The sequence below is a fragment of the Boleophthalmus pectinirostris genome, unplaced genomic scaffold, assembly GCF_026225935.1.
Source record: "Boleophthalmus pectinirostris isolate CB_2022bp ecotype Guang Dong unplaced genomic scaffold, ASM2622593v1 HiC_scaffold_11, whole genome shotgun sequence".
Classification (NCBI taxonomy): Eukaryota; Metazoa; Chordata; class Actinopteri; order Gobiiformes; family Gobiidae; genus Boleophthalmus; species Boleophthalmus pectinirostris.
Genome location: NW_026570994.1, coordinates 16,276,521 through 16,348,609, shown reverse-complemented (window position 1 = coordinate 16,348,609; position 72,089 = coordinate 16,276,521). Strand labels below are relative to the sequence as shown.

The window sequence follows — 72,089 nt, the reverse complement described above, 5'->3', positions numbered from 1 at the left end:
AGCGCGCCATAAATATAAAAAAAATGGAAATACACGATTCTTTAAACAAAACATACTTTTTCCGTAATAGGTCAATTGTAATGTTATTGACAAATTATGACAAAATCCCCATCACAAATTTTAGCCAGATGTGTTCAAATGCCTCTAGTAATTTTTAGATTTTAGGTTAGACCATGTTTTCCCAGCTGAATTCTCTGTAACTGTCTGAAAAACTTGGCCAAACTTCATATTTCACTGCACAAAAAGTCCACACAAGTTTTGAATTCTTCTGTCTATCCCTCCGCCAATAACAAAACCACAAAGGAACCGCAAACTGTGTCGAGAAATGTAATGTTTTTCCACCGCGCGCCGCTTTTATTTGTCTGTTACCGTGACGACTAACCCTCGTGTCAGCGCTGTAATGTCTCTTTTTGTAAATAATTGTATAATGGTTCAAAAAGCCGACTCCCCTTCAAGATGGAAGACCTCCAGAGTGTGATGGTTTTATCCACGCCCGATTTCTGCCGCTAAACCAAAGCAGTCTTGTGTTTCTGCTGACACATACAGACACACTTACATGCACTTACAGCTAGGACGTACTTTTATAAGAGTAATTTATGAATATTGGTAGTAAATGTTTGGCCAAGTAGTAGTAAAAGTATTGGACTAAAAATAAATAATGTAGCAGTAATAATGGCAGTAGTAATTGTAGTAAATAGTAGCATTGATGAATAGTTTTGACTCTTGGTTAGTAGCAATAGTAGTATAGTATGCTAGTACCAGAAGTTGCAGTAGTAAAATAATAACCATTAGCAGTACTAGTAGTCAGTTAGCAGTAGTAGTAGTAGTAGTAGTAGTAGTAAAACTATTGACAGTATGAGTAACAGTATTTGTAGGACAAGCAGTAAAAATCTGTACCATCAAAGATAACAGCAGCAGTAGTTATAGACTAGTAGTAGTAGTAGTAGTAGTAGTAGTAGTAGTAGTAGTAGTAGTAGTAGTAGTAGTAGTAGTAGTAGTAGTAGTAGTAGTAGTAGTAGTAGTAGTAGTAGTAGTAGTAGTAGTAGTAGTAGTAGTAGTAGTAGTAGTAGCATTTGATTAGTAGCCATTAGTGCCAGAAAAGTAAAACTATTCCATTTGTAGAACCAGTAATAGTATTTGTATTACTACTACTACTTCTACTACTACTAGTGTTGCAGTAGTAGTAGTAGTAGTAGTAGTGGCAATAATAGTATTTGAATTTCTTAATTTGATCAGGGTCACTGCACAAAAAACCTTAACATTAACATGAATTAATTAATATATGTCATGTGTCAGGTTTTAGTAGTAGTAGCGGTAGTAGTAGTAGTAGTATTATTTGCAGCAATAATAAAAGTAGTGGTAGTAGCAGTAATAGTAGCAGTACTAGTAGTAGCAGCATTAGTAGTAGTATTAGTAGTAGTAGTAGCAGCTGTAGTAGTAGTACTAGTAGCAGTAGTAGTAGTAGTCGTCGTCATAGAAGTAGTAGTATGAGTTGTCTGAGTAGCAGCAGCAGTAGTAGTAATAGTGTCCATAGTAGTAGCAGTAGCAGTAGTAGTAATAGTAGTAGTAGTAGTAGTAGTAGTAGTAGCAGTAGTAGTAGTAGTAGTAGTAGTAGTAGTAGTAGTAGTAGTAGTAGTAGTAGCAGTAGTAGTAGTAGTAGCAGTAGTAGTAGTAGTAGCAGTAGTAGTAGTAGTAATAGTAGCAGTAGCAGTAGTAGTAATAGTTAATAGTAGCAGTAGCAGTAGTAGTAATAGTAGCAGCAGCAGTAGTAGTAATAGTATTCATAGTAGTAGCAGTAGTAGTAATAGTAGCAGTAGCAGTAGTAGTAATAGTAGCAGTAGTAGTAGTAGTAGTAGCAGTAATAGCAGTAGTAGTAGTAGTAGTAGTAGCAGTAGCAGTAGCAGTAGTAGTAATAGTAGCAGTAGTAGTAGTAGTAGTAGTAGCAGTAGCAGTAGTAGTAGTAGTAGCAGTAGTAGTAGTAGTAGTATCTTTGTTAGATTCGTAGATTTTGCTTCCAAATAATGTTAACATTGCGCTGCCATCCATCCACATAAGTCCATCTATAGATAAATTATTATAGATATTGTGGGAGGAGAGCAGAGGGTGTGACCAGAGCCTCTTATACAGACCTCATTACAGCACCAGACGTTTTATAAGAGTCGTAAAAGTGTTAAAACAACACCATTACACAGATATGGGAGGAGTGGGAAATACCAGTCTGCTCTGTCTCAACCCACATACGAAGAATGTTTGTACAGAGCCATGCCATATTTACATACTGACGGTTTAAAAGTCTTACATTTCACAAAACTGACTCTGTGGGCTTTAAGTCAAGTTATAATGTTGTTACCTCATCAAAAACAGACCTGGAGTTGTGTTTTGTTTCACTGGTAGATGTTTAGATGCATAATCCTTTCATTACACATCTCCAAAAATCAAAAGTTGCCAAGTTAACAGCTGCATTTTACCTTTAGTTCATTAGAGACTGGCAATTCCTGAGCTGAAATCACCCAAATTATTAAAGTGAAGGAGTGTGGAGTTTAAAAACACAGTGGAGCACTTCCTGTATCACCACATGACATCACAAGGTGGACCAGAGTGTTTATCATTTGTGTGTTAAACATGTGTGAATGAAACAAAACAAAACTCCAGGTCTGTTTTTGATGAGGAAACAACATTTATAATATACATCAGAAAATAGTGTAGGATGAGTCCTTCAAAAAAAAAAAAAAAAAACATGCATCTGTGGGGTCGCCTCTCCACAGATCTGACCTGGCTGTAAATACGCTTTGTGGCACCACCTACTTGTTTCTCTGGAGATAAATTCAACTCAAAACAATGACATCTCCATTTCGATTCGTATTGAGAAAAGCAGTTTGGCGGTTTTAATCTGTTTAAAAAGTAAGTTGGCTTTGTGGTTTCCATGGAGATTGATTCAATTAAATGCCATACTGTGGGACATTCAAGGCAAAGTGATAACATCTCCATGGACAGAAGCAGGTGGTGGACGATGTGTCTTTGTCCCTCCTATATACTTTTATTGTATTAATAAAAGCAGCTCTGTGATTTTGAATTAATGAATGAATCTGTTTAAAATATATGCGCTCAATTATAACTTTTTTTTTTTTTTTACAGCAAATAACATATATTTACTTAAACTCAACATTTTTAGTTGTTGAACATTACCTTTAAAATTCTAACCTCTTGTTCTTTTCCAATCCAAACATCTTACATTATTCGAAGCAGGAGTTATTTGTCGCTAAAGAAAATCACATATTTCACTTTTTCTTAAATAATTAAAAGCAAAAAATCTTCCAAAATTCTGTTATAATAGAAAATGTGGCGTGAAGCTGAGTGAATAATGTGTGAGCAGAGGGTGAGTGAGGACACAGACCAGACCAAAGGCATTTTTGTGGTGGTTGAGAATGTAAAAGAAGGCAGATTTTTTCATGCTTAAATAACAAAGAGAAAACACGACTTTTGTATTAAATGTAAACGATATGAACAAATACTTTTAAATTATTTTAGTTTTTGGTTTGCGCTTTGATTTTAGGCCAGATGTTCTTCTTTGCAATAAGGACCAGGGGGTTTAATTTATAAAACTTTACGGAGAATTCTTACTTAAAAGTCCGATATTACACAAAATTGATTCTTTTGAGCCAAGTTATAATGTTGTTACCTCCTCAAAAACAGACCTGGAGTTGTGCTTTGTTTCATTCACACGTGTTCGAGTAACACTTTATTATTAGTCTATTTTAGCAGTTGCAACAAACTGAGTATAAATAAGAGCTCTAGAGCCTTAGATGGCGACCAGTTACCTACAAAACAGTGTTCCCCAAACTTTTTTCTGGGGACCCATATTTTAAAAGTCACAAACCTTCACGACCCAAGTCAATCGACATTATTCATAAATCACAAAATAAAGCTGGATTTGACCATTACTGACCATTAATGAGGATATTTTATTGTTGACTGAGTGATCGTGTCTCTGAACAATTAGTATTACTCAAGTTTTAAACAATAAAAAAACAGTAATTGAATCAGCAATAAAAGTTATCTACAAGTCACCTATTCGGACATTAAACATCGCCCATTTCTTTTTTATTTCAGCACTCAATTGAACCAGCAATATTGGATCAAAATAGTCTGTAGAACTGTATATTGCAGACCTACGTGCAGATCGTGACAAGGCGACCTAAAAAAAAATCTCTTGCGACTCAGTCTTTGGGAAAAAATGATGTAAAATATAAACCGCTATCAATTTATTAGTGCACAAAAGTTGCCATCAAAATGATAGATTTATAGTGGTAATTAATCATATTGGACTTATCTTATCCCAATATATGTAATTCAGACATTCCTTGGCGTGGTACTTGGAACAGGGTGGAGAGCTAAAAGTTGGAGACCCCTGCCCTTTACTATCGTGAACAGAGCCCAAGGGAAGTTGTCATTGCATGTTTCCAAACGTCTTCCTGTTTGTGACATAAGTGTGAATAGATACTAATGTCAATTCCAGGGCTGAAATCATCCAAATGATTCTAGTGAAGGTGTGTGGAGTTTAAAAACACAGTGGAGCACTTCACGTATCACCACATGACATCACAAGGTGGAACGGCGCGTTTTCAATTTGAGAGAAGAACTAAATCGGCAGGGTTTATGCGTTAATTAAACACGTGTGAATGAAACAAAACACAACTCCAGGTCTGTTTGTGATGAGGAAACTGCACGTCAAAACAACATCTCCAAGTGTTGAACCCTCCACCAGAAAAGTTCCACAGTGAGTCTTTAAATGACTGTTAAACTGGTGATCCATTTGAGTTTAAGTGTCCTGTTTATATGAGTAATTGGCTGTAAAAATCCGGCGGTGCGTTTCTCTTGTGTCAGCGTTTCCCATGATGCTTCACTCACTCCATTCACAACAAACTGTCCCCCCCCATAACCGTCTGCTCTCCGCCTCAATCCCTCCTTTTCTCCTCTTCTAAATCCTGTTTTTTTCTTTTGTTTTGGTCCGAGTGTGTCTGTGTTACAGCTGGGCATGACTGATCGTCTGAGCGGAGGAGAAAGAGAGAGAGAGAAAGAAAGAAAGAAAGAAAGAAAGAGGAGAGGGGGAGGAGAGAGAAGAGAGAGAAAGAAGGACAATACAGTTCAGACCTATTGATCCAAACACCAGCTGGTACGGAGTGTGTGGGAAGGAGGGAGGGAGAGGAGGAGAAAGGAGGAGAGAGAGGAAGAGGGAGAGGAGGATGAGAGGAGGAGAGTGGGAGGAGGAGGAGAGAGAGAGAGAGAGAGAAGGAGAGAGGAGGAGGAGAGAGAGAGAGAGGTGGAAGAAAGAGAGAGGAGAGAGAGAGAGAGAGAGAGAGACTAATGAAAGAGGGAGGGGAAGAAAGAAGGAGAATAAAAGGGAGAGAGAGTGAGAGGTGGAAGAAAAAGGGTGTGGGAGAGAGAGAAAGAGGGAGACAGAGGAATAGAGAGAGAAGGAGAGAGGGAGGAGAGGGGAAGTGAGGGAGGAAGAGAGAAAGAGAGGTGGAAGAAAGAAGGAGGAGAGAGAGGGGAGGGGAGAGAGAAAGAGAGGCTAATGAAGGAGGAAGGGGAAAGAGAGAGGAGAGAAAAGAACAAAAAAGAGGGAGGGGAGAGAGGAGGAGAGAGAGAGGGGGAGAGAGAAAGAGAGAGACTAATGAAAAAGGGAGAAGGAGAGAGAGAAGTGGAGGGAGAGAGCGAAAGAAGGCCAGAGAGGTGGAAGAAAGAGGGTGGGGGGAGAGAGAGGAATAGAGAGAGAAGGAGAGAGGGAGGAGGAGGAGGAGGAGAGAGAGAGAGAGAGTGACAATACAGAAAAGCTTTAGTTCAAACACCAGCTGGTCTGATACAAGAGGAAGAAGGGAGGAGGAGAGAGGTGGAAGAATAGAGAGAGAGGTAGACGAAGAGGAAAGGGGGAGAAAGAGAGGAGGAGAGAAGGAAGAGGAAAAAATAGGGAGGAAGAGAGAGAGGATGAGAGACAGAGAGAGGAGAGAGAGGTGGAAGAAAGAGGGAGGAGAGGGCGAGGAGCGAGAGAGAGAGAGAGACTAATGAAAGAGGAAGGGGGAAAGAGAGAGGAGGAGAGAAAGAAAAAGAAAAAACAGGGAGGGGTAGCATAAGGAGGAGGAGAGAGAGATGGCACAAAGAGGGAGGATAGAAAGAGGAAGGGAGAGAGAAGAAGAGAGAGGGGGGAGAGACTAATGAAAGGGGAGGAGAGAGCGATTGGGAGAGAAAGAGAGGAGGAGAGAGACTAGGAGCGGGAGACAAGGAATAGAGAGAGGAGGAGAAAGGGAGGAGTGGGGAAGTGAGGGAGGAGGAGAGAAAGTGAGAAAGAGAGGTGGAAGAAAGCGGGAGAGAGAGGACGAGAGACGAATCAAAGAGGAAGGGGGAAAGAGAGAGGATGAAAAAGAGAGAGTGGAGAGAGAGATGGAAGAAAAAGGGAGGATAGAGAAAGGAGGGGAGAGAGAGAGAGGTGGTAGAAAGAGGAAGGAGGAGAGAGAGAAAGTGGGGGAGAAAGAGGAATAGAGAGAGGGGGAGAGAGGAGGAGAGAGGGACAATACAGCAACAGTTTAAGTTCAGACCTATTGATCCAAACACCAGCTGGTCTGATACAAGTTGAGGGAGGACAGGGGAAAGCGGGGGAGAGATTGAAGGGAGAGAGAGCGGGAAGAGAGAGGAGAGGGTGGAGAGAGGGGGAGAGAGCGGAGGAAGAAAAAGGGAGAGTGAGAGAGGGGGAGGTAGGGGAGAAGAGAGAGAGCAAGGAGGATAGGGTTAAGAGGGAAGAACCAAGACATGGGGTTAGAGAGAGAGAGAGATCAGTAGAGAGGAAAGAGAGAGGGAGGAGAGGAGGGGAGAGAGGAGGAGAGACGCTGAAAGAGACAAGAGGAGAGAGAAGTGGAAGAATGAGGAGGAGGAGGAGGAGAGAAAAGTGGAAGAATGAGGAGGAGGAGAGAAGAAGAGGAGAGTGAGATGGAAGAATGAGGAGGAGAGAAGAGGAAGAATGAGGAGGAGAAGAGAGAGAGGTGGAAGAATGAGGGAGAGAGAGGAGGAGGAGAGAGAGGCGGAAGAATGAGGGAGAGAGAGGAGGAGAAGAGGCGGAAGAATGAGGGGAAGAGAGGCGGAGAGAGCTGGAAGAAAGAGGAGGAGGAAGAGGACGAGGATGAGGACAAGGAGTAAAGAGATGGAAGAATGAGGGAGAGAGAGGATGGGGAGAAAGAGGGGAAGAGAGGAGGAGAGAGCGAGGTGGAAGATTGAGGGAGAGAGGAGGAGAAGGAAGAAGAGGAGAAAAAGGAGGAGGAGAGAGAGGTTGAAGAATGAGGGGGAGAGAGGATGAGGAGAAAGAGGGGAAGAGAGGAGGAGAGAGCGAGGTGGAAGATTGAGGGAGAGAGAGGATGAGGAGGAGGAGGAGAAAAAGGAGGAGGAGAGAGATGTGGAAGAATGAGGGAGAGAGAGGATGAGGAGAAAAAAGGGAAGAAAGGAGGAGGAGAGAGAGGTTGAAGAATGAGGGAGAGGATGAGGAGAAAAAAGGAAAGAGAGGAGGAGAGAGCGAGGTGGAAGATTGAGGGAGAGAGGAGGAGGAGGAGGAAGAGGAGAAAAAGGAGGAGGAGAGAGAGGTTGAAGAATGAGGGAGAGAGAGGATGAGGAGAAAAAAGGGAAGAGAGGAGGAGAGAGAGAGGTGGAAGATTGAGGGAGAGAGGAGGAGGAGGAGGAAGAGGAGAAAAAGGAGGAGGAGAGAGATGTGGAAGAATGAGGGAGAGAGAGGAGGAGGAGGAGAAAAAGGAGGAGGAGAGAGATGTGGAAGAATGAGGGAGAGAGAGGATGAGGAGAAAGAGGGAGAGAGAGGAGGAAGAGGAGAGGAGAGAGAGAGAGGAGGAGGAGGAGGAGGAGGAGAGGGGCAGAAAGAGAAAGGGTGAAAAGAGAGAAAGTAGGAGGGAGGAGGATAAAAAGGAAGAGTAAGAGGCGAGAGAACAAAACAGAGGAAGAGAAAGAGAGAAGAAAGAAGAGATGGAGTGAGCTTGTGTTGTGAGAAAGGTGCATCTGGCATAAAACCTCCACACTTCTTCTTCTTCTTCTTCTTTCTCTTGTCAAACCGTGAATGACTCTCTGCACTCCGTCTGTATTGAGCTGTTTGCGTGAGGCGGCCTTGGCTTCACCTGCTCAATAACTACAGTCGATTTCTGTACGAGCCGGATCACAGTCTGGGCCGTACACACACATACACGCACCCCCTCCCCATCCAGACCATTTAGATATTATTACATCAAGAGAAAATAGTCCCATCTCCAGCCTGACCTCCGCCTGCTCACGTATTCATCCACTTTCGTCGCAGTAAAGTGAGAAAGAGCTGCTATATTAAAACAATGCATCATAGTAAATAAATATAAGATTCAATTTGCACTTTAAGATGGATATTAAAGGTTAAAACGGGCCTATTATGTTAAGTAGAATTTATAGAGCTTTTATCCATGTTGTAATTCTTTTAATTCTTCTCATTTAACCTCTCGAAGTTGTATTTAGTTTGAGTAATTTTCATTCTCCTGTATTCAAGACGTCACTGCTCAGATCAACCCCAGTCTTCACGGCTACAAGTACAGGCTTATTTTATTCTCCAATTTAAATTTAAACCACTCAGTCACTGCGGTGTTCTCCGTTTCTCAGACTAAATGTTTGACAAACAAGTAACTCAAGTGGATAAATGCACGATGTGAGGGTAGAGGGTGAATCAAAGTGCGTGTCTGAGGGGAAAAGAAGATGGGACAGAGTTATGTAACAGATTTGAGACGCTTCAGATTGCTTCTTTAATTTGGTTAAACTGTGAAAGTGTCTAAAATGGACTGGTCTTATAATTTGGTAGATATGATATTCTCCAATTTAAATGTATTAGTCTGTGATATGTGTAGGATTAGGAAGCATCGCAAATTCATTTCAGTAAAAAAATGAATTAAAAAAATAATAAACGTCTGCAGCTATCCATCGGAGGTGCCGACTCTTTGTTGTGATTATGTTTACAGTGATAACAGCTCCCAACTTATAACATAATGATCCACGAGAGTCATAGATTATAACTACAGAGCAGACACAAGCATAATATAGCTACTTTCAGGCTGCAGGGCTTAATGTTCAATTACAATTTTTTGTTAAATATGATTTTTTTTGGCTATGGTCGTTCACTTTTCCAATTATCGTATTTTCCGGGCTATTAGGTGCTCTGAATTATAAGACGCACTGTCATTGAATGGTCTATTTTTGAACTTTTTTCACAAATAAACCGCATCAGACTTTAAATAAAACACAACAGTTCGATGAGTCAGTCGGACTTTGTTTGGCACATTCACAGTGACTCTTGGCTTTGTTCAGTTGTGGCGCGTAGGGAGGGTGCTGTCTGGGACCGCTGGATTAATGGCGTGTTCGCAGTGACTCAGTTGTTCAGTTGTTGTTGTAGTTGTTCAGTTGCTAGAAGTGGCACGTTGCACTTGCATTTTTCGGTTCGTTCCTCCGTTCCGTTCCTCGTCGGCGTGGGGTGATGAGTGTCGCTGTGGGTGTTTTTCGCTGCGCAGTCGCTGTCTGCTCCGTGTGTGTTTGCGTGTGCTGGGACACCCGAGTGGATTCATGTATAGGGCGCTCTGGATTGTGAGGCGCGCAGTCGTTTGTTGATGGGGCTGGAGGCTTAAGAGTGCGCCTAATAGCCCGAAAAATACGGTAAATGCGACTTGTATGTGATCTCCAGTGTGATTTTTAAAAGCCCCAAAAGTGTCCCACATGCACACTGGAGGACACAACGATGTCACACACAACAAGCATGCTCAGTGTTTACAGACGTCGCTTAAACATGGACACAGCATTGAGCACCTGGAGATTTTAAAGTTGCTGTCGTACCAGAGCCAGAACATTTACAGCTTATTTGTTTTAAGGAGGAGATTGGGAAGGACGAGGTTTTTGGCCGTAGAGAGGAACGTGTGGGTCCGGAGTCACAGCCAAGAGTGGTGGGATTGTTCTGTGCTTCACGGCTTCACTTACACAGAGGTCATACACAATTTTAATATGACGAGAAAAACATTTGTGTACATTTGTGAGCGCAGACTTGCACCACTCTCACGGGAGGAAACAAGTCTTCGGCAGCCTATTTCATTAAGCAAACACATCAACGTTGGTGCTTGTTTCTGTGTTGTTATGACGTGTAGGTGGGATGAATGTGACCTGGCCGTTCAGACTGAAGTCGCATGTCAAAAGATCGGATATGTATCGGTTTTAGGAGCACGTATCAAAGTGGCCTGGGTCACATTTAAAAAAATCTGATCTGTGTTGATTCAGACTGTCATTAAAAGATCAAATACAGGTCACATAGGGGCGAAAAAATCAGATTTGGGTCACTTCGGGTTGCAGTCTGAACGCAGTCTTTAAGTTTCTTCTTTAAGTTTACATGAAATGCCAAAGTCTTCTAAAATACATAATTTTGTATTTAGCAAACAAAAGAAAAAGACGAAATGTTAGTGGTGAATAACAAGTTTGGTGGAAGGTATGCTACCCGCCCTTAAATGTTTCAGAATATCATTAAACGTCTATCATTTATTCATTTACAGATATTTGGATAGTGTATAAACTGTAGAGATAGATAAGTTTGATGACGATTGTGGAACATTCAAGGCAAAACCATAACAACAGGTGGGAAAACTAAGTAAGCATAATAATCTAAAGATCACAGATTTAGTTCTTCTGGCTGTAAAACTACATTGAAATTCCCAGATCTACAAAAAGTCATTTATCGTATACTTGTGCATTACCTCAGCTCATATATTTCAAACTGCACCGCGGGGACCCGTTGGACTACAGCTAAAAGACTTTCTGTGCCAGTTCTCAGTCCGCCCTTTTGGGAGTGTCCAAGATTCCTCTCTCATTACAGTATATAGGTCAGTCCAGACTCTGTCGTCTTCAGACCATCTGCTCAATTAGCTTAAACGCTCGCTCGCTGCTGCACATCCGCTGTCATTACGACCAATGGGTTCAAGGTGCAGCGACATTGCTAAAAACTATGTTCAAATACATGATGTCATTGCGCTAAAATGTTGCGGTTTTTTGGCCACGGTTGCTAAGAGATGCAAAATATGCCCCGTTTGGCCTTGATGATTGGTGGACTGCATTTGCCAGAAGGCCACTGGACACCTGCCAGACTTCCCCGTACAAGAAACAAGGCCAACAGTGTAAAGAAAGTACTACAAGATGTTTTAATGAGTTTGACGTGTTTGAAATTGAGTTTGCCTCTTATATATAGCTGGGAAGTAACTGAACATATATCGAGAATATGTATCCTGTGGCTGCCTGGCTCTCACACCGACCAGTTTTTGAGCGTTTTTGTTTTTTGACCTCAGTTTTAAGCGTCATATCATGGGATTTTTAACCAACTAAGACGTGCCGCATTTGCACCTCAAAGGACACAAGTAAAGGACTGTTGAACTGTGTACAGATGAGATGCTACAGATGTTTTACACGTGTGGCAGCAAATGTGACCTTCAGAGGAAATACTTTGAGGAAATGAACACAAGGGACTGGTGGATTGTGGGAAATGAACTGTTTATTTTTCTCTTATAAACGGAGACTGTGAAAGAGGCTACCTAAGGAACTAGCTATGGATACTGAGGTGCTAGAGGCTTTTTACTAGTCACCTGGTGCCTCTGCTCAATTTAATTTCTCTCCAGCGACTAGATCAGGACTGAAACTACAATAAACAGTTCACATATGGAATACTCTGAAAGTGCAAGTTCGGGCAGCATCCAATCAGCAAAGAGCGATATATTCAGTGTTGTCAACGATTCCCGAGATCGAGGATTTAAAGCCGGAACAAAGAGAATGTTTGGGATTTCAAGACGTTATTGCTCTTCTACCTACGGGATTTGGGAAAAGCTTAATATACCAGTTAGGATTGCATACATGACTACCAAATAGCAGCGATTGGTTAAATGATAAAACGTACCCGCCTTCCGTCGAGCGAACGAATCCTAACCCTGCGAGATCAGACGGTTTCTAAGAAGTGAAACTGACTGATGAATCAGATTAGCTTTTTACACCATATGTGGCAGCAAATGTGGCACATCTTCCAGAAGAAACACTTCGATCCATCATCAAAAAATTAAACACGAGCGGAGTAAGAGCGAAGCCTTTTCTGTTGTGTTCACTGCTGCTGTGATGCTGCAGGACTCAGAGGAGAGACACTTTTGTCCAGAGGGCTTTTCCTCTCCACAGATCTGCTGACCCTCCCTGACCAGTCGTCCTGTTAAACTGCACTGAGTGACCCACGTGTTATGTACTTGGGCTTGTTGCACGAAAACAACATTTGAACGGAGGACTTCTATTTATTTAAAGTGATGCTCTTGGCTAGTAAGAAAGTAATAACGGAATTGGCTGAAGGATGACCTTTAAAACTACAGCAATGAACAGATATAATGGAGGAAATTTATGGAATGGAAAAAATAACCTATTATCTGAGACTGAAAGCTGCTAAATTTGAAAAGCGATGGTCCAAATTGTCTATTTACAATGCTCACTTTAAGGTATTTTATTTTGATTTTTTTTTGTAGAACCCACAGACTGTTTGTTCTTTTAAAATTTGTAAAAATTTTGAAAAAGCACAAATAAAAAGTAAAAAAAAAAAAAAACTGCACTGAGATCTTTGATTGAGACACAAAGGGACTGAGACGCCCAGTTTGCAGCAGGAAAACTTAAATTTCTCTCGAGATTAGTAAAGTATCTCTCTCTCTCTCTTTCATTTGGTGGTAATCAGAATACACTTACTTTTCTAAAATCAAAAGAATATATGGCTGTACTTCATCATACAATATCGACTTCAAACTGCACATAATTAGAGAGAAAAATCTAAAACACTTCTCTTGTGGTGGTGCATGTGTAATTTTTCTTTCATTGATCGGCCATAAATAAATAGAGAATAAACACTGAAAGGAATATACAGCTGTTCTGAAGCTTATATTGTGCTTTTACTCTTTAATTTCAATGCAGCTTGATGTAAAACTGTTCAATTCTCTGATTGTTGGACCATGTACGTAATAAAATACAGCTTAATTTAGGTATTCAAAATTCTGTATCTAATTCTTCCCATCACTTGCTTTTATGTGATAAAGAATAAAAAATTAAAATAAATGGAGTTAGTAGAGCCAATAGGGTTAGTGAGACTGAATTGGACTTACATGATGCGGTCACTTTTACAGCTCGTACATGTAATTTAATCAAACACATGTGAACAGAAGACACAGTGTCAGTTTGTAGGTCAGGAGGCTGCACCGAACTAATCCAGTTTGAAAATAGAGCTGTGGCAGAATGTACCAGCTTCAATACTGCAACATTTTGAAGACTTTTTTCCACTCAAAAGATAAAATATTTAGTTTTAATTTGTTAATCGCGATGGAAATGGTTTTAATTTTTCATCATGGTTGAGTTGAGTAGCTTGGAGGTTGACCGAACGTTCAATACATAGATCTGAAGCCTTAATCTATCTATTTTTAATAAATGTTCTGTAAAATTGCTGCAGTACAGAAATAACTTAAAAGGTTGTATGGAGGATTTTTTTTTCTGTTTCAAATTGTCAGTGAAAGTTCAAAATAGCATTATAGAGATGCAGCAGTCTTATAATTATGATGATCCAAAAAGAAGACGAATGAAAATCCATCAACTGTGGATGTGGCGAGGCCATCTGAACATTATCCAATAGATAATGACGCTACCTCATTTTCTATTGGCTATTAGGTTGTCAATCAAACTCCCTATGTTTTTAGCGCAACTCATTTGCCGGCGCACTGGGATTATGTGGTTTACGTTCGTCTCTGACGAATTGACGATGTTTACTCAACCAACGCAGCGGTTCTTAGCGTCTTTTTCAAACTCGACAAAAATCCACGACCAGTTAGTTGCAAAATAAAGTCCGTTTTTGAGGTCGATGAGAGAAGAAGAGAAGGGAAAAAGGAGCAAAGCCAAACTAAGGTGATTCTTGGAGATTCCTTCCAGCGATGGCCTGCACTGGAGCAGACGAAAGGTTTAAAGACTGAATTACTTCTAGACAGGTAACTTCAACAGCAATTTATTCAGCAATTCTGACTGCGCAGCAGCTGTAAACAAGTGTGATTTCTAGAGTAAGGAGAAGGCGGGAGGACGCGTTTCTACTTAGGAAGCTGTGAAGGAGGGGACCGGTGTCACACATGCGCAGCATTTGAAAAAGGAAAAACTGTTGCTATTTCTCTTTCCTTGGAAAATCTTCTGTATAACCTTTAAATGGTTTTGTAAAAAGTTAACCCCAATAAGCAAAATAGATAAATAGGCTTATCCAGTATTTTTATGGCCATGTATTGATTTGCTTATCGTCGTAGTACGTAGTAGCGGTCTTGGTCTTGTCTTGGACTCAACTGTGTTTGAACTCGGTCTTGTCTCTGTCTTGAGGTTTGACATTTGACGAATGATAAAATGAAGATAGAAACATTCATATTTTATGTCCCAAAATAACTGTAAAATTACAAACATGGTCTCAATTTGATCTCAATGAGCCATGGTCTCAGTCTTGTCTCATTCTTGGCCTTAAAAACCTTGGTCTTGTCTTGGTCTCGGCCCTCAGAGACCTTGGTCTTGGGACCCTGTGGTCTCACACTGGTCTTGGTCTCTATTAGTGCAGTCTTTACTACAACACTAGATTTGCTCACATATTTCAATTTATACGTGCACTATGTAACTTTTTAGTGGGATGTTCACTATAGCTGCTTATCTCTATGGAAACGCTGTGCTTTTCCTTGCATGATAGGGCATTAAACATTCAGTCAGTCTTGCATTTGTTCAATTACAGTTAATAATAATGATAAAATAAATCTTGGAAAACATTTATTTGTTTTGTGAGTGGGCCCGCCTCTCCACAGACCTGACCTATGCCCAAGTTAAGTTTAATGCCATACTGTGAAACATTCCAGCCCAAGTAAAGGCATCTCCATGGAGACTAACCTTTCTTTCAACGCTAACAATGTTTATTTTTGCCAAAACATGGCCCAGATTAGATTTGACCCCAAGTCTTTCACTGCTTTTCTATGACTTCATTTATTTACATTTAAGCTCCCATAAAGACTTTTACGGAGTTTGTCCCTGCGCGCTCCCCGTCCGCGGACTTTCACATTGTGGTCCAGAATAAATAAACGTTAAAACCAAGGCCATCTTTCACCCCAGTGTTTTTCTTCGCTCGGCAGCCCCCTGTTCTACCACCGCTGACAGGGAAATACCCCACGGATCAGATGAAGTCATAGCGTGAAATATGGGCACGCTAACGGAGGCTAAACAGGCTGCATGCTACGCGGCGCACACAGGGCTAGCATGCACCGTTTAACTTTAGCGTACAGTTAGCATACTTCACCATTTTGTCCAAGTTAGTAAGAGTTTTGTTTTGGGTTTTAGCTTCCTTTTTTTCCCATTTGGTGCATTGAGTAAGTTGTTTTTCTCCATGGAGGCCTTATTGGTTTGTCTGGAATGTTTCACAGTATGGTATTATCAAATCAAATCAAACTTTATTTATAAAACACTTTTCATACAAAATGTAACAGAAAGTGCTTTACAGTCTTTTAGTATTATTTTACGTATTTACTATCATTAATTTAATTTAGTATTATTTACACGATACATATATTTTTATAACTAAATAAATAAATTCATTCATAAATAAATACATAAATAAATATAAAAATACATATATTTTATCCTAAATCTGGTTGTGCAGGACGTGGAATTAGCTGGAAGGCAACTCCATTGACCCCAAACATTGCAGAGCATCAGGACAAAACTGATCTAGACAGACATGACGGGACCCCACGAGACTATGGTCAGAACTAGACAGAGATTTGATGGCAATGATTGCAGAATGCTCTAATGTTATGTATGTGTTTCTAATACATGCAAAATCAGTCAGGGAAAAAAAAAAACTGCTGTGTTTAAGGTGAAAATAAAGAGATTTTCTTTCCATTACTCAAAGGGGACTTTCTTGTGTTTTATGGAGATTTGGACCAAGAGTCCACATATGTGGACATCAATTTTCTCCAAAAGTACACAATATCAAAATCTGATACTTAGTTTTTATTATAATTAGGTTCCAATAATCCCAAATAGCAAAGAGAAATAAAAAATGCACATGTAAAAAAAAAAACTCTTGGGCCTTAGGAGGATAAAACCACCTGTAATTGAATAAATGTAAAGTACACCAATAATTACATATCCATAGAAACAAGCAGTTGATGGACTTTACACCAGAAAAGCTACACAATGCACTGTTAAATTGTTAATTGCTATGACAATGACCCTAGTTTTTCCATCATTCTGAAGCCCACAGATTGAGATGCAAAAAAAAGTCAGCCAAGAAGCACAAAAATAAATTGTTAAAGATGCAATATGTCACTTTAAAGGGCCCATATTATTATTTATATATATATATATTTTCTGATCTACTGTATGTTCTAATGTTGTGGAGTTGCGTTTTGTTTCATTCACACATGTTTGAGACACAAACCCTGCATATTTAAGCTGAGTTCTTTGTGCTCTTGCCTCTCCGCAGATCTGACCTGTAACTTGGCGCCGTAACCTGCTTGTCTCCATGGAGATAGACAAGTATACTGTAACATTTTCTATTCACAGTGTAAGGACTCTGGTCTTGCATTGTCTATTTCAGAAATTTACCATGCAGTAAGCAGCAGTCTAAGGACACTGTGTTTAAATGTGAATGAATCTAAAATATTTTGTAAAATTCAAGCCTGAAATGAAAGAAAAAGTTAAACTAAAACCTTAACTTTATATGCTTGTGTATCAAAATGAGCACTAATAACTTACAAATGACTCTTACTCTTCTATCCGTTACAAGTCATTGATTTTTGCGGTGCACTTAACATCACAATCCTGTATTTTCCAAACCTTGAAACCCCTGGTATGAAACATAAACCCACAGATTCCCAGCAGCGTTTATAAAAGCTCCGGACCACACCCAAAATTTTCCAACTGGGAAATATGTCTAGACCTCGGAGCCATCAGATCAGGTTACCTCCATTTAAAGCGCAGCCAAAGCCGGTGTGTTTAACATGCGTTTGGTTTGTAACAAAGGAGGTATTGTGCGCTGTGGAAAAGACGGGAGCGCTACTGTTGTTTGGGGAGATTTGCATTGGAAATACCTGAATGCACTGTTAAATAAGGCTTTGGATGAAAGGGGAACTATAGCGACAATAGATATAAGACTATAATGAGCTGGATTACAGGAAGTGGTGTGACCATATAAGGGCGACACCTGGGAAATTGTAATAACGCAGGTGGGTTTGCTAAATGTAATAGAGATACATTTATTTTAAAGGACTTATATTGCGTTGTAATGCTGTGACTACGGATGTAACGATATTTAATTTTCTCGGTACGATATTATCACGATATGCATCACACGGAACGATATTTATTGCGATATTTTGAACAGGGACACTTTTTTTGCTTTTAAAATACCTTGACAAGATTTTGGTGTGAATTATTACCGTCATAATCCCAAAAATTCAAGTAAAAAACATATTTCTTCATGTTGTCTGCACTAAAATGAATCATGGGATATGTAGTTCCCGATGTTTACAAGCTATTACTACTGTAAAACCATTCATTTAAGCAAAGAAACTTGTAATTTGATATATTGTGACAGCCCACGATATTATTGTGAGACTTTTGACGATACGATATCACAATATTTCGGTTATTGTTACATCCCTAGTTGTTACCTCATCAAAAACATACATGGAGTTGTGTTTTGTTTCATTCACACATACGTCCATCCATTTTCTTTCGCTTTATCCAGGGGCAGGTCACGGGGGCAGCAGTTTGAGCAGGGAGGAGCAGCGGCTCTACTCTAAGTTCCTCCTGTGGGACTGAACTCCTCTTATTATTATCTATCAATGTTAGTCTGTTGTCTTGGGAAATCCGTGTGTTTTTTATATGTATTTAATGTTTATTGTGATTTTGAGTCAAGTGTGAGGGATGAATTTAATTAATTGTTTATGGAACAAAGCCATTCTGCACTGTAACATTTTATTTTGTAATTGTGTTTTTATACGTGTTTGTTGTGCATAATGTAGATGAATGAAATGTGAAATATGGGACCTGCCTATCAAATTTGCTAAACAAATTTACCTACGGGTACAAATAAAGCAACCTAACCTAACCTAATCAGCTAATCTCTAAGGGAGCGCCCAACCACTCTGCAGAGGAAATAAATTTCGACCGCTTGTATTCTCGATCTTGTTCTTTCGGTCATTACCCAAAGCTCATGACCATAGGTGAGAGAAGGAAAGTAAACTGAGCGGTAAATCCTGAGCTTTAGCTTTCGGCTCAGCTCCCTCTTCATCACAATGGTTCAATACAGCGAGCGCAGCACTGCTAACGCTGCACAAATCCACCTGTCAGTCCTTTATTATTAGTCTGTCTACATTTCCAAAACTCAAAATGCTCTGTTCCACCTTGTGATGTCATGAAGCTGTAGTTTACAAACAGCTACTTTTACTTTTAGTTCAGTAGAGATTGACAATTCCAGGGCTGAAATCATCCAAGTGATTCTAGTGAAGGTGTATGGAGTTTAAAAAAAAAACACAGTGGAGCACTTCCTCTATCACGACATGACATCACAAGGTGGAACAGAGTGTTTTCAGTTTGAGAGCTCAGCCTAAATGTGCAGGATTTCTGTGTTAAACATGTGTGAATGAAACAAAATAGGGGCCAGAAAATCTTAAAACTTGGCAGTGTTTGATGATATAGTGTTAATCTACCTTGATAATTGCTTAACATTCCGTCATAGACATACATGCCGTGCTCCCCAGCGTGACGTCATCGTGTATCAATAATAAAAGAAAAGTGTCATGATAATAATTATATTGAAAGAATATTTATTGCGCGACTTTTAATTCCACTTTTCGACCGCTGTTGTCTCTGTACACAAGCTGTTCAAACAAATCTAACTTGGTCGAGCCCGGGCCGTATCCCATTTCCCAAAGTCAACAAACTCACGACATCTGTGTGTGTGTTTTGTGCGTAGAAATTCAAAATGGCCACCACATATTCGCGGTGTCACCTTTCATGCACTCCAGAGCCGTTGGAAAACATGATGACTAATGTATCCGAGCATGTGTCTGTGTTAAAACCGAATATGGATGTGCCCCGGGGACCACTTCCTGCCAATAAGAGCTTTCCGAGTATTATGTGCTCTGTTCCCAAAGGTGTCCACTGTCAGAAATACTTCAATTTATTGTTGAGTTTGGAAGGCAAAAGTTTTGAAGAAATGTACTTTTTAGAAATGTTTTTGACACCATTCTTTTACTTTTATAATATTTTTGTAGATCAGAGTCTAAAGTCTAAAATGCAGGACAGGACTATACAGATTTACTTAAAGGGCCCATATTACACTATTGTCTGATCTCCACTGTGTTTTTAAACTCCATACACCTTCACTAAAATCATTTGGATGATTTCAGCCCCTGGAATTGACAATCTGTACTGAACTAAAAGTAAAAAAGGTACTAAATTAACTTGAAAACTACTTCATGACATCACAGCATTTTGAGACTAATAATAAATAAAATAAAGGGTTATTATAATAAAGGGTTAACTCCAGGTATATTTTTGAGGAGGTAACAACAAGGGATGTAACAATAACCCAGAGAACTACACAGCCCATGATCCTTTGCTGCAGTTCAGTGTAGACTACAAGAAGAAATAACAGTTCTAAGCACTTTTAAGTCTTAGTTCTTCGGATTAAGTCTTGTCAAAGCATTTTAAGAGGAAAAAGTCACATATTAAAAGTTTTGTTAGCCTCCAAAAAATATCTAATAATGTAATAAATATTGTACCGTGAGATGTATATCATGAAAATATCGCACAGAGAGATTTGGATATTGTTACATCCCTAATCGTGAGCCTCCCTGTTATGACCCAGCTCGTTTGGGGTGGAGGGAAGTAACAAAAATAAAACCAAGATGTAAAATGGAATAAATTAAATAATGTTTAATTAACAGGAATGTAAAGGTAAATTAACAAAACAGACTAAAATATACAGAAAGCAACCTAAACTAAGAAACAGAACAACAGAATAAACAGAGTTCTGTGCCAGAAAAGGGGTCACGCAGGCTTACAATAAAACGAGTGGTAAAACTTAGGGACACACACTAAACTAAAACACAAGTTCCCCAAATTAAACCACATAAACCCACAAACAGAATCGAGTGACCAAATTTAAAAAAGGCACAAAACAGAACTAAACTAAACTACACACACACAAAACAAAATGGCAGACTGGCCACCAAGGCCAGCAGCCCTGAACAGGTGCTGGTCATCTCCTTAAATAGAGGGAGGTGGCTGCAGGTGAGGTGGGCGTCGTCCTGCCTCACCAAGGGCTCCTGCAGCAGGAATCCAGGTGTGTCAGACTTATTTAGAACACACAGAACAAATTGGAACTAAGGCCTGGGGCCGTAACACTCCCCACCATATCGTGAGCTTTCCCAAGGTATCGCAATAAATATCGTACCGTGAGGGTCATACCGTGACAAAATCGTATTGTGAGACTTATATTGTTATTACTGTTGGATATCGTTACACCTCTGGAAACAACATTATAACATAGCTAAATGTGTGTAAAATCCCTCAGTCGTCCAGGTAGAATCCATGGCAAAAAGAAAAATTCAATTTGTCAGCTGGACAAAAGTTTATTTGGGTCAATTACGTTTCGCAGTTCATCCAAGCTGCTTCTTCAGTTCTGGTCAAAATGCTGGTGGACACTTCCTTATATCTGTCTGAAGGGAGGAGCTAACTACACTGAAACTACTCTGAAACTAACACATCTACTTGTTTAAAGTTTCCTTTAGTTAGCTAGGCTTGCTGATCTTGCACTGAGTGTGGGGTCATATCAGCATAATCATTCAGGACCATAATGGATGCTTTCACTAGTCAGTCTGTTGCCACCTACTGCCTCCGCTCAATTTCATTCCATTTCTCAGGAATCAGAATACACTAGACGGTAAGAAACCTGGAAGTGTGAATTCGGGCACCAGCCAATCAGCGAAGAGCCATACATTCTGTGTTGGAAACGATTCCCGAGATCGAGGATTTAAAGCCGGAACAAAGAGAATGTTTGGTGAATTTTATCAAGGGGAAAGACGTTATTGTCCTTCTTCCTATGGGATTTGGGAAAAGCTTAATAGACCAGTTAGCCCCATTAGTGGCGCATAACATACATTTACAGTTGCACTTTATGGAAACCGTCTGATGAATTTCACACCTCTGGGCCTGACCTGGCTATTCCTATTGTTTTCTTTGTTTGTTTTGATTTAGGTTTGAGGATGGAGTTGTAAATCGAAGACAAATGATATCTGAGTCCAGAACTGAAGAAGCAGCTTAGATGAGCTTTCCACCCAAATAAACTTTTGTCCAGTTGGCAAATTGAATTTCTTTCTCCTTTTGTCAACATGGCTAAATGCTCTCAAGAGTCAATTTTCTCTAACATAGAACGGTTAAGTGAGGAATTCGTTTTTAAGACAGAAAAATCAGATACAGCGCCTTCAAGCAGGCATGAAAACCTATTTATTTATTATAATATCAAATTTAATATAGAACCTTTAGAGAAAAGTTTACGTTATTTAAACTAAAACACATGAAGAAAAAGATCACGAAGGACACAGCCCATTTCGAATCAATTTGTCTTTATTCTAAAGGGACAAAAACATAGGACTCAATAAATATGGAGACAACAAAGACATTTCAGAATGACAGGAGCAGACAGGAGCAGACAGGAGAAGAAGAGATGTGGGCGTAACCTGCCAAACATGACGCCAATGACATTTACACGGCTGAACGGGGAGAGACAACAAAAGTGCATCGTAATTTCGATTTTTGAACATGTTTTGAATTGGACTGTCAGGAAAGAAAATAATATGAAGAATTTGACAGTTTTATAACAGTTTGGTTTTGTTTGAAGGGCATTTTGGAGTTGCAATCTTAATACTGATAGTGGCTTTTCTGGTGGATGATTAGAATTTGGTCATTTTCATAATTATTTTCATAAAAGAATTCAAATATTTATTGTTAATTTCAGATGGTTATAGATTTGATTCTTTTTGAGCTTTAAGTCATGTTGTTACCTCCTCAAAAACAGACCTGGAGTTGTGTTTTGTTTCATTTTCACATTGAGTTACTCTTTATTATTAGTCTGTCTGCATCTCCAAAGCTCAAAATGCCCTGTTCCACCTTGTGATGTCATGTAGTGGTAGTTTTTAAGTTAACAACTAACTTATAACTTTTGTTTAGTAGAGACTGGCAATTCCAGATCTGAATAGGGCTGTGCAAAAATATGGAAATATCGATATATCGTATTGTTTAATGTGATCATACAGTATCAATATCATGGGCTGCTGTATCGATATATCACTAAGAGTAATTTTTGGTATATTTGACTAAATTATTTTGTTACAGAGCTACAAGTTTTGTTGCTTGTTTAAAGGAGGGAAAGTTGTTTATGCGACACATTTGACATTTTCACTGTTTTGATTAATAAAATGGGTGTTTTTCATACTAACTTTGCACAAGAAGTGGTTCAACAAAGACTCTTAGTAGTCTTTATTTTTATTGAACCGTATCAAATCATTTTGAAATGTATCGTATTGAATCGAAAGCTCAATGTATCAAGATATGTATCGTATCGGCAACTTCTTAAAGATACCCAACTCTAGATCTGAAATCATCCAAATGATTCTAGTGAAGGTGTGTGAAGTTTAAAAACACACTGGAGCTCTTCCTGTATTATTACCACATGACATCACAAGGTGGAACAGAGTGTATCAGCCTAAAAAAGCAGGATTTGTGTGTTAAAAATGTGTGAATGAAACAAAACACAACTCCAGGTCTGTTTGTGATGAGGAAACATTATAACATAACATAACAGAAAAAAAGCATAACATTGAGAGAACTTGCTGAAAAACAAAACAAAACATTTGCGACATATTTTTTTGTCGACTTTCAATTCCGTAAGTATTCCAGTTATTCAAGCGTGTTTTGTTTAGCCAGCAAATTCCACAGAAATCCACCGGAAAAGGAGACTCCTCTTTGTCAACCGTTTTAAGCCTTAGTTCAAACAAGGAGATTTCAACACACGTTTCGGAGCCAAAAATCTGTTGGCAGGCCTTTTACAATCAGGAAAACGATGATTCATAACTCTAGAGAGATATCCTTCCTCTTTATAAGGTTAATTGCGTAACTTTTCAAGCGAAGGGCACGTCAAGCGCTTTTCTCCTTGGAGATGCTGGTGCTTTGTCTGGAATGTTTCGCAGTTCGGGATTAAATCTGGTTTGTTTTTCTAGGTATTTTTGAGCTTTAAAACCAGCTGTAATTGAATAAATGTAAAGTGTCATACTATGGAACATTCTAGACAAAGCAAAGTTACACAGTGCACCTTTAACCTTTTTTATGTTCGACTAAAGCTTTTTAAAATCACCACGGGGCCTATTTAAAAAAGATATAGTCAGCAATTTGATCTGTTTTATGTCCAGCGAAGAGATAATAGCTATAATTTGGTTCAAGCAGGGACATTAGCCGATCGCCAGCAGCAGCCAACTTGAATTTTATTTTATTTTATTCGCCCTAAATCAAACTCAAGACGAGGAGAAAGCGGTCACGATGCTGCTATCGTTAAAGATGCACTGCGTAACTTCTAAGGTGCTTGTTTGTGCTAAAGCTGTGCGATTAATTGAATTTTTATCACGATTTAGATTTTTTTGGAGGGTTATTTTTATATAAATAAGTAAATCTATTTCATTTTTAAATACAGAGATTGTAGAACAGCTGGATATATAGTTTATTTTGGATACATTTATGTTTTTCTATGCCTCATTTCATGGTCAAAGTTTATTTTATTCATTTTCTGCAGCTCTAAGATACATATTTGTAACCTAGATTTGTCTTCAATTTCAAAGTTTTGCGTAAATTATGAATAACAAAGTGGGGTTTTTTTGAGAGGGAAATGCTGAATAAATGCATCTTGTAACTAAAAACTAATTGTTTGAATAATTGTGATTTCATTATTGACCAAAATAATCGCGATAATGATTTTTTCCATAATCGAGCAGCCCTAGTTTGTGCCATTTCTTTGTCTAGAACGTTCCACAGTATGACATTAAACAGCTTTACTTTACATTTAGTCATTTACAGGTGTTTTAAAGCTCAAAAATACCTTAAAAACATGAATTTTTACCATGTGCAGGCTCGCTTCTCCATAGATCTGACTGATTAACCTGGCTCCATTGTGTTTATTTCTATACTGTGGATTAATCATGGCAAAACAGACAAGCAGATGGTGAAAACTCCACCAGAAAAGTTACGCAGTGGACCTTTAAATTTCTTTGGAGAGTGATTTAGCATCGTCGGCGGCTGAGGTGAAAAACAGGGTAGAAAACAAGGCTAGTATTTAGCTTTAAAAACTCAAAAACGGAAAAGGCAATGCTACACTTACACCAATGACTTCACATTATACCGACAACACGCTGCGTTCATGGGGTCCTCAGATAATCCGGAAAAATTATGTTGTTTTGAGTGCTTAAGAAGGCTGCAATTGTCTTAAATTGTCACTTTAATTTGTAATACTTGAAAGTACCACTGTCTGAAATAAAGCTACAAGGCGTCACAAGTAGTCCTGGTTTAGATCCGGTTTACATAACATTGTATTCTTAGTTTAGGACAGATTTATGTCAGATCCTAATCCTGGTTTAATCCTTGTTTAGTCCAGGTTTAGACCAGCTCCTAGTCATGGATATGTCGTGGTTTTGCATTGGTTTAGTCCAGATTTAGTCCAGGTTTAGACCAGCTCCTAGTCCTGGTTTTGTCCTGGTTTAGTCCCGATTTTATCCAGATTTAGATCAGCTCCTAGTACTGGTTTAGTCCTGGTTTAGTCCAAGTTTAGATCACTTCCTAGACCTGGTTTTATGCAGGTTTAGATCAGATCCTAGACCTGGTTTAGATCACCTCCTAGTCCTAGTATTGTTTAGCTTTAGATCAGATCCTAGTCCTGGTTTTGTCCAGGGTTTGTCCAGATTTAGTCCAGGTTTAGATCAGATCCTAGTCCGGGTTATGTCCAGGTTTAGATCAGATCCTAGTCCGGGTTTTGTCCTGGTTTTGTCCAGCTTTAGTCCAGGTTTAGATCAGGTCCTAGTCCTGGTTTTGTCCAGATTTAGTCCAGGTTTACCCCAGGTTTAGATCAGATCGTAGTTCTGGTTTTGTCCAGGTTTAGATCAGATCCTAGTCCAGATTTAGTCCAGGTTTAGATCAAATCCTAGTCCTGGTATTGTCCAGGTTTAGTCCAGATTTAGTCCAGATTTAGCGCAGGTCCTAGTCCAGGTTTAGCCCAGGTTTAGATCAGATCTTAGTCCTGGTTTAGTTCTGGTTTAGACACTTTTGCTCATATTGATTAATACTGGATGCTACTTATGTCTCTCCTAAACCTGCATACATTGTTTAGGCAGGGGAGGGCATCTGACATAATTCCTTTAGCAGCCAGTTTTATTTGAAATCCTAAAGTACTCTTGTCTGAAACCCACATGAACGCAGCGCTACAAAGGTTCATACAAACACGGCCAACAAACGCCACTCAAAAGAAGCGAGTGGAGCCATTTTCAAACCACAGTGACAAATTGTAACACGAGTCTCATTTCCAGCTCGCTCCTCTTCCCGCAGGAGCCTCCTTTCCACTTACGAAATCCCAACTTTGGCTTTTGTTCCCAATCCGTCTCGTTAACAACATCCTCCATGACATCATCGCTAGGATTAGCTCGTTTCCTTGACGACAACATCCCAACCGGAAAGGCCGCACTTCCCGACTCTTCAACCATCTCCCACCGTGTCCGTGACGCGGGGACATGCGTATTCCAGTAACAATTATTTTATTAAGAAGCTTACTACAACCCGGAAAAAGGGTCCAAGGATACACAGGAAGCACGCATTCAACACAAGAGCAACTTCCTGCGTCCATCATCCAATCGGAGAGAGTCTAGAGAGTCACATGACCGAGCAGCTTTTGGCTTTATCCTTGCGCAGGTCCGTCGCCACGGCAGCCAGGTCGGGTCTACTGGGCATGTGCGAGATCCTCTTGGTGGATCGAGAGGCCTTGCTCCGTTTGTGGTTCTTGTGGTTTTTGTTGATGCACGCCAAAGTGGCCACGTGGAAAATGTCCCTGACGCTGTTTTCAGACTGTTGGGAGGAGCACTCGATGTACGGAGCCGAGATCTGCTTGGCCATGTTTGAGCCCTGAAACACAAACAAAAACACAAACACGAGTCAGTCAGAGAGGTCACAACGACAGGAAATGAGTTTTTTTTTGCTAAAATCTGTCATACTTACACTACAATTAACTCTTTTTTTTTTTTCATTCATTTTATTTGTTTGAGCAAGCTACAACAAAATTCAAAAACAAAAACAGGGATATGTATATGAATATATTTGAGAACCTGGTGCTCAAAAGCAGGAATATATTTTGTTTATGGTCGTACTAACTAATAAAAATGTTAAAGTAGGCACAAAGTTTATGATCGTACAAAATAAACAGTAATGAAAAGGGAAAATTTAAGGATTTTTAATTTTCGTTTATGATCGTACAAAATAATAATAGTAATGAAGGCAAAAAAGTTTATCATTTATGATCGTACAAAATAAACAGTAATGATCAGTAATATGCACTGTCTCTAGCAAATAAATAAAAAAAAACTATTTATACATTTATTTACAACACCATGTCCAAAAATCAGTGAAAAGTGAGCTGTCAAAAATTGTGAGTACTGAGCGTGCTGCCTTCAGTGACCTCAATGCAATTTCAAGTACTATGTGACATCACACAGGACTGCACTGATCACAGCCCGGTGTTTCTGATACAAAGTGTAGATATCTATTTGACAGGGCCGAGTAAAAAATAGATCAAATCACTTACGCAAATTGGAAGATGAAATTTATTTGTTTGGGAGGAAATTGATAAAAACAAAAAACAAAAAAAACTACATGTTAAATCAGACAAGTCAAACTCAGACTCAAATTTAGCCCCCAAATTGTTGATGTTGAAATTTTTCAGTAAATATTTAGTTTGGCCCACAACTTAATCCCAGTTTTTAATTTTGGCCTCTGTGAATTAGACTTTGACATCCCTGTGTTAAATGTTGTTTTATCTCTTTCATAAAAGATTTTTCCAATGACCAAAGGGTTAAATCTGATCCCTGAATACAAGCTTTTCAGTTTGAACCATTTTCTGTAGTTTGCAGAAAATTTTTATTGAAGAGGAAACTTTTTTTTTTTTAAATCCAAATCCTAAATAGATTTTTTTTTTCAGGTACACTGCAACCTTTCTGCTGGAGGGTCTGTCCTCAGCTCGTCTTCATGGACGTGTTATTGCTTCGTCCATGGTAGAGATTGAACCTGTCTATCTCAAACGAGACAACTACAGGCTACATTACAGGTCAGATCTGTGGTGGGGCGACCCTATTCACAGAGAGAATTATTGTATTTTTGAGCAATAGAAACACCCGTAATGAATAAATGAAAAGAATTCCAGACAACGCAGTGACATCTCCATGGAGACAAGCAGGTGATAGACCGTCCACCAGAAAAGTTACGCAGTGCACCTTTAAATCGACAGTTTAAACCCGCCTTAACTCAATACAATGAATCTAAACCAAACACAAATACATACAAAAAACTTCTAGCTCAACAAAAACGATCTTAAACTGAATTGGATTGAGGTTGCCAGGTTGGAATCCGGTTATCCCAGTTTTCTGCACTTGTATACATCAATATGATTTAGTATAAGGGGAAATGTTGCCAAATTAGAATCTGATTAGCACAATAGGATTTGGGGAGTGTTCTGTTTGATCAAAGAGCCTAATCCAAAACACAATAACAACAATTATTTACAAATGATGTCAAACCGCCCTGTAACCGGAGGCTCAGACTGTGCGTTCCCAACGTCAGAAGAGACCAATTAAAAAGGAACAACATGAAAATACTTGTTTAAGTCAACAGCTGCATGTTTTATTCATTAACCTGCAGAGTTTTCAAAACATGTCCCTAAGAAAATAACGCAAAAACACAGGAAAAAACAAACTCTTTATAACTGTAGGAATAAAATGAGATTAAAATGCCAGATTCATAAGTCAGACATTTTAAGATTGAAACTATACATAACTATGAAACTAAATAACACTAAAGCAAAATTATCCTAAAAATATATTAAAAATAAATAAATAGCAAAGAGCAATAGTTATATAATTAGTTTGTATCTATTAGGGATGGGCATGATTAATCGATTAATCGATAATTGATCATTAAGAATTTCATCGGTTAATTTTAATCGACAAACCGAATGTAGGTTGCTGTGCGTAGTGTGACCAAACAGGGTCTGTACATGTAGCTCTGCACTCAGAAAGAGCGAGAAAACACAAACATTCGGTCAGCCTGCAATGTACCGAAGCACAAATGTGTATTTAACGATGACTTGTACAAGAAATTCCACGCTTTCCATTGCGTTCGGGACAAGTGTGAGTCCATGTGCACAGTGTACAAAGCAGCACATATGTTTCGGTGTCCAGTGGGAAAAAGTTTTACCAGGTGAGAGTCGCGCAATGTCGATGACGAGTCCCCACCTCCCTCCCCCCGTACGGTGTCCTGCTTTTGACAAACGCAAATCTGGTCACACTAACCTGTATTCCACTGAATAATGTCTTTTAATCCGACAGAAATTGATCGCATCAGCGACACAAGAGCTGTAGTTTTATCTTCGCTTAATTTATGCAAATTAGTGATGCAGTTTTAAGTTTTGTTTCTGTGAGAGTTGCGCAAAACTGAATTAAACACATTATAATGTCAAACGGGCTGATGTGGCTCTAGAGTCGTTACGGTTTATATGTCGTAAAGTTGAATTTATTTATGCAGATTAGTAGTGCAGACAGTAATAATAATGATGATAATTTTAATATAAAAAACGTAATAATTAATCGATAATCGATCGTTAATTCTTCCGACGATCGATTAAGAAAATTTCATCGAATGCCCATCCCTAGTATCTATAGTGAAAAATATAAAGTTATAAATTCCTTCTTATTTTCTATAAAAGCCTTCTACATCTCAAATCTTATATTGTAAAAAAAAAAAAATTAAATAAAATAAATAAAAAATAAATATTGCAAAAAAAAAAAAAAAAAAAAAAAAAAAAAAGGTACAGGTGGTAAATTATTAAGAAGAGTTCAACTGCCAAAAAAAAAAAAGGAAATATCAGTTTTGAAAATCTGCTAAAAAATAATAATATTTTTTATTTTTGTGACCATTTTCTACAGATATTATCAATGAGTATAATCTTATCATCTGGATTTTTATCAAGGACAGATGGGATAATATTTGATCACAGTAAAATTCTATACAAAGAGTAAACTGCAAGCTTTCGATCACTTTTTAAAATGACACATATCTGGTTTTGCAAATGAACTCTTGTATTGTTGTATTTTATATTGAACCAAAGTCAGTGTTGTTCTAGTTCTTAATAGTACAGTTGGGTGTGTGTAGTATTTACCTGGTCGTAGGAGACGGGGGTCTGTCTGTGGTTGGAGAGCTCCACCAGCGTGCTCAGATCTGTCCTCAGGTCCGACTTACAGCCCACCAACAGCATCTTTGTGTTGGGACAAAACTCCTGGATCTCGCCCTTCCACTGTGGACACAAACACGAGCAACATTTTGAGTCACATTTCGGAGTCAAAGTGAAGAGGATTTTTTTGTGTACTTTTGAGACACGGGTCAGAGTGCCAGTATAATTAGAGCATATTTTTAGCACAGTACTTTTCATTATAGTATACTTCACTACAACTACAACCACTACAGCTACTACTACTACTAACACTACTACTACTCTATTACTTCAACTTTTATTATTACTGACAATACAATTACTACATAAACTACTCACAACTTGCTACTAATTACGACTAGTACTGCTACTACTACTACAACTGTTATTACTGACAATACAATACTACATAAACTACTCATAACTACTACTGCTACTACTGCTACTGCTGCTACTACTACTACTACTACTACTACGTGTGCTACTTAGCTACTACTCCTTACAGTATTTGATTAATTCTTTGCTACTACTACTGTTACTGCTGATGCTACTACTACTATTACTACTACTACTACTGCAACTACTACTGCAACTGCAACTACTACTACTATTACTACTACTGCAACTGCAACCACTACTACCAGTGCAACTACTGCAACTACTACTACTGCAACTGCAACTACTAATACTACTACTATTACTACTACTACTACTACTACTACTACTACTACAACTGCAACTACTACTATTACTACTACTACTACTGCTACTACTACAACTGCAACTACTACTACTACTGCTACTACTACTAGACAAAGCATATGAAGACAGTTTAAAGTTGAATTTCCTTGTTATTTGCAATTTTCACAGTAAAAAACTCAACTCAATCAAAGAAACGTCTGGAAGTAAACTACTCGTAACTTGAACAAATAAATAGCAATTACTACTATGTGTACTACTACTCCATAGGATTTTATTACTACTGTTATTACCAGTATGTATTCATGTGTTTCAAAATGATAAAAAATGAAAACCGTAACACTTTATAACTTAATATTATATCTTTTGAATAACAGGAAGCTGAGACCCGTGAATATGTGCTACTATAAACGTTCACACTATCCCACTGCTCTCGGTTCCTGTCACCTGAACTTAAAGCCACTTCCTGTTCTCCCTCGTGCTTTGAATGCTGGGAAAAAAAAACACAAATAATCCAGGCGTTTCTTCTTCCTGTAGTACAATACCTCCTCTGTGTCCTATGGCATTCCTTTAATCTGGGGCTAATGTGGCTGCAGGCCGTGTCCCGGTCAGGAGAATCAGGTTCACCCGGAAAGCCACAGGAAGTGAAAATGTACAGTGGCTAAATACTTGGATACACTTAAAGGAGCTGTACAGGATTTTTCCCGTGTATCTGAGAATATTTTGTCTTGCCCCAGTACAAATTTATTTATTGTATAAGGAGCTCTTGAGGTCAAAATAAGTCTGCTGTGTGGTGTCTTATCTACCGTATTTTTCGGACGATAAGGCGCATTGGATTATAAAGCGCAGTATCAATAATGTTGAATTTTCTCGTCTATTTTCATACATAAAGATGCACCGGATTATAAGGCGCATTAAGCGAAACAAACAAACGACACTGGAGACTTGAGACTTTTTTATTTTCTACGAGGAGGACTCAAATATACACTGATTAATAATGTGTTTGACGGAGCTTTGCGCACATTTGTTTACGTTTTACGGAAACAAAATTTAAAACCACATGCTTAATTTGCATAAACTTTCAGCACTGAACAAAACAGAGATTTTTACAGATTTTTGAGTGCCGTGTACTACATAAAATTGGTTCAAGGTCAGTAAGCACAACCAGAATTAATACATAAGGCACACCAGATTATTTCTATAGCCTGATTCATCAGCCGGTTTCACTTTGTAGAAACCGTCTGACCTCGCAGCGTTGGAATTCGTTCGCTCGCCAGTAGGCAGGTACTTTTTTTATTTAATCAATTGCTGCTATTTGGTCGTAACATATGTTGACATAAGCTTTTCCCAAATCCCGTAGGAAGAAGGGCAATAATGTCTTTCGCCTTGATGAAATTCACCAAACATTCTCTTTGTTCCGGCTTTAAATCCTCGATCTCGGGAATCGTTGCCAACAGAGAATATATGGCTCTTCGCTGATTGGCTGGTGCCCGAACACTTCTTCCGGTGTTTCTGCGAAGCATCTAGTGTATTTCGATTCCTGATCTAGTCGCTGGAGAGAAATGAAATTGAGCGTAACCAGCCTGGCTACGATTTTTGAGAAAATAAAGGATTTTAAGTGCGCCTTATAGTCAGAAAAATACGGTAATTATAAAGTGGTTTGTAATTTATGATAATCAGGGAGTGCATGGTTAGCCTGCTCCTACTGTCAGTAAAACTTGTCACTGTTGATAATAATTTGGATACTCAGAATAACTTTTGAACTGTTTAAAATTAACTAGTTCCGTTTTTCACCATGTATATCTAAAAAATGTGTGTGAATATAACTGCAAGACCCAACTAACCATGTTTCCAATTCTATCCAATCACGGTGGTGTGTATACGTCTGTGCCTTTTGTTCTCACTCTCTTGTGACTCTTGTGACTTGTGAGCGCGACAGCTAAGTCAATAAAAAGGAGCAAACAGGAAATGCAGGTGTTGTACAGAAACATGCGCCCCCACTGGTCACGTGACACACGACACTTCCTCTGTCCAACAAGTCACATGACCAGAACATGTGATACTGCAGGATATTTAGATACTACTACTACTGGTACTCCTACTGCTACTGCTACTGCTACTGCTACTACTACTACTGCTACTGCTACTACTACTACTACTACAGCTGGTACTACTACTGCTACTGGTACTGCTACTACTACTGGTACTGGTACTGCTACTACTACTATTCCTACTTCTACTGCTACTGCTACTACTGCTATTACTATGACTGGTACTACTACTACTGGTACTACTGCTTCTTCTAATGCTACTGCTACTGCTATTGCTACTACTACTACTACTACTAATACTTATACTGCTACTACTACTAATACTACTACTACTACTAATACTTCTACTGCTACTACTACTTCTACTGCTACTGCTACTAATACTGCTACTGCTACTAATACTGCTGCCACTACTACTACTGCTACTAATACTACCACTACTACTGCCACCGCTACTGCAACTACTACTATTAGTACTGCTACTAATACTGCTACTGCCTTTAATACTGCTTCTGCTGCTACTACTACTACTGCTACTGCTACTACTACTACTGCTGGTACTACTACTGCTACTGGTACTGCTACTACTACTGGTACTGGTACTGCTACTACTACTATTCCTACTTCTACTGCTACTGCTACTACTGCTATTACTATGACTGGTACTACTACTGCTACTACTGCTACTACTGCTACTGGTACTACTGCTTCTTCTAATGCTACTGCTATTGCTACTACTACTACTACTACTAATACTTATACTGCTACTACTACTAATACTACTACTACTACTAATACTTCTACTGCTACTACTACTTCTACTGCTACTGCTACTAATACTGCTACTGCTACTAATACTACCACTACTACTGCCACCGCTACTGCAACTACTACTATTAGTACTGCTACTAATACTGCTACTGCCTTTAATACTGCTTCTGCTACTACTACTACTACTACTGCTACAACTACTGCTACTACTACTACTAATACTACTACTACTGCTGCTATTGTTTCATAACTGTATAAAAAATATCTATATGGGTAAAAATTATGTCTGAGGAAATGGAAAAACAGTACAAATGTTTTTGCGCAGTAATAAAATTTAAAACACCATTGCACAAAGTTTTGAAATAGTCACAGTGAATAATCAGGCTGGAGTAGAAGACTTTTATATAGTTCTCAATGTGTATCAAGGTTGAACGATTTTAATATTTGGATTCCGTTCACATTTTAGTTCACATTTTAAAACTACTCTTCAAATTACTATTCCACTTCCATCCTGATGTCCAGTCGAGTCATCAGACCTCCATGTGAGAGACCTGAGGCTACACAATGACCTCATGCTGTTAGTTCCGGTGGATTTAAACCCGCAACCACATGACCACACGCAAATCTTACCCTTGAGCAATACATTTCTGAGGAGCTTTACAGAGGAAGTAAAGAATCAAACGTCTGCAGTGTGGCTTTAGGAGAAAATGTGATCTGAATGAACGCAATTAGAAAAGTGCCTTAATTTCCACCACAAACAAAAAAAAATCTGTGTTTATCTTATTCTAGATTTGTTAAAAGGTGCATGTTACTGCTTTGTCTGGAATTTTTGTAAATTTTTTGACAAATTTTGAGTAATTTTTGTACCTTTTTGAGAACACTGTCCAGAGTTTCGGGCCGACTGATGTCAAAGCAGATGAGCACGGCGTCTGAGTCGGGGTAGGAGAGCGGTCTGACGTTGTCGTAGTACGGAGAACCTGCAAAATACAAAACAAATATTAATTATTGTCATTGATTCCAGTTTTTTATTTACTTTGTACACAATTAATCCACTACCAAATTGTTCTATTGGGGTGTAACAATAACCGAAATATTGTGATATCGTATCGTCAAAGTTCTCACAATAATCATCACAATATATCGAATTACAAGTCTTTTTTGCCAAAATTAAGAGTTAAAAAAAAAGACAGAGGGAACTACATAGACCATGATCCTTTGCTCCATTTCAGTGCAGACTACAAGAAGAAATAACAGTTCTAAACACTTAAGTCTTAATTCTTTGGATTAAATCTTGTCAAGGTGTTTTAAGAGGAAAAAGTAACATATTCAGAGTTTTTTTTGCAGCTTCCACAAAATATCGCAATAAATATCGTACTGTGAGATGTATATCGTGAAAACATCGTACCGAGAGATTTGGATATTGTTACATCTCTAATAGTGAGCCTCCCTGTATATCGTGAGCTTTCCCATGATATCGCAATAAATATCGTACCGTGAGGTTCATACCATGACAATATCGTACTGTATCATGAGACTTGGAAATCGTTACACTCCTAATTACCAATGAAATGTCTGAGTGCAGCTACAGGTGGTCCTGGCTCCAATGTCAACAAAAATAAAGAAGCTGTGGACGTGTAACCTGTCCATTTAACAAAGAACTTAACCATATTTGGGAGACAAACGATATTACTAAGAGAACTTTGACGATACAATATCATGATATTTTGGTTATTGTTACATCCCCTATTGGCAAGCATTTCAAAAAACGCCCGGTTCCGATGAGCGAAACTCGCTTAAGTCGCTTTCCACTAGACTCTGAGCCTGACGTGTAGGTGGGATGAATGCGACCTGTCCATTCAGACTGAAGTCACATGTCAAAAGATCGGACATGTTTCAGTTTTAGGAGCACATATCTAAATGGCCTGGGTCGCATTGGAAAAAATCGGATCTGTGTCAATAAAAGCTCAAATACAGGTCAAAAAGGAGCGAAAAAATCAGATTTGTGTCACTTCAGGCTGCAGTCTGAACAGTCTAAGACTCTCTAAACTCTAGTCCTGACCTACATATTGAGAATCCCTGTCCTGAGCCCTCCTGTAAACCTAAAATGGTCGCCCCTGTTCCATAGACAGGTGGGGTATTCAGGGGCAAATTTTCCACGTTCACCCTGGGCTATTTTGAGACGATCAAACTTAGGGTCTGTAGAGGAGAGAGAGGACAGAGCACAGAGAACAGCAGGACGTGGAGAAGAGGAAATACAAAAAAAATACGAATACGAGATACAACTAAAAATCTTTAATTCACACTAAATTCTTCTAAGTTCTTGTTTTTATACTGTTATATTAACTTTTGAGATCCTTAAAATAACCACGTGACTGATTCAGAACCCCCACAAAGGAATGAAATTGATGCTGGGATGAATTTCAGCTTTAGATCTGTTTTCCCTCTCTCCTCCTTTTCCCCATCCTCCCTCTCTCTCTGTTTCAACACGTGTGTCATGTCTCAGTCAGCATATTTTCACCGGACGCTGCATTATTTGTAATTTCTCGTTGCCGTTGCCGTGGGTTACGGTCGAGCGGAGTAAAAGAGAGTGATGTGTGAGGATGTGCGGCGCTCGTGGGTTTGAGGACACAACATTTCGAGGCGTTCGTTTTGTTTTGTTTTGTTTAGAGCTTCACTTTGGAGCGTAGTGGAGTCTGAAATATGTTTACAACTTTATATTTCAACCTTGAACAATGGAGGAAAATGAAGTCAAATATTTCTAAGTGTTTTTATCAAACTCGGAGACGAAAAAAAAAAATACTAGTAGGAGAAGGAGTAAGAATGGAAGTAGAAGTAGTGGTAATGCATTTGTTGACAATATAGGATGGTTAAAGCTGCACTGTGTAACTTTTCTCGTGGACGGGAAAGAGAAGAGAGGGGGATGACGGCGGGAAAGAGAGAGGAAGTAATGAAGAAGAGAGAGAGAGAAGAAACTAAACAGAAAAGACAAGGAGAAAGGGGGATGAGAGAAGGTGGAGGGGGAGGAGAGAGAAAGAGAAACAGAAAAGAGCAAGGGGGTGAAGGAGGGGAGAAGAAAAGACATGGGGAGGCAGAGGGAGAGGGGGATGAGAGAGAAGGAAGAGAAGGAGGAGGGGAGGAGAGAGAGACAAAACAGAGCATGGGGTGAAGGAGGAGAGAGTAAGGAGAGAGGGGGATGACAGATTGAAACAGAGGGGGATGAGAGAGAAAGTAAGGAAGAAGAGAGAGTGACAAAACAACAGGAGAGGAGAGAGAGAAACAGAACAGAGTACAGAGGTGAAAGAGGAGAGAGGGGGATGAGAGAGGAAGTAAGGAAGAAGAAAGAGAGATAAAACAGAGCGAGAGAGGAGAAAGAGAAGACACCAAACAGAAAAGACGGTGGAGAAAGGGGGATGAGAGAGGGAGGAGAGGGATGAGAGAGAATCACAACTGAGCATGGGGTGAAAGAAGAGAGGGAGAGAAGAGGGTAAAAAAAGAGGGGAGAGAAGAGTGAGAGAAGCAAAACAGAACACTGGGGTGACGGAGGAGAAGAGAAGAGAGGGTGGGAGAGAAAAAGAAAGAAGAGAGAGAGGAGGGGGAGGAGAGAGATAAACAGAACAGAACAGCGGGGTGAAGGAGGAGAGAGAGGGTGGAAAGAAGGAAGGGAGGAAGGAAGGGAGAGAAGAGAGGCTAAGAATGGGGGGAGAGCGGAGTGAGAGAAAACAGAACAGAGGAGTGACGGAAGAGAAAGGAAGAGAAGAGACCAGAAACATAACAGAACAGAACAGGTGGTGAAGAAGGAGAGAGGGTGAGAGAGAGGAAGGAAAGAAGGAAGGAAGGGAGGACGCAGAGAGGAAGAATAGAAAGAGAGGGAGGAGAGGAAATCCAAGCGAGGAAATGACAGCATAAATGGGAAACACATGTGAAGGAGGAAAGGTGGAAACGCCCCGGACTCAAAGAGAGATAGAGGAAGTACTACAATACTACTACTACTACTACAAAAATATTACTCCAAAGTCTTACATTATGCAGTAGTCAAGCATTTTAAACCAAATTTTTTGATACCATAGCAAATATTTAAGAGATTTAAGATTTAAAGCTTAGAATAATGTGAATATAAAAAAAAATAAGTAATATTAACTTGGTTTAATCGTGGATCAGTCCTGATTTTGTCCTGGTTTAGTCCTGGCGTAGTCCTGTTTTAGATCTGTTTTAGTCCTGGTTTAGTTGGATAGTTCAGTTATGGTTTAGTCATGGTTTGGTTTTTTTTAATCCCGATTTATACCTGGTTTAGTCCAGATTAAGTCCTGCTTCAGTCTTAGTATAGTCCTGGTTTAGTCCTGTTTTAGTCCTGGTTCAGTCCTGGTTTAGTCCTGGTTTAGTCTTGGTTTAGTCTTAGTTCAGTCCTGGTTCAGTCCTGGTTTAGTCCTGGTTTAGTCCTGGTTTAGTCCTGGTTTAGTCTTGGTTTAGTCTTGGTTTAGTCTTATTTCAGTCCTGGCTCAGTCCTGGTTTAGTTCTGGTTTAGTCCTGGTTTAGTCTTGGTTTAGTCCTGGTTTAGTCTTGGTTTAGTCCTGGTTTAGTCCTGGTTTAGTCTTGGTTTAGTCTTAGTTCAGTCCTGGTTTAGTCTTGGTTTAGTCTTAGTTCAGTCCTGGTTTAGTCTTGGTTTAGTCTTAGTTCAGTCCTGGCTCAGTCCTGGTTTAGTTCTGGTTTAGTCCTGGTTTAGTCCTGGTTTAGTCTTGGTTTAGTCCTGGTTTAGTCTTGGTTTAGTCTTGGTTTAGTCCTGGTTTAGTCTTAGTTCAGTCCTGGTTTAGTCCTGGTTTAGTCTTGGTTTAGTCCTGGTTTAGTCCTGGTTTAGTCTTGGTTTAGTCCTGGTTTAGTCCTGGTTTAGTCTGGTTTAGTCCTGGTTTTAGTCCTGGTTTAGTCTTGGTTTAGTCTTAGTTCAGTCCCGGTTTAGTCCTGGTTTAGTCCTGGTTTAGTCCTTGGTTTAGTCTTAGTTCAGTCTTAGTCTGGTTTAGTCCTGGTTTAGTCTTGGTTTAGTCTTAGTTCAGTCCTGGTTTAGTCCCGGTTTAGTCCTGCTTCAGAATAGGGAATAAAACGCATGGTTAAGAATTCGGTCTACTTAACATCTTTATCTTTTTGACTTTTTGCGATTTATTTTTGTCCATGTGCCGCTCCGTACATAACCGTCGTCGTCATAGAAACCGTTTGTATGCAATAGTTCGACCTTATCTTTAATCCACCGGCGCTGAAGTGTTTGTGGGAGATTTATGTCTATTGTTAAGTATTTTAATAGCTACTTATCTTGATTTTGATTACACGGTTCCCAGTTCCCATGCCGTTCTTCTGCTTCGCGTTGCAACACTGTAATTTCCCCATCGTGGGACAAATAAAGATTCCGCTCTTATCTCATTATGCGGCACTTTAAAGAAACACGAGGTGATGAAGAGAGAAGACGAGTGACTCTGGATCGTGTGACCGACGCGGGTCTGACCACACACGAACGACAGAGAGAGAAGGAGAGAGAGAGAGAGAGAGAGAAAGATGGAGAGAGGGAGAAAGAGACAGACAAAGATAGGGAAAGAGAGATAGTGAAAGAGAAAGAGAGACGGGGAAAGAGAGGGCAAGGTGTGAAGAGGGGGAGGAAGAGAGAGAGAGACAGAGAGAGTGATGGGGAATGAGAGAGAGATGAGGAAAGACAGACAAAGAGAGATGGGAAAGAGAGAGACAGAGAAAGAGAGAGAGAGATGGGGAAGATAGAGAGAGAGATGGGAAATAGAGAGAGAGATGAGGAAAGAGAGACAAAGAGAGATGGGAAAGAGAGAGAGACAGAGAAAGAGAGAGAGAGATGGGGAAGAGAGAGAGAGAGAGATGGGAAAATAGAGAAGAGAATGAGGAAAGAGAGACAAAGAGAGATGGGAAAGGAGAGAGAGAGACAAAGAAGAGAGATGGGGAAGAGAGAGAGATGGGAAATAGAGAAAGAGATGAGGAAAGAGAGACAAAGAGAGATGGGAAAGAGAGAGAGAGACAGAGAAAGAGAGAGAGATGGGGAAGATAGAGAAAGAGAAATGGGGAAAGAGCGAAAAATATGGAGAGATGGAGGAAGAGAGAAAGAGATGAGGAAAGAAATATGGGGAAAGAGAAAGAGAGATGGGAAAAGAGAAAGAGATGGGGAAAGAGAGAGAAAGAGAAATGAGCGAATAGAGAGAGACAGAGAGATGGGGAAGAGAGAGAGAAAGAGAGAGAGATGGGGAAAGAGAAAAAGATAAATAGGGAGAGAGACACAGAGAGAGAGAGACAGAGATGGGGAAGAGAAAGATAAATAGGGAGAGAGAGAGAGAGAGAGAGAGAGAGATGGGGAAAGAGAGGGGAAGGGGTGAATAGGGGAGGAAGAGAAAGAGACAATGAGAGAAATGGGGAAAGAGAGAAAAAGAGAGATGGGGAAAGAGAGAAAGAAGGGGAAAGAGAGAGAGAGATGGGGAAAGAAAGAGGATGAGTTCAGTCCTGGTTCAGTCCTGATTTAGTCCTGTTTTAGTCCTAGTTCAGTCCTGTTTTAGTCCTGTTTTAGTCCTGGTTTAGTCCTGTTTTAGTCCTGGTTTTAGTCCTGGTTCATCCTTTTATTTCCAGAGACAGTAACAAGACCAGCAGCACATGGCTCGCGGATTTGACCACACACGAAAGAGAGAGAGAGAGAGATGGATGAAAACAGAGACGGGGAGAGAGAGAAAAATGGAAAGAAGGAGAGCGATAGAGAGAGAGAAGGAGAGGGGGTAAGAATTTGTGGAATGCCGTTTGTGGTTGAGTTAACTGTTCCCTTGGGAGGTCTGGCTTTAAACCCTCAGGTCCCGTCACATGGACAAACAATCAGAGTGATGTTTACACAACTCTTTACACTCAGGACACACTCCAGCTTTAGAATGACAACAACTACAGCAACACACGCTAATGAGGACAGTTTAGACCTGATTTAGTCCCGGTTTAGACCTGGGATAGTAATGGTTTAGATCTGTTTTAGTCCTGGTTTAGTTGGATAGTTCAGTTATGTTTTGGTCTGGGTTTAGTCCTTTTTAGTCCTGATTTAGTCCTGGTTCAGTCCTGGGTTAGCCTTTTTTTAGTCCTGGTTTAGTCCTGGTTCAGTCCTGCTTCAGTCCTTTTTAGTCCTGGTTTAGTCCTAGTATAGTCCCAATTTAGTGGAATAGACTGGTCCTGCTTCAATCCTGCTTCAGTCCTGTCTCAGTCCTGGTTTAGATCTGGTTTAGTCCTGGTTCAGCCCTGGTTCAGTACTGGTTTAGTCCTGGTTTAGTCCTGCTTCAGCCCTGCTCCTGTCCTTGTTCAGTCCTGGTTCAGTATTGGTTTAGTCCTGGTTCAGTCCTTCTTCAGTCCTGGTTCAGTCCTGGTTCAGTCCTGGTTCAGTCCTGCTTCAGTCCTGGTTCAGTCCTGGTTCAGTCCTGCTTCAGTCCTGGTTCAGTATTGGTTCAGTCCTGGTTCAGTCCTTCTTCAGTCCTGGTTCAGTCCTGGTTCAGTCCTGGTTCAGTCCTGCTTCAGTCCTGGTTCAGTCCTGGTTCAGTCCTGGTTCAGTCCTCCTTTAGTCCTTTTCAGTCCTGGTTTCAGTCCTGGTTCAGTCCTGGTTCAGTCCTGCTTTCAGTCCTGGTTCAGTCCTGGTTCAGTCCTGCTTTAGTCCTGGTTCAGTCCTGGTTCAGTCCTGCTTTAGTCCTGGTTCAGTCCTGGTTCAGTCCTGCTTTAGTCCTGGTTCAGTCCTGGTTCAGTCCTGCTTTAGTCCTGGTTCAGTCCTGGTTCAGTCCTGCTTTAGTCCTGGTCCAGTCCTGGTTCAGTCCTGCTTCAGTGGACACGGGTAATGAGCGCGGCACAGAGCATCGCGGTGAAGAACGCTGCAGTTCCACGCAGTTTCACTTGGGCTCAGTTTCACAATACACAACTTTCTAGCTTTGTTGAGCCCAGTCCAAAAATTTAATACTTATCAGATGGGAAAGCAACAGCCATTTGAAACGATTTCGCAAATATAAGAGGGAGGACCGATAAAAAGCAAAGTCTCAAATCAACTAGAATAGAAAACACATGATTTTAAGATGAAATGTTGATCTAAAGTAAGTAAATAAAACAACTAAATTCCACAGATATTAAGCCGGTAGTGGATAAAGTGGAAAAAAAAAAGAGTCAGTTCTCCCAACATCCCTTGTAAATGCGTTCCGGGGAAAATATGGATGCCCGAGAAAGTTTAATGTTTATTTTGTTTGCTTATGAATACCATATACAGTATTTAGAACGACATTTGGGACAGGCTATGAATAAATCACTAGAGCAACATCTGAATCTCAAAGAACTCAACCCTCTGACTCAACCCTGAGGAAGATAATAGTGTGCAAAAATATTAAAATACTGATATATCGTATCGTTTAATGTGATGATACAGTATTGGATATGTTGCCGAGAGTATTTTTTGGTGTATTTTACTAAATTATTTTGTTACAACTACAGTTTTGTTGCTTGTTTAGTGGAAGGAAACTTGTTTATGTGACATTTTCACTGTTTTTTTGATTAAAACGTTTGTGTTTCATATGAACTTTGCACAAGAAGTAGTTTATCAAACACTTTCAGTATCACATCCATCATTTATTGATTATTTATTCATTCAGTCAGTTCATATCAGTTTGAAATATATCGTATCGTACCAAAAGTGCACTGTATCGAGATATGTATCGTATCGTGGCCTGTGTACTGAGGTATGTATCGTATCGACAACTTCTTAGTGATCCTCAGCCCTACTAGATAACATCAGGTATCGCTCGCTCCTGCTAATAAATCGAGTCGTTTGCTAATGATTACATGTTCAGAAAAAAAAAAAAACTTGTGTCTACTGTTAAATGATGTGAAAGAATGTCTAAATGTCACGACAACATTTTTAGAAGACACTTACTCTTCACTTACGCAACTTAACGTACCAAAATGACGAAAAGACAATTCTCAGTGTGTACTGTGTGCACTGTCACTTTTGTTTTGAAGTAAATCAGGTAAACGGGTTTCCTCAGTGGTCCAGGTAGGTTCCGTAGTGGTCCATGAGCGTATACTAGTGGGTCAGTCCATATGAAATCAGCCGTTTTCAAGGAATCTCCCCTATGAGTCATCTCAGACAGGAGATGGCTGAAAAAAATTCAAAAAATTTCTAAAATGACCAAATGAAAGAATCTAAAATTTTACCTCAATCCCTTGAGTCGTTCCTGAGTTATGGCCTGATGAAATTTTGGGGCCATGCTCACTTTTGAAAGACTATAACTTCATAAAAAATAGAGGTAGGAAGCTGAATCAGAGAGTTTGGGGGACCACAGCACCCCCCTTAATAAAGATACCCAATATTTGACCCAAACTCTACAATAATACAAATTTTCAGCTTCCTACCTCTATTTTTTATGAAGTTATGGTCTTTCAAAAATGCTTATAAATTAAGGTTTCCGAAAAAGTGAGCATGGCCCCAAAATTTCAACGGGCCATAACTCAGGAACGACTGAAGGGATTGAGCTAAAATTTAAGATTATTTTATTTGGTAATTTTAGAATTTTTTTGAATTTTTTCCAGCCAAATCTAAAATGGCTCATAGGAGAGGGCAGTTGATTTCATATGGACTGACCCTAGTCTATGTATGTACACTTATACTGATACGGCTCAAGATCATTCTAAAGTTATTCAATAAAGGTTAATTTCTGTCCTGTGAATGAGATTTTTTTAGTATTGATACCTGCTCTAATTAGTATCTATTTTCAATACTAGTTTGGCATCGATTAGAATCTGATTTTCAATTCTTTTGGTGATCCTAAACTATACAGAAGATTAAAATTCCTCACCAAGTTGTCACCTTTTTCCTGATGTAAACCAGGAGGAACGCAAGAATGCAAGTGTGATTCTGACCCCGTCTAGCAATCAATCTTTGTCCTGTCATCTGTAGAGTGGCTCTGTCCCTGGATTTAATCAAAATACAGAAAATACAGCAGGCTCTGTGGTGACAGGGGGAAGCAATGACATTTACAAGGGATGGAGTGTTTTTGTCAAACTAATCACAAGAGACAAAACAAAGGCACTGGGTTCAAAGCTCGGACGGAACTAAAGTGTGACTCGGATTGGAAATCTATGGTAAAAATGTTTTGTTTTCTTCACATTTACATCTAGAGCTCAGAGTGTAGATACAATATGAACGGATATGATAATTAAATGAATAAACCAGGTCTAAACCAGGACTAAATCGGGACTACAGTAGGTCTATATCAGGTCTAAATTAGGACGAACATTTGATCATGATTAAACCAAGACTAAATCAAGACAAAATCAGGACTAACTCGGGACCAAATTAGGTCTACATCATATCTAAATCAGGACTAATAGTTGAGCATGATTAAACCAGGTCTAAACCAGGTCTAAACCAGGTCTAAACCAGGTCTAAACCAGGTCTAAACCAAGTCTAAACCAGGTCTAAACCAAGTCTAAACCAGGTCTAAACCAGGTCTAAACCAAGACTAAACCAAGAATAAATCAGGACTAAATCAGGACCAAATTAAGTCTACATCAGGTCTAAATCAGGACTAACAGTTGACCATGATTAAACTACAACTAAACCAAGACTAAACCGAAACTAAATCAGGACTAAATCAGGACCAAATTAGGTCTACATCAGGTCTAAATCAGGACTAAATAATGACTAAATTAGGTCTACATCAGGTCTAAATCAGGACTAACATTTGATCATGATTAAACCAAGACTAAACCAAGACAAAATCAGGTCTAAACCAGGCCTAAACCAGGACTACACTAGGTCTATATCAGGTCTAAATCAGAACTAACCGTCAACCATGATTAAACCAAGACTACACAGAGACAAAATCAGCACAAAATCAGGACCAAATTAGGTCTACATCAGGTCTACATCAGGGCTAACAGTCAGCCACGATTAAACAAAGTCTAAACCAGGTCTAAACCAAGACTAAACCACAACAAAACCAGGACTAAACAGACTGTGAACCGTACAATCTCTCTCATCAATCTCTCTCTCTCTCTTCTTCCTCTTTGAAATGACGATGACCTTGACACGACGCTGACTCACTCCAAGTTGATTCGGCAAAATTTACTTATCTGAAAACAAACTGAAGAACTATGAGCAGAGATATTTGTTTTAGTCTTTATAGTCCTGGTTTAGTCTTGGAGTAGTCCTGGTTGAATATTGGTCTAGTCTTCATTTAGTCCTAGTCCTAGTCTAGTCTTGGTTTAGTCTTGGTCTAGTCTTAGTTTAGTCCTAGTCTCATCCTTGTTAAGTCTTGGTCTAGTCTAGCTGCAGTTCTGGTTTAGTCCTGGTTTAGTCTCAGTCTAGCCTTGGTTAATCCTAGTTTAATCTTGGTTTAGTCTTGGTGAAATCCTGGTTTACTATTGGTCTAGTGTTGGTTAAATCCTAATCTTGGCCTAGTCCTAGTCTAGTCTTTGTTTAGTCTTGGTTTAGTCTTAGTTTAGCTCTAGTCTCGTCCTTCTCAAGTCTTGGTCTAGTCTAGCTTCAGTTCTGGTTTAGTCCTGGTTTAGTCTTGGTGTAGTCCTGGTTTAATATAGGTCTAGTCTTGGTTTAGTCCTAGTTCAGTCCTGGTTTAGTCTTGGCGTAGTCCTGGTTTAATATTTGTCTAGTCTCAGTTAAATCTTGGTCTTGTCGAGCTTCAGTTCTGGTGTAGTCCTGGTTTAGTCCTTGTTTAAGTCCTGGTGTAGTCTTGGTCTAGTTTTGGTCTAGTCTTGATGTAGTCCTAGTTTAGTCTTGGTGTAGTTCCGGTTTAATACTGGTCTAGACTTGGTTTGGTCCAAGTCTAGTCTTGGTTTAGTCCTAGTCTAGTCTTGGTGTAGTCTTGGTTTAGTCCTGGTTTAGTCTTTGTTTTCATCTTGGAATAGTCCTAATTTAATATTTTTTTAGGTTTGGTTTAGTCTTGGTTTTGTCCTAGTTTAGTCTTGATGTAGTCCTGGTTTACTATTGGTCTATTCTTGGTTTAGTCCTAGTCCTGGCCTAGTCCTATTCTAGTCTTGGTTTAGTCTTAGTTTAGTCCTAGTCTCGTCCTTTTTCATTCTTGGTTTAGTCTATCTTCAGTTCTTGTTTAGTCCTTGTTAAATCTTGGTCTATTTCCCCTTCACTTCTGGTTTAATCCTTGTTTACTCCCTAGTTTAGTCCCTGGTCTAGTCCCTGGTCCAGTCCTGGCTTGACCCGTGCCCAGTTCTAGTTAAATTCCGTGTGTTCCATGAGTATCGACTTCCTGCTGTGTCAAACGGGGCTATTCAAATATGGCGAAATCCCACAGAATTGAAGCCAGTATCGGATTCTGCTTAGTCTTTAATTACGTGACCGCTCTAACCTTTTCATTTTCAACATCTGGCTCCAAACGCACAGACCTAACTCGACAAAAATGCAACACACGGCCTCGAAAACCCAGTCTGAATCACGTTTTCTCGTTCCCAGAAGTCTAAAAAACCCAAATATGTTAACAATCACGCTAAACTTTTCGCAATAATGGCACTCCAATAGTACAGGTATGTGGCAGGTCTGCGAGGGGGAGCGCTGCATAGTTCACATGGACGGGTTTAAGAACATCTGGGATTTATTGTGCGAAGAATGAGTGGTGTTTTTTTTTTTGTTTTTTTTTTTCTTATTGTCATGGTGTTGGAATCGGTTTTGAGTATTGACTTTTTTATTTTTTTAGCACTGAAATATCTAAACTGGGTTAGGACTAAAACAGGACTAAATCGGGACTAAACCAGGACTAAAACAGGGATAAATTGAGGCTAAACCAGGATTAAACCAGGAGTAAATCAAGACTAAAACAGCACTACACTAAAATTAAACCAGGTCTAAATCAGGACTAAACCAGGAGTAAATCAAGACTAAAACAGCATTACACTAGAATTAAACAAGGTTTAAACCAGGACTAAATCAAGACTAAACCAGGAGTAAAACAGGGCAATACTAGGACTAAAACAGGACTAAAACAGGTCTAAACCAGAAGTAAACCAGGACTAAACGAGTACTAAAACAGGGCTAAAGCAGAAGTAAACCAAGACTAAACCAGAACTAAACTAGTACTAAACCAGAAGTAAACCAGGATTAAATCAGGACTAAATCAGAACTAAACCAGGGCTAAACCAGGACTACAACAGGACTAAAACAGGGCTAAAACAGGACTAAACCAGGACTAAACCAAGACTAAACCAAGACTAAGCCAGGTGTAAACCAAGACTAAGTCAGGGCTAAACCAGGACTACTAAACCAGGACTAAACAGAACTAAACCAAGACTAAACCAGGGCTAAACCAGGGTGAAACCAGGACCAGCTGTAGATCAGGACTACGACCGGACTAAACCAGTACTGAACCAGGACTAAACCAAGTCTAAACCAGGACTAAACCAAGTCTAAACCAGGACTAAACCAAGTCTAAACCAAGTCTAAACCAGGTCTAAAACAGGACTACAAGAGGACTAAACCAGGACTAAACCAGGACTTTCACAGTAAAGGGTAATGAGACTCCAAAGCGCAGGTATGTAGCAGGTCTGTGAAGTGGGCCACTGCATAATTCACATCACTGAGTTTAAAAACACGTGTATTTATTGCTCAGACACAGAAGAAGAGCCAAAGCCAGGTCTAAACCAGGTCTAAACCAGGTCTAAACCAGATTTAAACCAGTCTACTCCAATAGATTTCAGGTGCCACATTTATAGTCCATCTCATCGGTGCATTTCCCATTGACTCCTTTATAACGGCTCATATTTCCTTCTCTGGACCTGAGCCAAACCCATTCCACTAATAGTGAGGTTATAGATCATAAACGCGCATTTAATCTCCATCTAGGCCAAGGACAGAGATGCGACTACACAAGAGCAAATATATGAAGTACTACGAAGTATTATTATAATGCTTCTAAGTGTACAATATTAGTACTATTACTTCTGCCATTAGATATAGCCACATATTTAAAGGTGCGTTAGGGCTTTTCGATTATGGAAAAAATTATTATCACGATTATTTTGGTCAATATTGAAATCATGATTATTCAAACGATTATTTTTTTGGTTACACAATGCCTTTATTCAATTTTTTTTTTTTTTTATTGTAGTCTCATCCTGGCTTTGGTCCTGGCTTAGTCTTAGTGTAGTCCTGGTTTAATATTGGTCTAGTCTTGGTTTAGTCTTGGTCTTGCCTTGATCTTGTCTTAGTTTAGTCCTAGTCTCATCCTGCATAGTCTAGTCTTGGTCTAGTCCTGGTTTAGTCTTGGTGTAGTCCTAGTTTAATATTGGTCTAGTCTTGGTTTGGTCCTAGTTTATTCTTGGTTTAGTCTTGGTGTAGTCCTGGTTTAATATTGATCTAGTCTTGGTTTAGTCTTGGTCTTGCCTTGATCTTGTCTTAGTTTAGTCCTAGTCTCATCCTGCATAGTCTAGTCTTGGTCTAGTCCTGGTTTAGTCTTGGTGTAGTCCTGGTTTAATATTGGTCTAGTCTTGTTTTGGGCTTGGTCTAGTCTTGGTTTAGTCCTAGTTTAGTCCTGGTTTAGTCTTTGTCTAGTCCTGGTTTAATATTGGTCTAAGCTTGGTCTACTCTTGGTTTAGTCCTAGTCTAGTCTTGGTTTAGTCTTAGTTTAGTCCTAGTCTCGTCCTTGTTAATTCTTGGTCTAGTCTAGCTTCAGTTCTTGTTCTTGTGTCCTGGTCTAGTCCTGGTCTGGTCGCAAAACTTTAAAATTTTAAATAAATATAGGCTACAAATCTGTACCTTAGAGCAGCAGAAAATGAATAAAATATACTTTGAACATGAAATAAGGCATAAAAAACATAAATGTATGCAAAATAAACTATAAATTCCATCTGTTCTACAATCTCTATATTTAAAAAAATATATAAATATACTTATTTATATAAAAATTATCCCAAAATAAACTTTGTTAAGCTTTAAATCGTTTCAACTCGATTATATGAGTTTGGAAATCTTTTGATGCACAAATCGAAATCGCGATTAAAATTCGATTAATTGCACAGTCTTAAGGTGCACTGTGTAACTTTTCCGGTGGAGCGTCTGTCCAAATGCTTTCTCCGTGGCGATGTTATTGCTTTGTCTGGAATGTTTCACAGTATGGCATTAAACCTTTCTATCATCATGAAGACTAAACCAGACCAAGTTACAGGTCAGATCTGTGGAGAGGCGACCCCGCTCACAGTCAGAATGTCTGTTTTTCTATGTACTTTTGAGCAATAAAACCACCTGTAATTGAATATATGTAAAGTAGAGCTGTTTAATGTCACACTGTGGAACATCCCAGACATTATCTCCATAGAAACAAGCAGATTTGATTTTCTGAACTGACTCATAATGACATTAAAAGGTGCACTGCATAAGCTTTCTTGCAGAAAATTGTAAAATACTAAATAAAAAGCCTGTTTTTTGACGATTGCATCCCGAGTGGGCTTGCATCTCCACAAACCTGACTCGTATCTGGCTTGGAGGAAGGCCGCTTGCTCTATCGCCATGGAGACTGTTCACAAATATGGCTTTAACTTCCTATTTCTATGGAATGAGGCAGATGACGCGCCAGAAAAGTTACGTAATGTGCCTGTAAGTGTGTGACTAAATGTTTGTTTGTGATTTTCTTGGTCCGATTAAGAGTCGATGGTAAACACGAGTACGCAATTCTACTTTTTCCATTCTTACTCATAACACTGTTGGACCACAATTTCAACAACAAAGATTCCAGATTCCAGATTTCTGTAGTTCTTGTGTAACTCCTCTTGTCCTTCTGTGACTCCAGCTCCAGGAAATGTCTCTGTTTTCCGGTTTTCCACTGTCCCCTTCATGATCTCAGTATTACAGCATCACCTTCACGTCATATCAGCAGATTACACAACATCCCGTCAACCCAACTGGAAAAAGTGATCGAACTCAAGTTAAGATCTGGTTTAGACCTGGTTTAGATCTGGTTTGGATCTGGTTTGGACAATACAGACTCCTTAAATGTGCGATATAACTCCAACAATTTCCAATTTTCCCCACTAGAAAAAAAAACAGTCCTTGTTTTGACTTGTACTCAGGTTTAGTTTTAGTTCAGTTAAGACTGGGACAAAACCTGGAACTGAACCCAGATGAGACTAGGACTAGAACAGGCCCAGGCCCAAACCTACATCAGTCTACATCAGGACTAAAGTGGACTTGATCAGACATGGTTTAGACCTTCTTCAGACTTGTTTTAGAACCAGTTTAGACCTGGTTGAGACCTAGTTTTAGTCCTTGTTTAGACATGATTTTAGGCTTGTTTTAGGCTTGCTTTAGACCTGGTTTACAACTGATTTAGACCTAGTTTTTGATCTAGTTTACAGCTGGTTTAAATCTGGTTTTAGTCCTTGTTTAGACCTGGTTTTAGGCTTGGTTTAGGCTTGGTTTAGGCTTGGTTTAGACTTGGTTTAGACCTGGTTTTCAACCTAGTTTACACCTGGTTTAGAAATGGTTTGGGCTTGGTTTAGACCGGGTTTAGACTTGATTTAGATCAAGTTCTTGATCTAGTTTAGACCGGGTTTAGACCTGATTTAGATCGACTTTTTGACCTAGTTTAGACCTGATTTAGATTGAGTTTTTGATCTAGTTTAGAGCTGATTTAGACCTGGTTTTAGGCTTGGTTTAGGCTTGGTTTAAACCCAGTTTAGACCCAGGTTTAGACCTAGTTTAGATCTGATTTAGACCTAGTTCAGAGCTAGTTTTGGGTCTATAATGTCCCCTCCAGTCCAAGTGCATCCCTCGCGAGTTGGGAGAGCGGCCGGTCTTGTACAATGGGACCTTTGTGTTTGAGGAAGTGAGAAACCTGCCGTCTGTGGAATGTCAGACATGCAGCTCCCAAAGAGACAAGAAATGTGATCCACAGAAACAAAGAGAGAGGGAGGAGGAGAGGAGGAAAGAGAGGGGGGAGAGAGGGAGGGAGAGAAGAGGAGACGGGTGGAGGAGAAAGAGAGGGAGGAGAAGAGGACAGAGAGAGAGGAGAGAAGAGGGAGAGAAGAGAGAAGAGAGGAGGAGAGAGGGAGGGAGAGAGGGTGGAGAAGGGTGGAGGAGAGAGAGAGAAAGAGAGGGAGGAGAAGAGGAGAGAGACCATAGAGGGAGGAAGAGAAGAGGGAGAGGAGAGGAGAGGAGAAGAAGACAGAGAGAGAGAGAAGAGAGGAAGGGAGAGAAGAGGAGAGTAAGAGCAAGGGTGGAGGAGAAAGAGAGAGAAAACAGAGGGATGAGAAGAGAGGAGGGCTGAGAAGAGACAAGAGGGGAGAAGAAAAGAGGAAGGAAGAGAGAGGGATGCGAAGAGAGGAGGGGGAGAGAGGAGAGGAAAAGAGAGAGAGGAGAGAAGAAGGTGAGAGGAGAGGAGAGAGAGACAGAAGAGAAGGAGAGAGAGGAGAGGGGAGAGAAAAGAGAAAGGAAGAGAGAGAGAGAGGAAAGAGTGAAGATAGGGGGGAGAGAGATAGAAAGAGAAGAGATAGAAGAGTAGAGAAGGAAAGAAAGGGGGGAGAAAACGAGAGAAAGAGAGAGAGGAGAGAAGGAGAGAGAGAAGATGAGAGATAGAGATAGAAAGGGAGAGAAAAGACAAGAGAGGGGGAGGGCACAAGAAAAGAGAGGAGGAGAGACAAAAGAAGAGAGAGAGAGAGAGCAAAAAGAGGAAAAAAGAGACAGCAGAGGGGGGAAAGGGAGAGAGGGGAAGAGAAGAGAACGAAGGAGAGAAAAAGAAGAGGAGAGAGAAAGTTTTGTGATGCTTTCGAGTCCTGGCTTAGTCCTAATTTGGTCCTATAGTTCAGTCTGTGTGTGTCTATACGAAGACTCCATATATCTTTACTTGTCTCCGTGGTGCCCGATATTTTTAATGCCACACAACACAAGCAATAACCTCTCCATGGAGACGACCGTCATCCAGAAAAGTTACACAGTGCACTTTAAAGACGACAACCCCACAAGCCTCTCTTCTTTTCTTCACTTTATCTCGTCGTCTCCGTTTTGTCAAACTGGGTCATGACAATTCGACGCGAAGCATTCTACAAATCAAAAACAAAACACACACGATTTTCCCGTAAGAGATTTCGAAACGGTCTCCACGGCGACGGAGAGCTGAGGGCTGCAGATATGAAAAGATCCAAGTGCTTTTCCTGATAAGATTAACTCGCAGCTTTTATTTGTTATTGCTTCAAGTTATTGTTCCGCAAAAATCTACCCGCGGAGCCAAGAGTGAAATTGCAGCTCTCCACAGTTTAGCAGAGCTTCTAACCGCAAATGACCAGTTAAAGTTGCAATAGGGAACCTTCCTACTTGTCTCCATGGAAGTGTTACTGCATTATCTTCCACAGTGCGGCATTAAACTCATCCTTCTTGTATTTATTCAGTTATGAGCATTGATATCGTCTGAAAATATCTCGAAAATTTGCATTCTTACTGTGAGTGGGATCGCCTCTCCACAGATCTGACTAGTAACTTGGCCTGGCTACGTCGTTGGCTTGTCTCCATGGAGTTTTTATTGCATTACCTAGGTAAAATGTTCCACAGTGCGGCATTAAACTCATCCTTCTTGCATTTATTCAATAATAAGCACTGAAAATGTCTTAAAAATATGTATTCTTACTGTGTGTGGGATCGCCTCTCCACAGATATGACTAGTAACTTGGCCTGGCTACGTCGCTGGCTTGTCTCCATGGAAGTGTTATTGCGTTACCTAAGTAAAATGTTCCACAGTGCAGCATTAAACTCATCCTTCTTGCATTTATGCAATTATAAACTTTGAAAATGTCTCGAAAATACGTATTCTTACTGTGAGTAGGGTCGCCTCTCCACAGATCTGACTATTAACTTGACCTGGCTGTGTCGCTTGCTTGTTTCCATGGAGTTGTTATTGCATTACCTAAGCAGAATGTTCCACAGTGCAGCATTAAACTCATCCTTCATCAAGTATAAGCATTGATACTGTCTGAAAATGTCTCAGAAATATGTATTCTTACTGTGAGTGGGGTCGCCTCTCCACTGATCTGACTAGTAACATGGCCTGGCTGCGTCGCCTGCTTGTCTCCATGGAGATTTTACTGCATTACCTAGTTAGAATGTTCCACAGTGCGGCATTAAACTCATACTTCTAAGCACTGATATCATCTGAAAATGTCTTGAAAATATGTATTCTTACTCTTACTTCTTAATCTAACCAAGTTATAATGACTTGAATGAAGAAAGTTTTATCACGATTTGAGTAAATTTCACTTGACAAGTAAAAAACACACTTAATCCATTGGTAGATCATTTTACTTGTCAAGCTGAATAGACTCAAATGATGTAAAATGTTCTTAATTTAAACAATTTTAATTTAACTAGATATTGTTTTTTTCCAGTGTAGAAAAGTTCCACAGCATCAAACTCCCTTAAGTGCACTTCTTTACACAGTCTATGGTTATAACTTTTGACTTTTGGAGAATTGTGTAAGAGACTGGACCACCCTGCTTGTAATATAACTCCAGTATAGTCAAAATTAAACTAAATTCCCATGAAGCCCAATAACGGGTTTTTCCCAAAGACACAACACTGACCAGACATATGTAACCTATTCTAAGCTTTTATAAGTTAAAGCTGCACTGCGTAACATTCTGGTTCACCCTCACCTTCTTGTTTCTATGGATATGTCATTGCTTTGTCTGGAATGTCCCACAGTGTGACATGAAACAGCTCTACTTTACATTTATTCAATTACAGGTGCGTTTATAGCTCAAAAATACCTTGAAAAACAGACATTTTGAGTGTGAGCGGGGTCGCCTCTCCACAGATCTGACCTGTAGCTTGGTCCGGTTTGGTCTCCATGAAGATAGATAGCGATAACATCTCGCCAGAAGGTTACACAACGCACTTTGAATTCTTTGTGTACGATAAAAGCTGTTTACTCGAGAGCGGAGAAAACCTTCAAACACAAAACACTCCGGTTGAAGCCAGAAGAAGTGTTTTTAATTAAGAGCACTTTCAAAGATAAAACATTTTCATTGTCACATTATTTCAGGACAAGGACGCACATTCTTGGATCGTTTTCAAAGTTAAAGCGGACCTGTTTTCTAAAGTCAACTTTTTAGAGCTTTTAAATCATGTCGGCGTTGTTTCCCCTTCTCGTTTGCCCTCGCAAAATGATTCAAGCAGAACTCCAAAGTCTATTTCGATACTAAGGACTAGACTTGATACTCAATGCAATTCTGATACAACGATGATAATAAAAACACTTTCTTTAGACAATAGAATGCGATTTTCAACATTAAATCATGCCACTTTCTTTTATATTTCCATGTGGTCTTATATTTGTTCTAATACAGCTCAAAATCATTCTTAAACTATTCAGGAAAGCTTAATTTTTGTCCTGTGAATGTGACTTTTTAGAAACGATACCTGCTCAAATGAGTATCTAGTTTCGATACTAGTTTTAGTATTTGGTTTTCAATATTTTTGACAGCCCTATGACAACTATACAGCAGATAAAAGCACAATCTTGACTTGTTTAAAGGGCCCACGCTATTTTCTGATCTATGTTATAATGTTAATGTTAAATTAAGAAGTTGCCGATACGATACATACCTCGATACATAGGCCACGATACAATACATATCTCCATATAATGCACTTTCGGTTTGATACGATATATATTTCAAATCGATTCAATACGGTTCAATAAAAAATAAAGGCTAAATCATGGCTGTGATACTAAAAGTCTAAAAAAAGTCCCGTATAAAAGTCACGTCTTGTGCAAAGTTTAAACGAAACACAAACTTTTTAATCATCAAAACAGAGAAAATGTCAAATGTGTCGCATAAAAACATTTCCTTCCTCTAAAAAAAACAGCAAAATTGTAGCACTGTAACAAAATAATTTAATAAAATAAACCAAAATATACTCTTGGAGATATATCGATACAGCAGCCCACGATATCGATACCGTATCATCACAATAAACGATATAAACAGGAGACAAAAGCACCACCTGTCTTGTTTAAAGAGCCCATATTACCCTATTTTCTGATCTGATAATGTTGTTTCCTCATCACAAACAGACCTGGAGTTGTGTTTTGTTTCATTCACACATGTTTAATACACAAATCCTGCATATTGAGGCCGATTTCTTCTCGTAAACTGAAAACACTTGTGATTTGTCATGAGATTCGGACATGTGTGAATGAAACAAACCACAACTTCAGGTCTGTTTTTGAGAAGGCAACAGCATTCTAACATGACTTAAAGCTCACAAGGAGTCAGTTTTGCGTAACATAAGACCTTTAAAGTGACAGCAGAGTTTAGTTATTTGGGTGTAAACAGTTCTTGGTCATGGTCTCGTGCCTGTTACATCATTGAGCGACAGAGGAGCTTTGTAAGTGTTTTCTTTGAGTTGAGGAGGGATTCAAAGCTCAAGCCTGAGGGGGTAAAACACACACCACCAAACAGAAGGGGGTCCCAACTCGTTAATGAAGTCATGTGGGCGAGTAATGATGATTTACTATGGTTACACTCTTTGAAATTAGAGCAGCTTTCATTTTCTTCTCACATTTATACTCATACTTGTATTTGAGTATTGATTTGAAGGATTAAAATGTTTGTTCTTAATTCGAAGGAATAATATTTGCCATTTTCAGTCATTTTGACTGATAAACATGACATTGAAAGGAACTTGACTGTTGTAGGTGTTTTCCATGCACTGCCCTATGCTCATTTTGCAGATTTTGTACGTCTATATACAAAATTATTTAAATTATATCAGTTTACATGTCCAGGGTCCAGCAAGTGTGGACACGCAGTGTTGTTTTTCCACTTTCTACATTTTGGATACACACAGAAGACATCAAATATATGATGCAAGACATGTGGAATTATGTAGTAAAGAAAAAAAGTGAAATAACTCAACTACATTTTTTAAATTTTATATTCAGATCCTCAAAGTAATTAGCCAGCCTAGTGCCTCCGCTCAGTTTAATTTCTCTCCAGCGACTAGGTCAGGAATCGGAATACACCAGACAGTTTGCAAGAACCCCAGAAGCAAAGAGCTGTGAAGCCATGATGTCAAACTCAAGCTTCTGTCTGGGTCACTTTTGTGGTACAGCACAACAGTAAACAAAGCGGTCGAGATGGATGTAGGCGAAGACATACAGTCTGTGTTGGCAACGATTCCTGAGATCGAGGATTTAAAGCTGGAAAAAAGAGAATGTTTGGTGAATTTTGTCAAGGGGAAAGACGTTATTGCCCTTCTTCCTACGGGATTTGGCGCATTACATACGTCAAGACCAAATAACAGCGACTGGTTAAATAAAAAAAGTACCCGCCTACTGTCGAGCGAACAAATCCTAATGCGGCGAAGTCAGACGGTTTCCACGAGCTCTTTTCTCTCAATGAGCTCCATGATGAAATCTCCTGAACCTTCACTTCACAGCTGCGCCGCGTCAGGGTCAAGAAATGTCAAAAGTGCAAACCAGGGTTCAAATCGAAGCGTGGCTATTTTTAAAAATGTCAAATCTAAAACAAATCTTGAGTTATTTTGGGTGTATTTTTGTTTACTACATTCCACATTCATAGTTTTTACTCCTTCTGTGAGAATCTACAACGTAAATAAACATGGAAATAAAGAAAACACAAACACTGGTAGTAGGCTGTATATTAAAGTACTCTAAATACATTTACTCTACCTTGTCTTAGCTCTTTGCAGTACTTTCTACTTCTACTTGAGTTACATAATTTGCAGTAACAGTACTCTTTATATATTTTGCCTACTCATCTAAATCTCTTCAGGCTCCAACAGCTCCTCTCTTCACTCCATTAGGTTTAAGTGTGGTGTAGGTACACATCCTGAGGACAGAGAGAGGGAAGAGGGGGTGTATGTCTTTGTCTTATAGGGTCAAAGCATTCCCCCTCTCCCTCTCCTCCTCCTCCTCTCTCCTTTTTTTCCTCTAGAGATAAAGAAATCAATGAGTTTGGCCCATAGGTACACAGCCAAGCTACCAATCCATCACTTGGGCTCCAGCGCCAGTGGCTTGGAGCGCTTTCGTTCAACTTAACAGGAATACGAGACCAACTTGAATCCTCCGTATGTATTTTCTTTATATTGGTTTGAGAAGCAGAAAGAGCAAAAAAGGAACCGCTCCAGGCTTTGAGACAGGAGAACCTTGTAATAAAGCAAAATTTGAGCTTGTGTTTGGGTTTCTTGAGATAATACAGAGAGAGGTGAGGGCAGTGGAAATTGGAAAAGGTCTGGCGTTGTTGTGGTTGTGAAATAAGAAGGAACAGAGTCTGGGATTTCTGCTTATTTTGAAATGTCTAGAGAAAATAATAAGTACATTAAAAGGGTCCAAATTGCACTATTTTTACACTATGTTATGTTTTAAGGGATGTAACAATATCCAAATCTCACGGTAAGATATTTATTGCGATATTTTGTGGATGCTTTGACAAGACTCAATCCAAACTAAGATTAAAAAACGCTTAGAACTGCTTTTTCTTCATGTAGTTTGCACCAAAACAGAGCAAAGGATCATGGTCGATGTAGTTGCGTCTGTTTTTTTAGCTGTTGCTGCAACATAACAATGAATTTAAGCAAAGAAACTTGTGATACGTCCATGATATTATTGAGAGACTTTTGACGATAGAATATCAGGATATTTTGGTTATTGTTACACCCGTAGTTGTTTCCTCATCAGAAAACAGACCTGGAGTTGTGTTTAATTAACACACAAATCCCTGCATATTTAGGCTGAGTTCTTCTCTCAAACTGAAAACTACAGCTTCATGACATCACAAGGTGGATCAGAGCGTTTAGAGCACTGGAGACGTAGACAGACTAATAATAGATGATGACTCAAACATGTGTGAATGAAACAAAACACATCTCCAGGTCTGTTTTTGACGAGGTAACAACATTACAACACGATTTAAATCTCACAAGAGTTTGTTTTGTGTAATATTGGACCTTTAAAAATACAGGTTTGAGAATGCAAGATCTAGAATGGTTATTTAGTAAGGTTGTAACGATAACCGAAATATTGTGATATTTTCAATCGTAATATCGTGGGCTGTCACAATATATCGAAATTACAAGTTCCTTTGCTTAAATGTATTGTTTTATAGCAGCACAAGTTTATAAACATAGAGAACTACATATCCCATGATTCATTTCAGTGCAGACAACATGAAGAAATATGTTTTTTACTTGAATTCTTGGGATTATGACGGCAATAATTCACACCAAAAGTATTTTAAAAGCAAAAAAGTTTCTACAATTACATCATCCTTTCCAAAATATCGCAATAAATATATCGTACCGTGAGATGCATATCGTGAAAATATTTGATTTAGATATTGTTACATCCCTATTATTTAGCTCTAAAAATAAAAAATACACTTGCCTAGATGTTCCACAGTATGGCATTAAACTTCACGGAGAAAACAAAATCTAAAATGAGCTCTAGGTTAGTATTTCTATAGTCTTAAACTGCTACAATATCAAATAAAGTATGTCTAATTTACGTGAAAAGAAAACGACCCTATCTCACAATGTTTAGCAGCCATAACTGCTAAATAAAAACAAACAAGTCCTTTCTAGAAAACGCTCGCAACATCCCCTAATCTTGTAATCACGTAACGCTCTCACTATTATTAACCTTATCTTCTCACATCTTCATTTTCTGCTGGTTGCCACGGGAAACAGACAATCACATAATGACTGTAGCTGAAACAAACCAGGACTAGATGGAAGAATTGGCTTAGTTGCCTATGGCGACAACAACACTAGATAGAGTTAAAGGTGCATTGTGTAAATTTTCTGGTGGAGGGTCCTTTTTATCTTCAGGGAGATCAAACCAGATCAAGTTACAGGTCAGATCTGTGGAGAGGTGAACCCGCTCACAACCACAATGCCTGTTTTTCAGTATTTTTGCGCTTTAAAACCACCTGTAATTTAATAAACATAAAGTAAAGATGTTTAATGACATACTGTGGGACATTCCAGGCAAAGCAATGACCCCAAACTCAAAAGTTACGCAGTGCAGCTTTAAGTTAAGAGTTAAAAACAGTGAGTAAAGAGTAAAAGTTAAGTTAGAGTTGTAAACATGTTGTGCAGCTCCTCTCTGGTTTTTTTGTCGTTAAAGTAAAAAAACTGGAGTCGTGTCATTGCAACGAGCGGAAAACAGCTGTCTACACAAACATTCAAGCTCTAAACAGTCAAGTCCTGCTTTTAAATACAAACGGGTAACGTCACCGGAGAGAGGGAGAGAAAGAAAGAAAAGAAAGAAAGAGAAGGAAGGAGGGAGTGAGAGAGGAGGGGGGATGGAGTGGGTAGAGACACAAGGGAGAAAAGGAGAGGGGGGAGAGACACTAGAGAAAGAAGAAGAGGGGAGAATAAAGGGGGTTAGAAGAAGGATAGAAAAAGAGAGAGAGGGAGCAGTATAGAGGAAAGGAGAAAGAGAGGAGGCAAGGGTAGAGTGGGGGAGAGAAAGAAAGGAAGAAGGAGGAGATATATAGAGAGAGGGAGAAAGGGGAGACGCTTAGGGGAAAGATGGAAGAGAGAGAGAGAGAGAAGGAATGACAGACAGAGATGCATGTACAGAAAAAATAAGAACAGATAGAGAGAGAGAGGAGTGAGAGAGATGAAAGAAGAAAAAAAGGTAGCTAAGGAATCCCAAAGAAAGAGAGAGAAAGAAAAGGATGACAGAGACACACCAATGCATAAGAGAGAAGCAGAAATTTAGAGAAGAGAAGGAGAAGACAGAGAGAGAGAGGCAAGAATATAAAAAGGAAAAGGTGCTGAAAGGCAGAAGTGAAGGAGAAAAAAGAGAGAGAGAGAAAGTGATGTATGAAAGAGATGCATGTACAGAAAAAATGAGAACAGATAAAAGAGAAAGAGAGAGAGAAGGGAAAGATGAGGGAAGAAAGAAGGTAGGTAAGGAATCCCAAAGTAAGAGCGAGAGAGGAAGGAGAAAAGAAAGAAATGCAGAGGTAGAGAAGAGGAAAGAGAGAGCAGAGAAGTTGCAGAGATATGTATATAAGAGAGAGAGAGAGAGAAAAATGAAAAGAGAGAGAGAAAGAAAGAGAAAAGGATGACAGAGACAGATGCACCAATACATAAGAGAGAAAGACAGAAAGGTAGAGGGGGATAAGGGGAAAAATAGACAGAGAGAGAGAGAAAGAAAAGGATGACAGAAATATATATAGACACAAAGAGAAGCAACAATATAAGAAGAGGAAAAAATGCTGAAAGACAGAGACAGGAAGGAGAGAAAGACAGAGACAGAGAGAGAAAGAGAGAAAGGTGGAGCTGAGGGAAGGCAGCTCAGGAATCCCAAACCACAACAGCTGAACACTGGTTACCCCCTCAAACCACCATATGCCCCCTCCTCCTCCTCCTCCTCTTTCTCCTCTTTCTCTCTCTCTCGTGCCTGTCTTCGGGGCTATTCACTGTCGGGACATTGACGGATTGGACGTGAAGAGAGGAGCCTGTTTACAGACACTAAAAAACAAGCCAGCTCCAACTCCACACGGCTAACAAGACTTTAAGAGCCCCAGAACACGTGTTAGACAACGTTTTTTTTTTAACCACGAAATTCCCCCAAATCGAAAATGTGTCCAGCATATGGAAGCGATTTAAACTTTCCCTTTCCCTTTCAAATACGCATTCCAATACTGTAGTTCTTTCCATGTCGGCAGAGCTAGAGAAAAAACGGGCGACAAATTTAATAAAACATGAACAAAACTCCACACGTTGGAGTCTGAAAGTTGCGGAAAGCTCTTATAAACTCATCGCGGTGAATAATTAAGACGCTCTGAATGTATAAAGTAAGTGAGGGACAACTTCGGACCACTGCAGACTGTTAAAAATGAACTAGTTTTTCACGTTTTTAAGACTTTTAAGTATTTAATAAGCCTGAATCATTCTTAATAAAGCTTGAAACTTAACCAAAAATGTAACGTTCTGTGGAAATTGCTCTCTTCAACATAGTAGTAAACAAATAACGATTGATATTTCGCAGTGACAGTACGCTGGGGGTGTTCTGCGAGGATTTCTATGGAGGAATGCTCATCAGTTGCCATGGAGACGCAATGTATACATTAACAAAAGCAGCCTGATAAGCTTTTAGATGCTCTGGAAACTCGAGAAAAAACACAAAATGGATTTAAACAGCACATTTTCAGCAGTCTGTGATCAATACGACGAGAGTTCATGGTCCAGTGTAAGAGTTCCAACTAAATTAGCCGTTTCTGGTCAGATTGTGTCAAAAAAAAAGCTCAAAATTAAAGTCTAACAAAGCTTCAGACAGAGCAGTGCCTCCAGTTAGCATCACGCTCCCAGAAAAACCAAAGCTGCAAAGTATCAACAGCTAAAACGAATTATTTCTAAGCTCGTTTCATTACAAAATCAGGACATCCCGTGACACTTGGACCCACTTATCTAGACAAATGGGTCACGCAAACAGAAGACACGACCAAATATGGACAAGTGACCCAGGACAGGAAGAGGAGTTGGGTACAAGAGAAAAGTAAATCTTTAAAAAATGTCGAAATGTCCGTTACCTGATGTGTCCCATAGGCTGAGCTCGATCCGCTGTGTGTCGATTTCAAAACTAGCCGTGTAGTTTTCGAATACCGTGGGGACATAACTCTACAAAAAAACAACAAAATTCGACAAAATATAAGTAAAAAACATGTTAAAAATTGCATTTAATAGTGGAAACATGAGACAGATTCATGCATTTGTACTGTATGTTTGCTGATAATTCACTATTGCAACTGACGTGTACATTTATGACCCAGTAAGGGAACATTCCATAGGTATTACTAGGCAGCCTATTCAAAAGCATGCAAACTTGGGCCTATATATTATTATTATAGGCAGCAAACTTGACTCTTGTGAGCTTTAAGTCAAGTTATAATGCTGTTACATGATCCAAAACAAACCTGGAATTGTGTTTTGCTTCATTTTATTATTAGTCTGTCAACATCTCCAAAGCTCAAAATGCTCTGTCCCACTTTGTGACATCATGTAGAGGTAGTTTTCAAGTCATCAGCTACCTTTTCTACCTTTTGTTCAGTATCGATTGGCAATTCCTGGGCTGCAATGATCCAAATGCTTCTACTGAACGTGTATGGAGCTTAAAAACACAATGGAGCGCTTCTCGTGTTGCCACATGACATCACAAGGTGGAACTGAGTGTTTTCTGTTTGCATGTTTGCGATGAGGAGTCAATAGTGGATCAAAGTACACGCATTCCAAAGTTAATACACAGATTACTTCTAAACTGTTTCGAGATCAGTAAGTGTATATATTTTATTCAAAAGTATGCAGTATACGTCAAAAAATACACGCTAGAAACTTAGAAATCCTATATGCCTTGATTACTATAAAGGCAAAAGTGAATTAAAGTGGACTTAATTTAAAGTTAATTCACAAATAACATTACTTTTAAACTGTTAAGAGATTGGTAAGTGTATATATTCCACAGTTATTACTAGAAAGTTAACTCAAAAGCATTTAATATATCAAAAACTACTCCCTGATTAATTAAAGGAGTAATAGAAGGTTATAGTGGGCTAATTTTAAAGTTAATATGCAATTACATTACTTTTAAAAGGTATTTTAATATGGTTAAAGTTAAAATGTGCACAAAATGACAACTTTTCTACTTACTTATTATTACTGATTAAAAGTGGATAAGTATTTGGACCAGAGTACAGCTTTTATACATGATACAACACATTTCTAGGCTACTTATTTGTACAGAAAAGTGCAAAATTCAGCTTATAACAACCGTATTACCAAACCATTTAAATTGTCATTGTTAAGGGTGGACTTTTTAGTTAAGTTAATGCATTTTGGTCCAAGAAATTAACCTAATACTTGAAAAACTACTATGCATTTTGAATAAAACGAAATAATAATGTGCTTAACTCAATCATTTTAATTAACTAACGCGTAATTTGGGGGTTATCTCTGACTTTTTACAAGAGTGCATCCTCTGTGAGCAAATATTCTTGATTTTAGCTGAGTATTTTCACATTACAAGGCTAGAAATGAGTTAAAAAGATAGATTTAGTGAGATATAGATAGGCTCGTACCTCGGGGAAGCAGTCTTTGGCGAACACGTGAAGCAGCGCCGTCTTCCCGCACTGGCTGTCTCCCACCACCACGATTTTACATTTCACACTTTGGCTCGGATCCATGGCGGATTTGAGTGAGAATTTCTGACAGGACCGTCTCTCCTTCATTGATTTCCAAAAGTGCGTGAAGTAAAAACCAAAACGTACAACTCCAAAGATGTGAGAACGCGTGCAGGAACCGTGCCCGTGGATGTCTCCGGCTCGTATCCGCCCCGTGCGCTCTCCTCTCCCCGGTGCCGCCGCCTGCTCTGAGCCGGTAATTGCGCTGTGGCCGTATTTATAACCTCGCACGAGCTGCCGGGGAGAGTGCGTGCCGGCTCGTGCGTGTGCGTCCCTCCCTCGAGAGCCGACGCACACACACGTACAGAGAGAGAGAGAGAGCAAGGCCGGGGCAATGTGGGACAGGACCACGAGGGCGCCCCCTTTTGGACCACACGCGTTTTCTAAAAAAAAAACAAAAACAAAAAAAAACCTACATGTAATTTATTGTGTTTTTTTATATTTCATGTATTGGGTATGATTAAAAAAAAAAAAAAAAGTTATATTTTAGACTCATCACAAACATACCGGGACTTGTGTTGCGTTTTGTTTCGTTCACACATGTTTAAAGTAACAGTTCGCAATTTTGGACATAGGACCTCACTTACAATTTCCTAGTGAGCCAGAGTTTTGGAGACTTCTTGAGACACTTTAAAAAAAATATTCCATCCAGTATTTGTATTAGCAGAGGTCGCTAATGCTAGGCTAGCATAGTTAGCCTGACACTAAAAACTGTCTTACTCACTCCACAAAGCGCCCGAAGTAAATCTATTATTACGCCAGACTGTCCATGTAAATGTTTGTGTTGATAGAATAATGTTTGAAATAAAACTAACCTTGCATCACATGAATCGTCGCATGTTGAGGGACTATTTTCTCATATATCAGTCCACCACTGCCAAACTTTCTATCAGGAAGTACAATTCGCTGCTGCTGCTGCTCAGACATAAATCCTTCAAATGCGAGATGGATTTTACTTATAAAATTATTCTATCAACACAGAGATTTACATCGACAGTCTGGTGTAATAATAGATTTGCTTCGTGTGTTTTGTGGAGTGGGTAAGACTGTTTTTTGTAGCAGGATAACTATGGCCATTGACATGCACTAGCCTAGCACTAGCGAACTCTGCAAATACAAGGACTGATTGTAATATTTTTTTAAAGTGTCTCCACACATCTCCAACACTCTGGCTCACTAGGAAATGAGGCTGTAAAGAAAACTATAGAAATTTAATACCACTACTGCTACAGCTATTTCAAGTTATTACTGTTACTAATACTAATACTATTACTACTAGAAGTGCTTCTAAGTACTACTACTTCAAGTGCTACAACTAAATAACTACATTAAAGTTATACTGTGACTACATATGCTGCTATTATTACAAATATTTCTACAAGTTACATACTACTACAAGTTTTTTCCACAAATTACTACAACTAAAACTACTACTTAAACTAAATTAATGTTACTACTGCAACTACTTCTAGAAAACTATAGAAATTTACTACAACTACTACTACACACATTAATTTCTTCTACAAACTACTACTACTTCATTTACTACTACTACTGCTACTGCTACTACTACTACTACTTTAATGTAATTTCTGTGACTAAATAATTCAAGAACACTATAGAAATTTAATACCACTGCTAACTTCAAAACTACCACAAAATGACATCACAAGGTGGAACAGAGCGTTTTGAGCTTTGGAGATGTAGCAGACTAATAATAAAGAATTACTCAAACATGTAAATGAAACAAAACATAACTCCAGATCTATTTTCAATGAAGTAACAACATTATAACACGGCTAAAAACTCAATTCTCAAAGCAATTCGGTGTAATGTACAGTAGGACCTTTAAATGCCATACTGTGGGACATTACAAGCAAAGCCGGAGACACACGATTACATGAGATCATTTGGTCAGTGCACTAAAACGGCTCTTCCTTTTATCTATTCTTATTACATTGTGTCATCGTTGCACTGGCCTCAATGCTCATTTATTTTTAAACCCAAAACAATCTGACCTATATTTGTCTGACACTAAATGGCTTCCTTCCCCTTTAAATCAACAGTCCCTGGGGGGGTTGGTGGTATATCCTGCCCTTTCAGAAGTATGTCACATGAGCAGACAGGTGCCCGTGTAGTCCTCTTCTAAATCTGGAGACGCAGGATCGCCCCAAAACAAACCTGCTGTAACTGTCACATATATGTTTACTAGACAGGTTTAAATGTCAGACAGACTAAGACATGACCACACTGGACCAGAAAGGGCTGGGGTTAAACTCTAAATAATAAATGATTTGTATTTGACATTTTGAGAAGTTATATTGTTATTTTCTACATTGCTAATCTTTTATTACTACTACCATTACTGTCCTTACAATTACTTAAACTTAAATCAAATGTTAAGTATAGAAAAGCCTATATAATTTAATTTGATGCATTTCACTACTACTACTTCTACTACTATTACTACTACTACTACTGCATGTGCTTCTAAGATATACAAACCTTACTGCTACAAACTACTGTTACTTCAGTTAGTACTACAAATCTTCAAATTACTACTACCATAACTACATTAATGTTATACTGTGAGTACATCTGCTGCTATTATCCTAAGTATTTCTTGAAAACTATAGCCTATTACAGTGTAAATATACTGCTTTTTAAATTACTTCAATTAAAACTACTACTAAAACTAAATTAAAGTTACTATTGCAACTACACCTTTATTGCTATTGTAAGTACTTCTAGAAAACTATAGAAATGTACTACTACCACTACTACTACAGCTACTTCATTTATTACTACTACTACTACCTTTTACAGACCTTAGCACAGTATTGCTCCTTCAATTACTACTACTACTATTACTACTACTACTACTACTACAGTAATGTTACTTCTGTGACAAAACAATTCAAGAAAACTATAGAAATTTAATACTACTACTAATACGTCTACTTCAAATTATTACTGTTACTACTACTGCTGCTACTACTACTATTACTACTAGAAGTGCTTCTAAGAACTGCTTCTTCAATGACTACTACTAAATAACTACATTCAAGTTATATTGTGATGACATCTGCTGTTAGTATTATTACAAGTATTTTTTGAAAACTATTGCCTACAATGTAAATATACTAAAAGTTCTTCCACAAATTACTCCTACTGCTACTACTCCTCTTAAGAATCTTACTACAATTGCTTCGAGAAAATAATCCTATTTAAATTACTACTATTAACTACATTCATAAAATACTGCAACAACATTTGCTGCTGGTATTTCTTGAAAACCATAGCCAACTACTACTACTACTACTACTACTACTACTACTACTACTACTACTACTACTACTACTACTACTACCACCACCAGTCATTGAGCTTCAGAAGTGGCCCCAGTCCATTTCATGTCTTGTAATGTTTTATTAATGAAGCCTCATACAATCTGTGCTGTTTTCTCCCGTCCCAAATGTGTGAATCTGGCAACGCTTCAGGCTCTGGCAACCCACTCCTTTACCCCGCCGCACCTGAGCCTGCCCATGCCCTCGAGCAACACACTTTTTTTTCTTTTCTTTTTTTTTTTTTTTTACAGGAATCACACCTTCACTAATCTCTTCAAATGTGTTTCTTTGAAGCTTTTGTCTGAAACAGGAAGATATCATGAAATAAAAAGGTGTTTAGATCTTTTAAAATGACAGGTTTTCATGTTTTTTCTAATGACTTGGTTTGGTGGGATAGTATCTGTAAATATTTATCATAATTTTACATCAGTTAAGTGACAGTTTGTGTGAAAAAATTAAAGAGAAAAATACAAAAATACAAGAAATTGAGCCGAGTTAAAAAATCAAATAATTCTACCTTTCATAAATGCAGAAAATAAAATAAAATACAAAATTTTAATAAAAAATATCATAAAAATTGTATAATATTACACTATGTTCTGATCTATGTTATAATGTTGTTTCTTTTGAGTTGTGTTTTATTTCATTTACATGTTTAACACATAAACAATACAGGAATTTTAAAGGTGCATTGTGTAACTTTACGGGTAGAGGGTCTAACATCAGATTTTTTTTCCATGGAAACTTTATTGCTTTGCTTAAAATGTTCCGTAGAAGCATTAAACTTCTCTATTTTGCATTTATTCAGTTGCACATGTTTTTAATTGCTTAAAAAAAACGTGTAACTTGGCTTGGTCTTATCACTTTTTGTCTCGTTTAATGCCGTACTGTGGAGCATTCTTGACAAAGCAACAGCATCTCCACGGAAACGAAGAGGTAGCAGACCGTCCACCAGAAAAGTGAGTGCTAAAACGTTGTTGTCTTGTTTTGAAAACCTCTTGTACATTTGTCGTTGGCGTGGGCTCGGGGCTCGTATCCCATCGAACAGAAGGGGCATCCCAACAGTGCGGCGCCTGGAGGGGAGGAGCTGCCACTGTCACCACGGCGATGGAGGGGAGCGGGGCACAACGTGGGACTTTCCTGTTTGGAGAAAAAGGGGCGAGTGTGTGTATCCATGAGGCTGATGACTACAAAAGCAGAGATTTCAAATGCATTTACAGTAGTACAGTAGTTATTTTTTGTAGTCAGTATTTTTTGTAGTCACTTATTTTTTGGCTCTTTTTTGTTGCCGACTCCGTTTTCGTGCCAATTCCTCGTTGCTTCAGCATTAATCAGAATAAAAACGCACAAAAATGATAAAGAAAAAGATTTGGTTCTTTTGAAAAATGAGATCTAGTTCCAACTTTTCATCAGAAACTGTTCAAAAGAGCTGACTTGTTCACAAATGTTGCAAAAATATCGCTATATTGACCTAAAGCTGCCATGTGTAACTTTTTGGTTGAGGGTCCGTCACCTACTGTATTCTCTGGATATGTCATTGCTCTGGAATGTTTCACAGTATGACTTTAAACAACTCTACCTTACATTTATTCAGTTACAGGTGGTATTATAGCTCAAATACCAAGAAATACAGACATTCTGACTGTGAGCAGCTTTGCCTCTCCGCAGATCTGACTTGTAACTTGGTCTGTTTTGGTCTCCATGAAGATAGAAAGGTTTAATGTCATACTGTGGAACATTCCAGACAAAGCAATATCATCTTCATGGGAAAAAGCATTTGACAGACCCTCCACCAGGAACGTTAATGTCTCATAAAGCATGAAACAGAACTCTTAAGTGCTGTATTTTTCGGATTATACATCGCTCCGGAGTATAAATCGCACCAGCCAAAAAAGCGTAATGAAGAAGAAAAAAACATATAAGTCGCACTTTTTGGGGGGAATTTATTTGATAAAATCAGAGACCAGGAACCGACATTTCATCTTAAAAGGCAAGTTCCACACTCAGAGAGCGCAGACCTCCGCCAAGGACTACCCCCATTTTTTATATAAATTGCGATAAAATCAGCCTTCTGGATCAGATCCGGATCAGCCTTTGGAATATGAAAGAGGATCCCATTGTCCATCCCTGAGTCAAATTTCATGGGGTTTGGTCAATAATTAACCGAGATATTGAGAAACAAAATTTTGGCTCCATTTACCACAATGTTAACAAAAATTTCAAAGTGATCCAGAATCCAGGATTTCTTCCAGATCACCCCCAAAATGAAATCAGTTCTTCCTTTTCACATTTCCAACAAATCCTGAAAATTTCATCAAAATCGGTCCATAACTTTTTGAGTTATGTTGCTAACAGACAAACAAACAAACATACAGACAAACGCCGGAAAAAACATAACCTCCTTGGCGGAGGTAACAATAGAAGAGAGAACAACAGACTGTTAACGTCACATATGAACAGTTCTTCAGATAATTATAACATAAACAACAGAACAGAACAAGTTTAACAAACTCTCCATCTCACTCCAAATCACTAAATCCATTGAATTCTTCATCCTTGGTGTCACTTCTGAGCAACTCCACGACCTCCAGAGGTAAACAGAGCACTGCTTCCTCTTCTGTGTATCTGTCATCAGACTCAGCATCAGTTCCAGTTAGAATTATTCCGGCCTTTCTGAATCCCGACAGGATGGTTTCAGTTGTCTTTATGTTTGTTTAAATTTAAATCGACTGACATGATACAGACAGGACAGAGGCTCTTTCTGCAGGAGACATGTGCAGTAGAGTGAAGTGACAGTGATACAGGAGGAACAGGAGCAGCAGATACTGACAGACTAGAGCGCCCCCTCGAGGCTGTCAGTGTGAAAATTTTAAAAGAAGTCACATCAGAGTGTCGCAGGAAACACCCTAACCATGAAAAAAGTGCGACTTATAGTCAGAAAAACACAGTATGTAGTTGCTAATCCTGAATCATTCTTAATAAACTATTTGTTCATTATGAAGTCTTTGTTCAAATTGTATTAAGACTAATTAAAAGTGCAGTTATTATAAAGTGTAACTTACTGTATGGTTTTAATTCAGTTTTCATTTTAAGATGCTGGTGTCAATATTGTTTCTTAGCTAATTACTACAGAGGAAATACAAATTATTTAGTGTTTAAACCAGTCAAAAAGGGCTTTATACAAAGTCAAAACAAGACATAGGTTTTCATTCCACAGACTTCTCTTTAATTTTATGACGATTATTTATGTTTTAATTTGTCTGTATTGTGATTTTAATGTGTTTCTTATTCTGTAAAGCACTTTGAATAACTTTGTGTACGAATTATACGCTATATAAATAAACTTGCCTAGATTTTTTAATGAATCTTAAATAAATGAATGAAATAAATGAATGAAATACATCTGGACTATTAAAATAAACAAAGAAAGATAAATAGGCGATTAAGTTCAGTTTTGTTTTGTATTATTTTAAGAGTGTAACATGGAGGATTGAGCACAGCATAATTCGTGTTTTGATAAGAAAATATATTATCTTGTTTAGGCCGGATGTTGTCTACCCGCAGGTCTGGTGAAATACACACACACACACACACACACACGCAGACACACACACACACACACACACACAGACACACACACGCAGACACACACTAATTCAAATGCATTAGATTCTACTACAGGGATTTTAGTTATTTTCCATTTGAGCCCATTCTGTGTGATTTCTGAGCAGCGGGAGGGTGTTTGTGCGACTGTGTGTGTGTGTGTGTGTGTGTGTGCGTCTGTGTGCGTGTGTGTGCGTGTGTGTGTGTGTGTGTTTCTTCCCTGGGGATCAAACCATAATCATAAAACTGTGTGATTCTAACCCAATAGATGGACAAAATATGGACTCATTTTCTGTGTAATTTTGACAGTACACGCCTCTTGCTTGTAAACGTTACTGCTTGGATTAGAATGTTCCACAGTATGGCATTAAACATATCTCCGTGAAGACAATTAACGGGGTCAGATCTGTGGAAAGGCGACCCCGATAAGGGATTTTTGAGATATTAACACACTTATAATGAAAAACTGCTAAATAGATGAGTTTAATGCCATTCTGTGGAACATTTCTGGCAAGGACATAACATCACCATGGCAACCAGTAGCTAGCAGATCCCCTGTTGGAAAAGCGGGGGTTTGCCTGGGGTCAAACTGGCTTCATAATGACATTCACAGTGTGCAGTGAGTCTAACCCGGTGTACGTACAGTACAGCAGACCCTATGGATTTTATATGGACTAATGCAGGGTTCTGACATTAAAAAGGAAAATGTTACAGACAAATAAATGTACTACACAGCTGCAACAAAGATAAAAGAAATCAATAATAGTGATATGATATGATATTTCAACCATAATGTCCAATTAATCATCAAATCTCCTTGGAGACAATACACAGTAGATATAATGAATGCCACAACGGTCAAAGGGCATTCAGACAATACTGGAGGAAACTATGACTAAACACTGAACAGAACCTGGACTAAACCAGGATTGAAACAAAACGAGGACTAAACCAGGACTAAACTGGGCTCAAACCCGTACTTAAAGGTCCTATATTACACAAAATTGACTCTTGTGAGCTTTAAGTCATGTTATAATGTTGTTACCTCCTCAAAAACAAACCTGGAGTTGTGTTTTGTTTCATTCACACATGTTTGAGAAATCTTTCATTATAAGCCTGTCTACATTTAAAAACTTCAAAATGCTCTTTTCGACATGGTGATGTCATGTAGTAACAGCTCCTTTTACCTTTAGTTCAGTAGAGATTCACAATTCCAGGGCTAAAATTATCCAAATTATTGTAGTGAAGGTGTACACTGGAAAAAAAAACTATATCTAGGTAAGTTAAAATTACTTAAATTAAGAACATTTTACTTTATTTGAGTCGATTCAACTTGAAAAGTAAAATTATCTAACACTGGAAGAAGTGTGTTTTTCTTAATTCAAGAAACATTTGATTTTATTTCTTATTTTAAGTGTATGAAGATGTATTTTCATATTTTAAGTACAAAAAGTCTTGATCCACTGGTAGATCATTTTTAATCAGTCTAGCGCCAACTAGTGCCTTCTCTTAATTTCATTTCTCTCCAGCGACTAGGTCAGAAATCAGAATACACTAAACGGTTTCTAAGAACCCCAGAAGTTGTAGACCGGTGCACTGGCTAATCAGAGAAGAGCTATGAAGGCATGACATCAAACTCGTCGCACCTGTCTGAGTCCCTTTTGTGGAACAGCACAACAGTAAACAAAGCGGTCGAGATGGATGTAGACGAAGACAGACATTCTGTGTTGGCAACGATTCCTGAGATCGAGGATTTAAAGCCGGAACAAAGAGAATGTTTTGTGAATTTTATCAAGGAGAAAGACGTTATTGCCCTTCTTTCCTATGGAATTTGGCGCATTACATATGTCACGACCAAATAGCAGTGATTGGTTAAATTAAAAAAGTACCCGCCTACCGTCAAGCGAACAGATCCTAATGCTGCGAGGTCAGACGGTTTCCACGAAATGAAACCGGCTAGATGAATCAGGCTAGATAATTTTATTTGTCAAGTGAAATTTACTCAAATCATGACAAAACTTTCTTAATTCAAGTCATCTGAACTCGACTAGATTTTGGGTTTTTTTGCAGTGTAAGGAGTTTTAAAACACAGTGGAGCACTTTCTGTATCACAACATGACATCACAAGGTGGAACAGATTGTTTTCTGTTTGAGAGAAGAGCTCAGCCTAAATAAAATAATGCAGGTTTTGTGTGTTAAACGTGTGAATGAAACAAAACACTCCAGGTCTGTTTGTGACGAGGAAACAACATTATAACACAGATTCTAGATAAAATAAGTAAATAAAGTAATATAGGCCCTTTAAAAGATTTTGAAATGTAATATTGTATGTAAACATTGATCTATTGTTAAAAATTTACATTAAAGTGCTTCACAAACCATCTTTTTAAATGTGGTAATACTTTTGTTTTATACTAGTGTCATCCAATAAATTCATACATTTCTATCGGGAGTCCTGTATTTCTTTTCATTTCCTCTCTATATATTCTGTGCTTTTGTAAATCTGGCCTCTTCCGCCCGGCTGCTCCGGATTTGGCCCTAATTTTCCCAAACGTTGCCGCGGCGACCTGAGGACCGTCCAGGAAATCACCGAGCGCCTGGACCACGGTAAATGTCACCGCTCTGCTGATAGAATGAATCCAGACAGACAGAGATAACCTGAGGGAAGAACGAGGGAGGGACGGAGGGAGAGGAGGGAGGGAGAGAGGGAGGGGTGCA

The 72,089-nt window shown here is 39.0% G+C and overlaps 1 protein-coding gene across 1 annotated transcript; it reads right to left on the bottom strand.

Annotated features, from left to right (window-relative positions):
* Nucleotides 1-21,726: 21,726 nt before the first annotated feature.
* Nucleotides 21,727-62,599, bottom strand: rnd3a (Rho family GTPase 3a). The gene is made up of 5 exons (XM_020939039.2): nt 62,320-62,599; nt 60,778-60,865; nt 34,072-34,181; nt 29,633-29,767; nt 21,727-26,331 (listed from the first exon to the last, which is right to left on the bottom strand). The coding sequence occupies exons 1-5, from the start codon at nt 62,467-62,469 to the stop codon at nt 26,083-26,085; spliced, it is 732 nt and encodes a 243-aa protein (XP_020794698.1). The 5' UTR covers nt 62,470-62,599; the 3' UTR covers nt 21,727-26,082.
* Between the last annotated feature and the right edge of the window lie 9,490 nt (nt 62,600-72,089).

Excerpts from the sequence above, each read along its gene's own strand:
- rnd3a (XM_020939039.2), bottom strand. The coding sequence starts at position 62,469 with ATGAAGGAGAGACGGTCCTGTCAGAAATTCTCACTCAAATCCGCCATG. Across the intron at positions 34,182-60,777 it reads CAGCCTATGGGACACATCAG|GTTCTCCGTACTACGACAAC; the intron begins GTAACGGACATT and ends TGTATTTTGCAG. Across the intron at positions 26,332-29,632 it reads CCCCCGTCTCCTACGACCAG|GGCTCAAACATGGCCAAGCA; the intron begins GTAAATACTACA and ends TTTGTGTTTCAG.